The sequence below is a fragment of the Epinephelus fuscoguttatus genome, linkage group LG19 (assembly GCF_011397635.1).
Source record: "Epinephelus fuscoguttatus linkage group LG19, E.fuscoguttatus.final_Chr_v1".
NCBI lineage: Eukaryota > Metazoa > Chordata > Actinopteri > Perciformes > Serranidae > Epinephelus > Epinephelus fuscoguttatus.
In genome coordinates, this window is record NC_064770.1 from 13315213 (window position 1) to 13387301 (window position 72089).

General features: G+C 42.6%; 1 protein-coding gene across 1 annotated transcript; it reads right to left on the reverse strand.

The window, feature by feature from the left end:
• Positions 1–22244: 22244 nt before the first annotated feature.
• Positions 22245–45501, reverse strand: LOC125880023 (neurexophilin-1). The gene is made up of 2 exons (XM_049562232.1): positions 44932–45501; positions 22245–27219 (listed from the first exon to the last, which is right to left on the reverse strand). Exons 1-2 carry the CDS (start codon positions 44986–44988, stop codon positions 26446–26448), a joined length of 831 nt encoding a protein of 276 aa, XP_049418189.1. The 5' UTR covers positions 44989–45501; the 3' UTR covers positions 22245–26445.
• Positions 45502–72089: the final 26588 nt, after the last annotated feature.

The following is a 72089-nucleotide window of genomic DNA, read 5'->3' on the forward strand; positions in this document are numbered from 1 at the left end:
AGGCTCCTCAGCTGAGAGCCGCTCTGGAAGAAACAGTATTAATATACCCAGGGGGCAGATACTGTGTGAAGATGCACTTAGGAATGATAGGAACACTATTCATAAAGTGATAATTTTGTCTCTTACATTTACGCCCATTCATTTGTTACATGTCAAACAGCCCTGAGTGGATTTCATTGGAATGCAGAGAAAAGACAAATCTCACCACTGCATCTTCACAAAACCACAAATTTAATCATCATTTGCTTGTTTATTTATGTATGTATTTATTTCGGTTTTTGTGCTGTCTGACTCACTGCTACATTTTCCCACTGCTGTGTAGTGGCATTTTCAAAATGATATTGATCGACCCAGGAGGGGAGCTATAATCACAGATCAAAACAAGGTGACGTACTTGTTACAGACTGGCCCGCAGGGAGACGGCCTCATTCTCAGGGAACATGTTTATTTTTGTCTGGTAGTTGTTTTAGATGTCCGCGATGATCACTAAGCAAGTGGAGTGGAGTAATGAAAGAGGTTTGCACATCGTGATTAATTATGAATGTCATTTAGTCTAATTACAGCCATAATTACAGAGTTTTTGAACAAAGACCAACTGATGCTAAATTGAAGGTTAAAACTCAGCTGCAGTCAGTCCTGAACTGATTTCCCCTTTGACATCAACAAAAAAAAAAAAAAAAAGAAAAGTCACGCCAATATCTTGTTATAACTGATGGGCAAATTATACACCTGCAACAATGGGCAGAGGGACTGACAAAAGGGAAAAAGACGGGGAGAGAATAGGTGAGAGGGGAGTTTCACATCCTAATCAATTACTCTGTTCGCTCACCTGTGGTTTGCATATGTTGTTGATGAGGAGGAGGATTATCAGGCAAAGAGAGAAGAGATGAGGAGATGAGTGAAGCTGCTAGATTAATATCCTGCCACGACAGCCCAGGGAGAGATTAATTTCCTCTTTACCACCATTTAAAAAGAGGCGCATGCGTCGGGGTCGGGAGTTGCTTTAATGGAGAGAAAGAGAGTGATCTGTTCTGTTGCATGCCACAGGGGTAGATGGCTAAGACAATGGATATCAGTGGTCCGGTAGTGAACTTAGAGCGAGTCCGCCTAAACGCCTTCTGCCCTGTGTGCGTATTTGTGTGTGCCTGAGCAAAGGTGTGATTGATTGGATCTCTGAGTGCTTGTGCCACTGGGAAGCAAAAGAAAGAACCTAAGAGTGTGCAGGCATGTGAGAAGATTGAAACGTGTGTGTGTGAGAGAGAGTATATAGGGGGTGTGTGGCGTGACACGCTTCTTGAGATTTAATTTGATTAAATGAGAGTGCTGTCACTGTAACCAATGAGAAAGATGATCTTACTCCCGTTTCTGCAATATTAGGCTGATGAAAATGATGGCGTTTTTTAGATCTTATGCTCTTGTAATATTTGGTGGAATCAGAGCAGAGAGGTCTGACATTACTAGGGACCTAATTGGACATGTAGGAACGGGAGGACTAATTGGACAATGTAGGAGGGTCTCCTTGTGCAGTTTGTTTTAAATGGTGAGTAAATCTGAAAATCCATCACAATCAGTCTCTAGAGACAAGAATATGGCAGCCTGGATTTCAATACAGTGTGAAATCTAACACCATACTGTATATAAAGATGGACAATGCATCTCCACTTCCTCCCACTGTACAAAATGAAGCCAACATATCCTGGATACGGCTGCTGCCATCTTGGCCTGGTAGTCATTTGGGGCCAGAGTCGGTGCAGTAGCAATCTCCATGATATTGAGTTTTCATCCATACACCAGGTCAACCAATCGTGAGCAGCGCCATTGATTGTGAGCACACTTATTTATATACTGCTGTCAGTCATGACCTCAACCCGCCTTTTTATCACATCAAATAACTAATTAAAACCAAACTTATCAGAAAAACACTTGAACATGTGTGATAAGAACTACCTAAAATGACAGAAACCATCTTTGGGAAAATTATATTTGATGTGTACTTTATGTTTTTAGTTTGGTCCATGTCCCAACATGAAGGGGGCGCGCTTTATGACCTATACTGCGATTGATTTCGGCTTCACTTTTGAGTAGCTGTCATGTCGTCCATCTTTGTTATACAGTCTATGTTTAAGACAAATGTTAAAAGAGCAACACTTAAATTTAAGTCCCCATGTTTAGCATTAATAAGCAGCATATTAACACTGAGTCAATGGTTTGTAACACATAATAAACAATAAATGCTATCTGCTTATAACAGATATTGAATGACACTAAGGTAGAACACAGTTGTAATAATATAAAATGCCCTTAAATGGTGCACCACAACATTATGGTGTGTCATAAACCATTTATTAAATGTGCAGAGCCTACACTGCTTATGAATGCTAAAAACGGCAACATAAAGTAAAGTGTTGCCCTATTAAAAAATGTTTTTATTTTTAATTTTTACATTATTGTGAATCCAAGCTGCCATATTCTTGTCCCTAATGACTGACTGTGATAGAATTCAGATTCACTCATCTTAAATATGCTGTGTTACCAAAAAAGAAAAGACCTAATTCAGTATTTTTACAGAGCACATAAATTTGAAATGTTTTCATAAAAATGACTGAATCTTTGACATTATTTTAGAAAGCATTTACAACAAGTGTTTTATTGTTTTTAATCAGTGTATTAAAGGAATACTTCACCAACAAAATGACAGTTTGTACATCAATTAGTCATACTGTTCATTTCCATAACCGCTTATCCTGTAAGGAGTCGTGGGGGTGCTGGAGTCTATCCCAGCTAATATTGCACGAGAGAAGGCACCCTGGACAGGTCGCCAGACTATCACAGGGCTGACACATAGAGACAGATAGCCATTCATATGCACATTCACACCTACAACCAATTTAGAGTCACCAATTAACCTGCATGTCTTTGAACTGTGGGAGGAAGCTGGAGTACCTGGAGAAAAACCCATGCTGGCACTGCACACTGCACTTTTGCAAAAAACCATTGGACCATGGCTTTGAAGAGAGAATGTGTGTTTCTCTTCTCTTCTTTCAGTTCAGTTTTAAATAGTTAGGTTTCATAGAAAAAGCGTTTGGGAAGTACTGAACATACGACCAGATTAATGAGACTTGGATTATACTGCATTTGTAAACAGATGTTCTGATATAGTTTTGCTGTCAGTTAATCAATATGTTTGCCGCTTTCAGTGGAGGCATGCAAGGAATACATTTTTTTTTTTTACAATTTAGGGTAACATGGCATGAGTAATTGGTATATAAATTATCAGTTTGTGGGTATAGTATTCTTTAAAAGATGAATTTATGTAAGATGCATAGCAGGTTCCAATCTTCTGGTGTACATTTGGACCATGCCTTTAAAATCCTCATTGGTCCAATGCACCACTTGCTTCACTGGTTATCACATTCTGGTTGTCTGAGTGTCAACTCACCATTCAAGTGCTCAGTCATTAGTTAGCTGCCATTATAAATCTTCCCCCTTATTAGAAACACAGAGAGCTCAATAGCTGGAAATGCAGCCACTCACAAACACTCTATCAAACCATTGCCTTATTGATCGTCCTCTCTCGTCTCATTCACCTGGGCTCAGATGGATGGACCTCGGAGTGTCAGTCGGTCCTGTGAGTCAGATGCTTCTGTATCTGCCTCCTTACAGTCGCTTCCTGCGGCGATGGCTCTGCTCAAATGTCAAAGTAAATGAGCTGGCCAGGCTGTGCTACCGTATGTGCTCATCAGGCCACTTTCTCCTCACTGTTTGTTACTATCTTATATCAACCACACGTACACACACATTCATACATACCTCTACCCTCCCCACCAAATCCCCCTCACCCTCCCACCCCCCGTGGCTCTCCAGGGGCCTGGGGGTCATTTGCTCGCTTATGGGTTTAATTAAAGGCCTGTTAATTATTTAGTCCACTCCGGGGGGCGAGTCCATCCTTGGCCTTCAGTTTGATCAGTGGGTGACTTGTTGAGTGTAGAAGAAAGCCCACAGCTAAACATCAGTTTCTCACTGAGCTTATATTCTCCACAGACTGAATACACATTGTAACAACACTGTTTGCTTAATTGTTCTGTATCTTAAGTAAGGCTGCAGCTAATGGTTATTGTCAGTATTGATCAATGTATATGCTTTATAAAGAAATGGATCAGTTTAAGGAAAACCTAGGTCTTATTTTATAGGTTTAGGTTTACTGTACCAACTAAAGTAGAAATAAAACAGTCGGGGAAATATAATAAATACAGCAGGTCAAAGTCGAAACCAGAGTTGGTCTGTTAACTGTGATGGATGTTTAAAACAGACTGTTTGGGTTATAATCCATCTTCATTTTCTCTTCCAAATAAAATTTGCTCACCTTGTTAAAAACAAAACAATACAAAACAAAAAAAACATTTTGCTCGTCTGCCCATGTTTCTTTCCCTGTCTGACTTCTTTTCAGGGATTTGGTGTTCCCAGATTTCTGCAATTAATTTAATGAGTACAAGGAGGTATTATTCTAGACAGACAGGGATCGATGCCCAAACTACAAAAATAAGACCTTGATTGTATGAAAAACTATTTTGACTCCTTCAAATCATGTTTATACTCTACTAATTTGGGAGATTTTAGAGAAAAATAATGCCACCACTCATGTTTAATCAACATAACTGAATAATGCTTGTAATGAATCTAATGCTCTTGCAAAATAATATCCACTTGCTGCAACTAAATGAATAATAATAAACAATTAAAGGATTGTGCTCTTGGTTAAATACTGATAAAGTGAGGGGTAATTATGAGACAAGACAAGTTTACTTTGTTAACGTTTAACAGACACCAAAATCTTTCTTCTGTGTTGCTTCAGCCTAACTACATACGGAACACCATCTCCAACCACCTCCCTACCACTCATGCACAGTTCACAAATGTAGCACTTCCCAAAGAAAAAATATTACTATAGAACATGATCCAGCCAGCAATGATGCTTCCCTCCAAAACAGTTTGTAAGCAAATTAACAGCATACAAATGTAACTTATAAGACAAAGTAATGAACCTGGGGTCCGTTAAAGCCTGTCTGCTTGTGTTTCTTCTCCTGTTGTCCCTGTTTTGTAGAAAAATTGTCACATTCTGGCTAGTTAATTGTGGCCAAAAAACATAACTCCAAATGAGTCATAATGTTGTTCTGTTACCAACACATCATCAGATCTAAGTGACAGAAAAGGTCGTTTGCCAGTGACGCCCAAAACAACAAAGGACTACACAACCACTGGAGAGCACCAGTGACAGCCGCATGTACTCAGGGTCACAGTTTTAAACCTATGGTTTACGCTGTGAAACAGTCACAGTTACGCCCCATAACTATGCTGTTAGGTAGGTTTTGGTAACAAACTCTGTGGTTAGAAAAAAGATCATGGTCTGGGTTAAAATAAGAAACTTTGTTACACTGGCATTTGATTATACACAGGACACGAACACTGGCCTCCTGGGTGAAAGTCGTGTGCTTGATTGACCCACCCACCAATTCCACCTCCTCATTACGCAGACTTTGTTGCTCTTTATGCCCTGTTTGCGCATGTTTGTTTCGTGTCAGTAGACAGAGTACACCCCTAGTGTTCAACACAAGGAAATGCATCTCTTTAAAGGTGGATGAAAATGCCACTGCCGAAATGGCAGCGAAGTTAATTTTTAGTGTTTTTTGCCGTGCAGTATTGCGAAATATGCACACGGAGCTGTAGAGAGACAAACACAAGACCATTAATTCCTGGTAAAAAATAAGTAGGGAGGTTGGTCTGCCAGGTGTACAACCAGTTTTGTAAAATATCATGTTAAGAGACCTATGATCAATGATAATGATAAATAGAGCTACATTCATCAATTTGTAAGCTAATTCATTTTTTATGGTAACTGCCTGTGGCACAGTGCATTCAGCCTGTCCATAATCTGCTGCAGAAGTTACATTTTTTAGTGTACTTGAGGCAAATTATGGGCCGAAAAAAATTAGGAGTTTTGCAAACACATCGGAAATACAGAGCTATGTGGAAATGAGGTGTCATACTATGTCACCTGACTTTCTACTTTGCTTTTGTCATAATTACTATGGCCACTTGAGGTTGCCACCTAACAATAAACATATACATGGTTTGCGATCTATATAGCCACTTTTTGGAGTAAGGGTTGGCTGTCAGTTTCAAACAATACAGAGAAAAGATACAAGTCTTTACATGTAAGCACCTTGAGCAATGGGTGTTTAATTTTTTTGCCTCAAAAATGACCTAAATAATGACTTAAATAACAAAATTGCAGTTAATTAACTTTCTGTTAGCTCTCTAATAGATAAATTAAGTGACTGTTTCTTTATAAATATTAAGTCCAAAATTTACAGGACATGTGTTTCTCTCTACAGTTTTATATATTATACTCTCTGTCTCTTGTCTCTTTTGTGTTTTGGTTACACTAATCAGTATGCACTGTGTCTTGAAGCACCTCAACAATGCTGGCACACTTAGCAGTAATAGTTGGACTTGCTCATGCAGGACTAAGGCAGTGAGTGTGGGTGAAATGTATGAACTGTACCGCACCAGGCTGTGAAGTGTTTTGATTGCTGCTGTCCCGGTCTGCTCAGCCCCTGACCGGCTTCTCACCTCCATCCCCAGGGGGGATAATGACACTAATACCTGTAAGCGGCGCTCTGCCTTGATGCCAGCCTGGAAGGAGGCGGCGGGGGCACCAGGCCTTTTAAACCAATTTCAAGCCCGTCAATTAAGCTGGTGATTTGTGTTGGACAGAAATCACTCTGGCACTGCCACTTCAACGCCTCCCCACCCCCCCACCCCCCCTGCACACACGCACACTGTTCCTCCTCTATCCCACAATCCTTAGGGGACTCAGAGAGGCATTGATTGGTTGAGCTGTTCGCCCCTCAGACAGATCGATAATCACTGTGTTCTCCCGGCGCTATGCTGGAGGGGTGAGGCTGGGTAGACGCTCATTTGCCAGTTCCCATGGGAACTGTTCTGAGTCCCACCGGATATGGCGCTTTGAAGACCTCCTTGATTATTTTTCAAAGTTTCTGTTTTGGAAGTTTTACTAAATCAACCTTTGAGGACAGTTAATATCGTGTCAAATATTAAATGCTTTAATTGGCAGTAAAATTGGAACCAAAAATGGGTGCCCGTGTTAGAGGGTATCTTGGCTATTATTGGTTCTTTTTCTTAAGACAGATGATAGTGGTATATGTGTGTGATTGTGTGTGTGTGTGTGTGTGAGTGTGTGTATGGTACGGTAAAATAATGAATTTCTCTTGATTAAAAATTCTCTCAGAGCGCGAGTGCTGAAACCCTATTGATTTCCATTAAAAGTAATCAAACTTTTCATGCTACTAGATGGGTGTGGGAATCTTTTTTTTTTTCATTGTGAAAAACTATTTGACTTCTGCTTTTTAAAATGACCACCAATCTACACAGAAGAGTTTGAATCATCACATTCATCAATCAACTCTCCCATGCCTCTCTCCAATATCAGCTGTTAATAGTCTGAACCCTGAACTCGGAAAGTATTGGCAGGGTATCGCTGGGGCCGTGAAAAGCTTGGAAAGTTTAGGGCTGTATCTTCTGATTCATCAATCTCTAAACCAATAGCTCGGAGTTGTCTCGGGCATGAATCTCCCCTCAGTACCAGCCCTGAATCGTTTGAGCCATCAATTTCCCCTCTATTAGACTTGCACTGTCTGCTCCATGGCCATGTCTTCTCATTGGAGTTATGGGTTGAGTGTAGATGGGGGGGTGGGGGGGTGGGGGGTAGTGTCGGTGGATGATAGAGACATGCAGGGGAGGAGCGGCGCGGGCAGAGGTTAGAGCAGGCAGAGATATGCTTGGTATTTAGGCAGAGATGCATGAGGAATGGCTGTATCTGTCACTTCCTGCCCTCCTGTCTCCGCCCGGTGGTCCCCGCCGCTGCGTCCGCTCATGCCGGTGGCTCATAAAGAGTCCTGCGCAGCCCTATGTTCAGGTCATAAAACCGAATTAAAATATTAAATCTGTCAGGGCCTGTCCTCGTAAATAAAGCCATATATTACTCCTCCATCTATAAAAGTGAAAAAGGGTCGAGGCATTTTACGAGGGGGAGAGGAGCAGGCCTATTTCGGGTCTGATCACAAAAAGCCGCCTCATCACTGCCTCCACCTGTGGACTGAGCTAATTATTCACCTTGCACAGTGATGGAGAGTAAGGAGGGATCGATGGAGAGTACAAGGATGGGCTGCAGATAGTCCGACTCAGGGACAATGTGACTGTTTTTTTTCCCCATCTCTATCAATGACTTGAAGGAGTTGGAAAAAGATAGTCGTAAAATCTTCAGAAATATTTGCATCTCTGCAGCACATTTTATCACACGTAATAACCCACATTTATGTGAAGAAATATTCACTTTCCTAGTGTCTGTTCTGACTGATACATCCAGTTCATGAAAGGTTTCACATTTGCTCTACATAGTGTCAGGTTGTTTCAAAGAATAGCCTGATTCTTCTGTACAGAAAATAAAATGCAACATCTTTTCTGGCACAGAAATACAGACAAAAATGACTACAAATCTAAAACTGTGCAAAGTATTCTCAACAGTGTAGAAACACACGTAAGTCTGATTTCATTTTCAGATGTGCCGTATTTACATCAAAATTAAACAAAAGGTGTTCTATGTGAAAGTGTGCAAAAAGTACTGAGGTTCTTACTAATAAAAGTATTTGTATCACATGTGCTTATCCCACTTCACCACCAATCGCGTGAGCTAGCAAGAAAAACAAGGCAACACCAGTCAAATCTTGTAAATACTTTGTATGTATGACATTTCTTTTGTATCATTACGAGACTGTATTACCAACTGGGCAAAACAGGCATTCTCAAAGTCCCAGCAGTTTCACTGTGTGGCAATTTGTTCTCTGGTAATCTGATTAATTGCAAACTCGTTTGCACCATTAATGCGCAACACAAACTGAATTGGTAAGGACCTTGAGGTGACTCATGCATCTTAACTTTCTTTAGGCCCTAATCTAGTTATAATACTTATAATATTTCAGTCTGCATTGTGTTTACAGCTTGCATATTCCTAAATAAACTTAATTTAGTCACATTATCACAAATACTCACAAACTGGGGCCTGGGTGGGCTTGATAGGGGACACGTTGCAAATTTTTTTGATGTGGCCCCGTTGTGGTTAATCCAGCCCTGCTTGTAGGGCTGTAACAAGCAGCAGAGCTATCTTAGCTAACAGACATTTTGCAGTGCCATGTCATTGTTCTGGCGGCACGGTGGTCCACTGGTTTGCATTGTTGCCTCACAGCAAGAGGGATCCTTATTCAAACCCGGGGCCCCTCTGTGAGTTTGCATGTTCTCCCTCTGTCAGCGTGGGGTTTCTCCAGGTACTCTAGCTTCCTCCCACATTCCAAAGACATGCAGGTTAATTGGTGACTCTAAACTGCCCGTAGGTGTGAATGTGAGTGTGAAGGGTTGTCTGTCTCTATGTGTCAGCCTTATGATAGTCTGGCAACCTGTGCAAGGTGTACCCCACCTTTCACCCAGTGTTGCCTGGGATAGGCTCCAGCACACCTGAAACCTCAAACAGGACAAGTGGTTGCGGAAAGTGAATGAATGTCATTGTTCTGTTGGCCCAAAATGACAAACCCACTAGTCCAAAAAATGTCCAGTTAGAGTGGAAGCTTATTTCTTTGACAGCCCGTTATCTCAAAAAAGCTCATAGTTCCGTTTCTCTAGAAATATACACTCTCTCCCATCAGCATTTTAGCCACTGAACCCAGGTGTTTTCACTGACCCATTCCTGCTTTGCCAGTAACTTTTGTGCTACCATGGACGTTTTAAGCCAAAAAAACAAACAACAAAAATCATGTCCTACCCATAACAAAGTGGTTTTTGTGCTTGAATCTAATCACACATTCACCACAGCATTGAGAAATGTAACATATCCATGATTTACAGAAACTTATTGTGATGGTTGGGTTGTGAAACTGCAGGGAGTGTGTTTTTTATCAGAGAAACAGGACTTGAAAGTTTGTTTTTGGGATATCTGGCTGTTGGAGAAATGGGGCTTTCGGTCCAATTGGATATTGTTTGAACTAAAAGTGCTGGGAAATTTTTGGCCGTTGGAAGAGCAAGCAGTGCCCCACATGGCAATACCCAGCCACACAACACTTTACCAGACTGTGCCTCAGTAATTTCTATCCACAGTTGACCTGCCTCCCCATGGTGAGCCACTCCAGTGGTCCCTGAGATCAGAGCCATTAGCATTAGCAAGAGGTAGGGATGTTGGGATGGACATCCACCTGCTACCGGGCAGCTGCTTCTGCCCGCTCAGCTAATTGGCTGGCAGGTGGCCGGGACAACGCAAGTGTGTCTCAGCCAGGAAGAAGAAGAGCGAGGACATCAAGTCTCCCGGTATCCTGGACCAAAGATGAAAAGGCTTCCGCGGAATGAGAACAAGTCATACACACACACACACACACACTGTACATACTTCCTACTTCCAATTATAAACAAGCTGTAACACACATACTCACACATGTCTTGCAGCATTTGCTCTCAACACACAAAAACCCAAAATAAACACACGCGTGCACACACTCTTTTCCTCTCTCTATTTTATTTTGTCTAATACACACTAATACACACAGTCACACACACACACACACACACACACACACACACACACACACACACACACACACACACACACACACACGAACACACAGTCTTTGAGCTTTGCAGAATAACCTTGGCACCAGCATGGTGCCTGCTTCGCCAGTCTGGTAGATAGATGGTCCTCGACGCAGGCTGGCACAGGCTTTTCATTATGTTCACTACCAATCCATAGGAACTGAGCTTTGGATTTCTTCCCTTTTCTTCTTTCCCATTTGCTTCTGGCTTCCAGCTTACTCTACTGTACTGTACATGTGCTGCTCTTTTTCTGCATTGTCAGTGTCCATCCTTTTCTTTTATCTATTGTCTTTTAGTCGCAGTTTTGTTTTTGCCTCTCTTCCTCTCCTCTCCTCTCTTCTGCTCTCCTCTCCTGGCTTAATTAGGATGTGGGGGAGCTGGTTGTCGGTTGAGTAAGCTCAGTATCAGATGATTAATTGCTGGAGGGGGGTACAGCAGCCCAGGGGCAGTATGGCCGGGGGAACACAAGGTTACAGGATGGTATAACCCCCCTCTATTCTCCATCCCAACCTCCTCCTTCCCTTTCCTCTCTCTCTCTCTCTCGTTCTTTTTCTGTCTCCTTCAGCAACTTTCTCTCTTCCTTTTCTCCCATCCCTTCATCTCTGTCTCATTTACCCTCTCACTCTCCCCTCTATCCTTGTTGATCTGTTGGACAGCAAATTCCCCATGTTTCCTTGTCTGACCTACGCATGTTGCCGGTGAGCGCCAGCCGGGGCCGCCTCAGAGTGGGAACATCGCTGGACATATGTGTGCTGTTAATTAAGATAAAAGGCCGAAGGCAGATGAACGGCAACGCAAACCAGCTGTTCATCACTGCAATGATCATTAGCTCCATGTATTCATTAACAAGCCTGATTTTATGCGTTTCAGGCGGTCAGAATGTTCAGCCGCACACTGTCTCCCACTGAGATTTGCAGTAATTCTCACCCGAAGTCGGTGTATGGTGGTCAGTAGTCTGCTGACCTTGGCTGCCAGCAGGTTGAGAATGTCAGACTGTGGCTATGATTAGTTTGCAGATAGTGGACCTTGTCTTCGGTCGGCCAGAGGGCAGAAAATCTATTATGTGATTGGTTGGCTGGCACAGCTCTCTGTAGCGCCAGCATCAAGCGGGAGCTAAGTCTAGACTCTAAATTTAGATTAATGAAAGGGTAGCTGGCTAAGTTTGTAATTAATAGCAGTGACCTGCAGGGGCTACACGTATTCCTTAAGTCTGAACAGAGCTGGACACCTCCCTGACCCACACACACCTCACACACTTTGTCACAGGGAATGGAGACCTCATCTATTTTCTCCAAGTCCCTTTTATTTATGGCTTGTTTTGACTTCACTGCTTCTCGCAAAATGTTGTTCAGCAGGCAGTGTGCGTTTTGGTTTATTGTGCAGAGTCACAAAATTCCTGTAGCATTTCAGACTGTGCCTGCGAAGGGACGGCAGCCCACCTTGAACAAAGCATATTCTACTGGACAAAATGCTGCTTCAGCTCTTTGTGTGGAAGTCATCTCCGACCATTTTGTTTGTACCTGAAAGCGTTTTTCTGTCGCCATTCTCTGGCCATGACTGCATTTTCAGCTGCATTCCACTTTCGTGACCCTTTTTTTCTCATTCTCTTCCCCCCCTTCATTCCTTTGTATTTTCACTTTCTCTCCTTCCCCTACCTGATGCCGGCTCTCTCTCCCTCCATCATATCGAGCTGTCCGTCAGTGTGGGGCCTCGTGTCTCTTGGTCTTTGATGGATGGGGAACACGTAGGAGGAGCAGCCGTCCTTAATAGACACGGCGGATTGAAACGCTGGGGAAGTAAATGTTAAGGGCCTCATAAAACATCCACTTCCCCGCCCTCGTCCTACGCTGCCCTCCCCCACATCACCCACACACCTCCTTCCCACAATCACCCCCCCCCCCTCCCGCAGCCTTAAATCTCCACCCACACACCACTGCTGACTTATCAGTCGCCTGCAAGTGTCTCTATTTGTTACTGTGTCTTTCTTAACACTCAGAAATCTTTATGTCGAGATGTGTAGGCATTTGTGTTTGTGTGGATATGATTGTATTTATGTGCATTACATCTGCAGCTCCACACCCCTCCTGTGGAGTGATAGTGGTGATGGATAGAGTGAGAGGAGAAAGGACCACCTTCCACCTCAATCAGGCGTCCTCGAGAGCCGTAGATCAGATTGTATGGCAGTTTCCAGCAGCGATATGTCACTGCGTGTATATACAGTGACCGTGGCGGCCCTTTGCCCCTGACCCTGGGTAACCGTCAGCTCCTACCGGGCTGTGGAGATGTAGGAGGGGGATTAAGAAGACACTGGTAAAGTTGATTTATTTCCTCACGCCCCAGGCGGAGACAAAGGAACCATGTTAAAGAGCCTCCATCAATAAGCCAGCGCTCTTGCTACCATGTTTGTAAGAGGCGGTAAGGTCAGCTTTAAAAGTTATGGCTGCAGGGTGATAGCTGTACCACCGAATAACTCAATTCCCCCCCAAGGTGGAAGGGTCAAGAGGAGTCAAGGACAGTGTCGAGGCAGGAGGTGGGTGGAAAGTGAATTTAGCAGGAGAGGGGAGGTTTGCTGTTTCATCTGGAGCATTGACCCCGGTCATAATTCGAATTGCCTGACTTGTTTGATGCAGAAAGAAATCCCTCAGTGTGAAAGGAATTGCCTTCCCCCAGCAGCTCCAGTGTGTGTGTGTGTGTGTGTGTGTGTGTGTGGATAAATGTGGAGGACAGGTTCTGACCATGATTTAGATCTTCAAAAACAGACCCAGATTTGAAAATCTCATTGTAGAAAAAATGTGAGGTATCATTATGTGTACGTGTCTGAAAAGACAACCTGAAGCCAATACGAGGGCTCTGCAGATTCAGCCATTAATCATCATAATGCAGGAGGCATCCAGCGATGAATTAGAATCCCCTGGCCCATGCAACCTCAATAATCCAATTATTTAAAAGCCAAAATAGAAGTTGTAGTATGGTAAAAATCTTTAAGGTGAAGGTCGACACATTACAGCATAGTGAGGCAAATGGCATCAGCTCCCTGGCGGGCTGTTACTCCCTCGTGGCAGTATTTCACAGCTAACAACAAGATGTGTACAGCGAGCTTCACTGAGGTCATGTTTGGAGCTCAGGACAGAGCAGCGGATGAAGTCATGTTTGGCCATACTATTTTACAACAGCATGAGACATTCAGAGGCTTTTAGGATTGACTGTGTGTGTGATGAATTGGATGGGAGCTATAGTCCTGGCTTACAATAAGATGGGGTCTGAGAAGATACAGGCAGCAAAGCTGACGTTATTCTGCAGGTAATGAGCAGGAAAATATTTGCTGAATAGAGATATCTATCATTGAAATGAGCAAGGTGTCAGCACATTATAGAGAACACTCTTAGAGAATAGGGACAATGGCAAAACCACCCCAGCTGTAAATACTTAAAATAATATGAGTTTAGGTGGGAATTACTACATACATGTGAGTATAGTAAGTCTGTGCACATTTGGCTGCAGTGTCTTTGAGTTTATTGTTTACTCTCTGTTACTAAAGCTGAATTCTTTTTTTGCTTTTGAGTCCTCTGAAGTATTTTAGTACTTTAAGGTCCTGTACCTGTGCTTTTTATGTTTTTGCCTAATATATACTGCTTTACACTCTTACTTCTCTACATTTTAGAGGACTTTATACTGCTTACTCCACTTTCTGTACTGCAACTGAGAGCTGTAGTTGTTACAATTTAGGATTCCAAATACTCTCAGACTAAGCAATTAAATTGGGCCATTTTGCACAAGGAGTGCTTTTGAATTTCTGAAAATATTTTGTGCTTTTACTATATGAGCTGTATGCAACATTCAGAGCAGATCCATGACTCAGGGTCGAAGCCGGGATTGTCTGCACACGGCTCTCAACATGGAGGTGGCTGAGCCGGTGGTTAGTAGCTAATGATGCTACCAATGGCAACAGTGCTGACAAAGCTAATGGTATTGAACCATAGAAAAAGTGGGTGGGTGCCACACTTTCACAACTATGCTGTTTCCGTACCGTGGGTCAGGACGGCATTATCAACAGTAATCACTATGTGAGCACAGGGCAGAGCAACATATTCTCACTCCCAACTCGTCACATATTGCAGCTTGTTCAGTGGATCTTTGGTGTCTACATATTATCTGTTTGGTATCCTGGGTGTGTCTGTTGTTGATGTTCTGGAGCACCATGTCAGTTTACTCCTGTTATATGCATTGTGTCTTTTCTAAATACACATGCTGCTCATTTCTGCTCATTAGATGTGTACAGTCTTTTTCAAAATAAACTTTCAACATCTGTAAAACACCTTGGGCTCTAGTTTCGTGGGAACCTTGGGCGCAGCGCAGGGTGGCGCAGGGTGGCGAACCCCGCGCAGAGCTAGTTTCGAGCAGCGCAACCTGAGGCGCGCTCAGTTTGGTAGTTTGGCAGACCGAGGTGCGCTGAGATGGGTGTGGTGGCGCAGCAGGGGGAGGTGTTGACAGATCCAGCTTGGCGCAGTGACAGTTTCGTGCCAAAAGGCTTCGCCAAAGGTGCGCTAAAAGCTCGCCAGCTGAAACCAGGTCTACTGTCAGCGCAGGTGGAGCGCAGCCGGTGCAAGCCGAAGTTTGGCTGATCGGCAGACAGTGTGCGCACGTCACCAAAACCTCACAGGCAGGTTTCCAGAATGTCAGGCACATTAACAATGCAATAAATACCCAAAAAAACACTATTCAATGCAACTATCTGCAATCAGCACATAAATGTATCTCTATATCGACTGTCCCGTAACATCTGATGTCAGATCAAAGGGGATTGGCACCGTTTGGCACGCGGCACATTTAAAGGCGAGGAGAGGGGCTCATTTGATTGGTGTGATGTGTGTAAAACCCACTCCACGCCTTCTCTCCTCCCTCTTTCCGACTTGCGCAGGTAGGAGGGACGGAGGTGGGAAAGAGGAGTAGCTGCGCCAGGCGCACGGTGTGCCAAACTTGCAAAATCTGCCTGGCCACACCCAGTTGGCGAAGCGCAGGTGCGCTGCGCCCCCGCCTCACCCGGTCTGCGAAACTAGAGCCCCTTATGTTTATTTCCTTGTGCAACAAACACGTGATTAGTTTAGGCAACAAAAGCATGTGGTTGGGTTTAAGAAAAAAAACATTATGATTTGGCTCAACATTCATACGGGAAACGAACACCAGACTCCTGGGTGACAGTCCAGTGTTTGTTGGGCCAATCCACCACCTCTCACCTCCCCTACAGGGAGTCTCCAGGTCCTTCAGTTACATTGTTTTCTTGTGGTGTTTCACACTGCCTGGCCATGTGTCATGGTGCTGCAAAACTTTCTGGTTGGTGTTTGATGTGGAAATCAGTTACCAAGCAGCAGTCTTTGAGGACTTTGGAATGAGAACGGGTTGTGCAGAGTGGTGATGATAAGCTAGCCAGTGGGACATATGCACAGAGACTCATGTGCACATGCAGCCAGACCTTCTACTACAACATAGAACAGAGAAGCTAAGATTACAATTGTGGATGTATAAAGAGAACTGGATACAGCATTGGAGGCGGGGCCCCTTTCATTGCTGTGAATGTTGCTTAGTGCAGCATGAAACCAGATAAGCTAGATTTCGGTGGTATGTAATTACCTAGCTCATTGTGGAGCCCATAGAGCAGGTGCACTAAAGACTTACAATGGCTGAGTGGCTAATATCCAGTTTAACCTTTCGCTAACTTGAATGGGGATAAAATGATTTAATCATGCAGCTCTTCTAGACTTTCCAAATGTTATTGGACTGAATGGATCAATCCCGGTTGTGAAGAGAGTCATATCACAGGGTTTGTGATTCTCAAAAAATGTTGCAGAGTTCTCATTCACAATGATAGACTCTAGAAAAAGTCTTTTTGGGCTCCATGGCATCACGTGACTGATTAGGTTGTAGTCAGGTTGTAATTGTATGTTTGGCCACTATTTAAAATTGGCTTGGAAGACCAGCACTGTTCTTGGGGGCTTAATTACAACATACAGAGGTAGGGTGACTTCATTCTCTGCTAAGGATGCCATTAGTACACTATATCTTTGCACAGCAATTAGTTGTTTGCTGCAATATAAATGCTCTGAATGTTCCATATGTAACATTAAAAGCTGCTCTAATCACATTTTTGGAGAATTACCATGTGACTCTGCAGCTTCCCCTCAACTGTACAGAGCTGTTTAGTGTCTTTTAGCTTTTGGTTTTACTGACAACTTTGCAACATTACTGTTTGAGTTCATTTTCACTCTATCATCACCAGCATCATTAATGCCATCTAAGTTTTCAGAAAAAAATGCTGAGAAAATATGACTGTATGCTACCTATTAAACACCTAACCACAGACAGGCACAGTTAGCGCCTTGCTGGTGAACACAGTGAAGCATTTAGCAACTAAAGAGCCAGATAATTCCCTCAGAAGTTGGTGGAGTGCAGAAATAAAAGTGAAAATCCATCCAGTGGAAGCAAACATGACTGAACCAATGCTGCTCTTATTCAATGTGTGCTTGTGGTGTAAGTAAATAAGCCACTGTTTGCAAATGTTTTGTAATATCAACCTAAGATGATAAGACGTGACTGTTGTGTTTACAGCGTGTTGCACTGGCCTTGTGGGACAAAACAATCTATTAATAGAGATTCAAGTAAAGGATCCAAATACTTCTACCACCACTATTTTCAGATCATTCACACTGGCGGAGCTGCAAAGGAGCCGTTAAGTCTTTGCCCTTTTTTTTGGCCAACATTTTAGAGATTCCAACACTTTATGTGAAATAATTAATCAACACCAGGCTGTGATCCTCTTATAATTTGCTAAAATGTCAGCCTGAGACTTATTGCATGGCTGTCCATTGTCATTGAGAGGTCACATTAAAGTCTAGTTTTCCAATTACCTCCCTGCAATGAACCTGCTCTCCATCGTAGCTTTCTCTTTTTACTGAGTTGTAAACGGGGGAGCCCAGCCGCCGATTTCACTTCATTCAGAGCAATAAAAGCAGGTCTTTGCAGCACCAAGTTTATTCAGACATTTTACAGAGGGACCATGGCCAGACTTTTTCATTTCATATGAAGAAACTCTGATAGCTTTTGTTGCTACGTCTTTGGAAGACAAACTCCTGAGGTGAGCCAACTGTTTGTTCATCAAATGCATTTTAGTGTTATTTGAGGGGGAGCTGTACTTTCACAGCGTTCATTCATGTGCCATTTGCAGTGAGTGCCTGTATATGCCGCTGTTAGGTGACTGTTTTTGCACTGCCTGCGGCTGGTTTCAGAGCACTTCTGGGCCCAGCAGGATGCGGACCTCAGACATGTTTCATAAAACCAGCCTTTGTATTGCAAAAATTCAACTGTTTGCTAAGAGAAAGAAAGAGCAAAATAAAGCTTCTCCCTTGAGAGCTCCCTGTTCCCTTCCCCAAATAGGCGGGAAAGTGGTGAAAAATGACACGGAAGAGGAGGCAAATGAAGACTGATTGAGGTGTTGTGTGAATGTCTGCAGCTGAGTCTGCACATTGTTGGGGTTTGTGATGAACTCATGCAGGAGTGCTGATAACGATGTGAGCCCAGCACACTCCCATGACAAGCCTGGGGTGGGTAGATTGCTCTGTATGTGTGTATATGTGGAGGGGGGGTGGTTCCCTGTGAACAGCCCCAAAGATAATGAGAAGCATCAGGGCCCACAACTCTGTCTTTGACTTATCAAGTAACAGCCCCGCAGTACTAAGGACTGGACTGTCAGCAGAAACAAACCTGCAGAAAAGTGTGTGTGTGTTTGTGTTTGTGTGTGTATTGGGGCTACTTGGTAACTTAGGGGCAAAGAGGGAGCTCAAGGGATGTGGAGCACTGCCAGGAGAAAAGCACTAAGGATGTGTTGGGGAAAGATAGAAGCAAAACCAGGGCCAAAAAAATCCATCGGGCTGCATTTTTTGAAGGACAGTTTCCCAGTGAGAGTCTCATCCCGTCAGCCCCTGGGCTGGGCTTCGGTCAGGCCTCGGCGGGAGAGAGCTCCTCCTCCTGAGATCACGCCGCGTCTGGTTGAAGGTTATAAAGGAACAAAATAAATGGACAGGAGGAGAGAACAAGCTGGCGAGACGCAGTGATGGAGAGGTGGAAAGCTAACCTTTACCAGCTCTTGTTTTATGTCTTCCTCTCTCTTCCTTCGCACGTTTATCACCTGATATGAGCCCTTAGCTGAACACCCTTTCTCTCCTCTGAAGAGTTTGGCATAAACACTTCTCAGTTACATGAAAAGAGGAGAAACTGTAACATTTCACACCTCCCTCGCTCCCTCCCGGTTCACTTGAACGCACACACAGATGCCGACACACTCCTCGCCAAATGCATGCGCGCACACATGACCACACATCCACACCTGATCGTCTTCTAAGGGAGTGAATAATTACTTTGCCAAAGGGCACAACTGTGATCCCTGGCTGGTATTTAAAGCCTTGTCACTGAATTTAAATTACCCCTCCTCTCCATCGCTTCTTTTAGTTAAGTGGAAATGTCCTCTTTCTCGGGCTAATACAGAGATCACAGCCCTAATGTCTTCATCACGGCCTCCAGCTAATACTGCCGCATTGCATGGCACAGACGCCCAGCTTGAACTTCCACACTGGCGTCGACGTGTGAAGGTATTTGCTGTCGCCTGCCGCAATCCAAACTTTCCTGTTATTGTGTTACAAGATGCAGCGAAGCGTCAAAACCGTGGGCTTTGATATTAGTATTTCCATCTCAAAGTCTTGTTTTCTGTGCGTAAGAATGATTTATAGATAAAAACATATTTTTCAAGCGGAGGTAGGGAGTGCTGACTTGATGGAGGTGTGTGTGTGAAACTCTGCCCCTCTAATTAGTTTATTCAGTTATTCTTTTCCTCTTCCCACCATGTTGTAGCCCTAGGCCATCTGTGCTTTCTTTTGCAACAAGCTCTCACTGCCTCCACCGCCCTCCTGCTGTTTCCTCAACCCCTTCGCTGCACTATAATTTTCCAGCCTCTCTCTCATGGCCTAAGTCGAGCATGTGTGCCCTGCCTCGTGTGTCCAGCCTGTGTAGAAATACAGTGATAGGGGCTGCAGTGCTCCATCATGAAAAGAGCTGCAGGGATTGAGAGGCTGATCCTGTATTTGTCCTTTTCTAATGTAACTCATCTCCCATGATGCTCTGTGGCTGAGACTTGGCCCACCTGCTTGTCCACTCTACTCCGAGCTCCATGATTGGCATGGCGGGGCAGAGAGACTATTAGGATGCTGAAGCATGAAACCACTTAAGGTGTCTTTGTGTGTGTGTGTGTGTGTGTGTGTGTGTGTGTGTGGCTGTGTGTGTGGGGGCAGTGAGTGCATGTATACATTAGTGCCTGTAGTAAGAGCGTGACCATAACCACGCCGACACACAATCCAGAATATCAAAGAACATCAAGTGTATTTGAATTCAGCGAGAGTGCAGCCAGGTACGGTGTAATAATAAATTGCATCTGGATGGAGATGGTATCCAGGTAACAAAAGCCCTAATCAGCTTCTATAAGATTTGCAGACCTGCATCCAAAATGATGTGGAAACAGATCACAAAGACACTTAATGGTATGGTAGAGTTGTGTCATACAAACTACATAAAATGATCTTTGTTAAAATTAAACATATGTACTACTCATGACAATACGCTTCCAGTTTCACCTGGTATTCATATATGCCCCGATTTCCATTCTTCTTGGGGTGAAAAAACCTCTGAAACCACATTTACACCATAACGAGACACCAAAACCTCTGAAACCCCAGACTAATGAAATTTTCAGATGGGCTGGCAGGCTGACCCACCACACCTATTCAATATAACGAGAGATTCTGGGATACATTAGTCATTTAAATGAAGAAGTAATTTACAAAAACAGATTAAAAAACAGAATTATGGGAAGGAGATTATCCTTATTGCGGGGTTTGCATGCTGTTTTAATGTGGCTGACAGAGAAACCTGTATCATATTAGTTACAGATGACTGATGAAATCAGATTTTTTAATAAGACCTCAGTATCACTCTGGTTCTGTATATCATCAAACTGGTATACCAGCCTAATCCTCGTCGATGATTTCAAAGTGTGAAGAAATGAGAGCACTGCGGCTGAGCTTTGACTTTGTCAACACTGTTAGCGAGGGAATGATGCTGCAGAGTGCAATATCTACCGCCACAGCAATATTACACTTTGTGGTGTAACATGTCATGGAGGAAAATGACACATAATTATTATTCTACAGGATAAAATTGCAAACCTGATAGCCTTGTTATTCAAAACAAGGTGCTAACAAGGAGTCAGCGCCGTCCCCTCTGTCTTCTCTCACTCTCCTCGTCTCCTGTTACATATTTTGTCTAGTTTTTTTTTCCAGACACACGTTTTCGTACCTCAAGGTTATTTTTCCGAATGTCTATTTATCATTTTAAGCTTTGCACGCCTTCTCCCGCCTCCTCACGCCATGACTAGTTATTTTCTCAATTGACTATCGTCCAGCTTCCCATTACTCATGCTGAAATGCCCTTTCCTCCCCGAGAAGATCACACTTTCGAATTGTTTTCTCTTCGTGGACAACCCAAAGCCTTTGTACTTCTTGTAAAGCCTTATGTCCATTATCAATGATTGTTGCCTACAGTTTCCGCCCTCTCTGTGTATCTGTTGCAGTGTGTGTGTTTGTGTGTGTGTTTGTGTGTGTGTGTGTGTGTGTGTGTGTGTGTGTGTGTATGCACGTTTGACCTAGTATGCTGCTCTCACAGATTTCACATTAACCTCAATCCTGCTTTCTTCCAAATTAGATTTCTATTCTTCTGTCTCCATGTTGACTTATTTGCTTCCCTTTCATCATCTCCGGCAAGGTTATCCCGAGGCAAGCAGCACTTTTATGGGAACAAGGGGGCGTAAAGGAGGGGTGGAGGGCCTGGCTTTGCCGCCAGCCATGCCTTAATCGATCTTGTTTAAAGGGATGTTGTGAGCTGAATGTTTGAACCCATCCCCTCGTTAACAGTTTTCTGGGATTTAATTAAGAAGTAGAATGAATTTAATGTCAGTTACATCTGAAAATGAACGGAGAGTGCGAAGATGCACAACAAAGAAACCAAGAGTGAGAGGAGAAGGGGAGGGGAGGGGAGGGGAGAAAGAGGAGGCTAATTAGAGGATGGAGTTGTGTTCATGCATCATCCCAGTTGAAACATTTCCTTCCTCTCCTTCTCAACCCCATTTTCCTCTCTGCTCCTTCTTCTCCTTCTATTTCTCTCTCTGCATGTATATCTGCAAGAGCCCTCAGCAAAAATTTTGTCACATCTTTTTCTCCGCCGTTGGCACACAGTATGGGTATGCAAATATGAGAAAATAGATACTTCAGCATTGTTGACACGCTCTTCCTACACATGAAGCAAAACCCGATATAAGACTGGAGTCTTTCTCTCTACAACCGAAGTGGTTTAAGTACTTGTGTGTACTTTATTGATTTTTAGAATGTTGAAAACCACAGTAAATGCCATCATATCATCCATACAGTATATCAGCCACATGACATAGTTAAACAAAACCATGAGGAACAAAAAGATAAAACAGACGACCTCCACTGCATGACCCACATTTAAATACAACTTTATTCAGATCTGAGGACTCTTAGCTTTTATATATATATATATTTATATGTATATTTATGTTTTTGACAGTCGAGTTTTGTTACTATTCTTTGCTGAGGGGACCAGTGTTGTCTTGCAGTCTCTAAGGCCAAATATCCACATGTCTGTTGGCATTAGATGGGTCAACAGTAAGGCTGCCGTCATAACAACATCGTCCATCCCGCAGCAGCATGACTGTCTGTTTAACTTAGTCCAGCAGCCTTTCTTTAAGTCACCCCGGAGAGAGGCGGAGAGGGTGGAGTCTCAGTGAGAGTATTGCTGTAAATCTGAGAGGATCCGTAAGGAGCAGAGTGAAGGGCTTCTTCCCAGCATGTAGCCCAAGATGTGTTCTTGTTTTTTTTTCTACATGAGTTCAGTGCTGTGGGCTCATGTTGCCCAGCTTTGATTCCAACATGTGTGAGTATCCAGCTTCTCTCCGGACACCCTGCAGGAGGCGGGGAGAGGAGTATTGAGGTTACTGAGGCATATCTGTGTCGGGCACTCCGTTGGCATGCTCTCGAGGAGATTTCATGTTCTCACAATCCAGGGGCTTATGTAAGATGCTTTGAACAGGAGAGAGGAAAATACCTAAACCAGCACATCTTAAGACTGTGTGTGCACACGCATTTGTTTGATGGGATATAGATAAAGAGAGAAACAGATAGATAGAGAAGGAGAGAGGGGAGTTCTCACTGCTGATGTTCAGTTGGCTCGGCATTAAGCTCACAGAGATTAGCCAGCTCAGCTCAGCGCTATGCACAGGAGGGCAGGCGGGGCAGCCGTGAGGAACTACCCACAGCAGGGTTCAACGCCAGGGTAAGGGAGGCAGAGAGGGTATGGGGGCCCGGGCCAGTCAGCCGGGTCACACACAGGGAGAGGACAACAGCGTGAAGACGGTGGGGCGTATGGCTGAGTAATATACGGAGGTCTGGAGGGAAAAAGGGGCAGAGGGCTGGAGGGTGAGGAAATGAATGAACAGAGCAAGAGGCAGTGGTTCATTCATGCTGGTTGATGTGCATTTTACAAGCTTGGTATCTCATCCTGCAGACAGGACTTACATCTATATTGCATGTTCCACTTTGACTCTGTATACTTTCAAATAAAGACTGCATAAACAGTTCAACGTATCCTCAAACACCAGTTTGTATGATAGCTTATGAATAAGCGTCCCTACCGGCTTAGGTTAGGTTTAAAAGAACAACATGATGTACTTAGGGTAACGTGACAACCTGATGTATATATACAATTTAAAATAACCACCTCCCTATGAGGACTTCAGCCTTATTTGCACAGGACTACCTAGCTAACCTTGCCATGTTGGGACCTCTTGTCATTGGCTGCATTTGCAATCGTAAATGAAAGTTTTGACTGAAATTTGGGTGCAAATTCAGGAGGCTCAATCTCGCTACAGAGCAGCACGGAGACCAATTTGCAGAAAAAACAAACTCCAATATGTCAATAGAGCAAAATCTCCGAAGATGATGGGTGATGAGTTCTGTTTCTTTAACTGACACTTAGAAACAGTTAACACTATATGCACTGTAGTGATGATGTGTACTGTTTGTGTCTGAGGGTCAGTAAACTGGGGTAAAACACATACTACACTTATCCTGTGCGAATGTACCACACAAAACACAGATGTGGGGTATAATCTAAATCACATGATGTCCCCTGGTAATACTAGTCCTTTGCAAATAGAGCTTTTTGTATTTCTTCATGCTACGTGTCCTGACCTCCTCCTTTGCCCCTATAGTATGACGTATATCACAGCCTCCTTACGTTGGTAATGTATGAATTGTAGTGCATTACTTTTCATAGGTATAACTACGATCAGTGAATGTGAGCAGCCTGAACAGTTACTGTGATGTGGCATAAATCAGACTCTGTCCCTACGGGCTTGTTAGTACAGAAGTTGGCACTCTGATTATCAATAGCCTCTTCAGTAAAATCCCCTCTGTGAGGATTCTTGATTGTGAGACACTTAAATACAGACACATGTGTTGTCAACATAAATCGATGCATATATGAAATATCTGTTTCAATAAAACAATCACAACAGGAGGAGATGGAGGTTTGATGCCGGCCAGATGAACTGCCTTAATCATTGCTGTGGGTGGTGTAGCTGTCCGTCCCCTGCGGACGTGCTCGTGCCCTGCTGCCATTTGCTCTGTGCCACAAGTTGATTAAGTCGCATATGGAGAGGAGCTACCCCCCTCTTTAAGAGTGAATTAAAAAACGCAGAGCTTTAATGTGGTCTTTGTCACTATCTTTAGCCTTATCACTGTGCTTTCCCTCAAACTCCTGCTCCTCAATCTCACACAGAGCAGCAAAGGCAATGCATTTATGTCTGGCCTCACAGTGCCCCCCACATGGTTACTGCTCACCGCTGCGCAGGTCCACCTGGGACATCGCTGCACAGTTCCAGCCGGGCGTACACAGATCTTGGCTAAATCCCTGATATCACAGCACATTAGCATCAAACAGGTTACCTGATCTCACCGTTTAATGACTCTTCACACCTGTATTGTGTAACTGTCCAATGAGAAGTCATTGTGCCCTCATGAACAGGGTAACCTCTCACTAACAAAATGTCAGGCTACCTAATTCATGGCTCCACTGTGCACTTCTCTCCACTGATATTGTTTGTGAGAGTAACATGAGACGGGCCAGCCAGTGGCAATTTATCTTAATGAGAGCAGTTAACTCTGAGCTGAGCTTTGGCTGCTGGCTCCAAGCAGAAAAAAAAAAACCACAACTATCCCCATGAACGTCCTCTTATCCTCCTACCCGCTGACTTGATTTTTAGGAATACATTTCGCCCTCTCGTTGAAACCTTAATTAGTTCTAAAGGAGATTAAATTATATGTAATTATTATGATAATATTTTCATTTATTCAAGATAACGGGCCGACTTTAGTGAGCACAGTATTTGTCGGGAGAGAGCAATCTGCCTCACACAGTCAAAGTTATCAAGGCGTGAAATCAGGAATCCTGACGGCAACAAAATGTAATCTTTTTCATACAGAGGGGACAATAGAAGGAGCTGCATACTCTAAGTCTCCTTCTCCACTTTAATTAAAACAGCTCACTGAATCTCTCCCTCTCTCCCTCCCCCACCTCTCCCTCTCCCTCCCTCTCTTAAGTGTGGAGGGCCAATTCTATCTCTATGCAGAATCTAGTTACTTCCCTCACACCGAACTCGTCTTAAGCCCTGGCCCTGAATCTTTGTTGAGCAATTGCTTTTTCTTGCAAATTTTATTATTTTGTCTCCCCCTCTTCTCCCTCTTTTATTGAAATGGAGGTGACATAACTGAGAGATATACTGTGATTAGATTTGGCAGGCTGCAAACTACACAGTGACAATGTGGGATGCTTGCATGTAAGGACAGTGGGGGAGAGAATGGGTAGGACGAGGAACTTTATTTGGGGATGGACTTAAAGTTCAGATAAAAAAAGATGCCCTTTAAAAAGACTTTGAGTGTAACCTAAACGATCCTGTGGTCGGTTACACTTTACATTCATCTGCTCCTTGTGAGAGAAACAACGCTTTGTGTTCCCTCTGGTAAGTTTTTAATCATTTACAGTGTGCAATGTTTAACACTGTATGATGTTTGTAATAAAGTCTGGATTTGTATACAACTCTCCGGTGAATCATATCGCAGCATTTAAAAGCGTGCTTTCGCTGAAAAATGCTGCCTTGTGACTTTGCAAAAGAGCAATATAGTAAAGGGTGATTAAAAGGACATTCAGACAACATTCACAGATGACTTAATGGAGGAGAGAATTAGCTGGCGAGAAGTTGGCATTTAGAAACTGGGTTGAGGTAAGAATGTGCGTGTTTGATTTTCACTACCAGTCCAGTTAATGAATGCTGCAGTTACGCATTCCAAATGCCTCATTATCTGCATACTGTAGTTTTTGTTTTGCATATATGTTTTTACATCTTAGAATAGTCAGGCTACAGAGAGGGTTTTTTTTTAAGGTGCCACAATGGCGTTAAGGACGATTCACAGCCCTGGTTATCTCCTCGTGTGTTGCAGTCACTCCTACTCACCCCCCTTTTCCTCTCCCCTCCCACCTCTCCTCCCCCCTAGAAGTCGTCTAGCCCGAGGGCAGGTAGGGCATCTCGTTATGGTAGTTGTAGTCCGGGCAAACCTTCTGGACCAGGCGGTAGTCCGTACTGTAGAAGGAAATGTAGATACAGATGACCTTGAAAGGCTTGGAGCAAATCCAAGACACGTGGCTCTGAATCTGCTCCTGGAAGCAGGTCTTGGACGGGTCATAGTTGCACAGCGAGGTGCGCTTGCTGCGATCCACCTTCTCATAGTCCACGCGGCAGTTGAAGATCTTTGAGTCCTTGGGGTAGACCACGCTCTGGCGCTCCAGGTCAAACTCCACAGCCTTGACAGGTGGCACCAGGCTGACTGAGATGTTGCCCTGGCCCGTGGAGTTGTGGCGGAAGTAGACGCTGAACGTACCGTTACCGTGGTCCACAATCTTGCCGGTGATCAGCAGGTTGAGCCTCACCGTCTTGATGTTGGAGTAGAAGTCTCCCCAGCCGAACATCTTCTTAAACTTGCCGGTTTTAACGATGGGCCGCCGTTTGACCCTGGAGCTGGAGGCGTCGGGTTTAAGCAGGTCACTGCCCAACATCTCCCAGAACTCCTGTTTCGAAAACTCCTGCTTGGAGAAAGGGACCGGGGAGCGGTAGGGCAGCTCTAGAGAGGTGGTGTTAGCAGCTCTGCTCTTACTGTGAAGCATCCAGCGGCTCAGGGGTGAGAGGGGAGCCTGCCCGCTCAGGAGGCCCACTGTCTTGGAGGAGTCGTCTGAAGAGCTCTTGGGGCTGGAGGAGTCGTCTTCTTGACCCAGGGCCACCTAGAGAAAAGTGGTGGAGGTGGGGATCGAAGGAGAAAATAGAGAAAGAAAAGTAGGCAGTTATCAGCAAGGTAGAAAGAAACGTGGACAGAAAACAAATTAAAGGCTTAATCGATACTTAATTTACCGTTCATACCTCTAGTGGTAGTAACTGTGACATTCTATCAATGTTATATATAAAAATAAATAGTTGAATTTTTGCAGGTATTGCTATTATTACATTCTTTTGTTTACCCCAGCCGTGAGAGAAAATACTCCTTTATGTCTAGTTTTCGCAGAGCCGACGTAATTCCCTAAGCTCCCTAGTAATGGGCTCATATGCCTCCTTCGAGCTACCGGAGGCCAGAGGGATCAAAGAACAGATTCAAACAGAAAATCCACACCAAAACTGAATTCACATAAAGCGTGTTACTCCTGTGGGCAGTTTAATCAATATTTCTGAGGGTGGACAATTTTCTACAAAGTCTATAATCCTGTAAAACAATAAAGCTCTGTCATTAAGAAATGCTTTCTAGAGTTGTTTCTCTGACAACAGAGGTTGGAGGTTGATTTATGCACTTATGAAGTGTCTGGATGCACCAAAATGGAGCAGGATTCCTGCTGAAACATTCATTTCTACATTACCAAAACATCATCTAATGTATTATTTTAATAATTCATCTCATTTTCACTGAAACTAACTCAGAGAAGGTCACTTGAAGATCATCTAATTGGAGAGGAAATGTTCATATATAAAATCTTAAAGGGAGAAACTCAAAGCAGAGAGCCGACAAAGCTGTGTTCCCTGTTTTAAAGTGAGCTTTTTGCTTCTTAAGCACTGCGGTGTGAGTCTGAGAACAGGGGAAACTATTATTGCCTCGAAAGATTCGGTCGGAGGATCAAAGTGTTTGAGGAAGGGGAGCTGGGCAAGCGGGGGGGCCGGAGAATAAAGTGTAATGTCCAATTAAGACTTCCAGTGTTTTAATTAAAGAAAAAAAATCTGTATCGGCGCACACACAAAGCTGTCAGATGTTAACATCAACTGAGGGGAGGGGAAGAGGAGTGAGGGAGATAAGATAGTGCTGCTGTGCTCAGCAGTAGCTTTGTGAAGAGTGTGTGAATGTGAGAGCAAAGTAATGGATAATTATTCAACGGTAATGATCTATTAACAGGTTGCTTCTGTCCAATGCGCCATGGAAGTCGTAAGCATCACTGTGTCCCTTCTGGGTTTGGCAGCTGAGAACACACACACACACGTCATTTGTGAATTTTGAGTTGTAAACGTGAACAATAAGTGATGCAAATGCGGGATAAGTTTGTGTGTGTGTGTGTGCGCGCTCTACCCGGAGAGATTTTACAATGATGCATAATGCATGCATTTCTGTCTGTGCTCTGATCCATCTACTGTCTTGACTGCCAGGGCTTCCTTATACAGGCTTAGTCAGGATTATTAAGTCTGACTCATTTTTATTCCATTTTATGCAGGTTTTCAAGCTCGCTCAGATTTGTTCACTTGCTCTGCAGTCAGTCAGCGATATTGATTTTCTGTCTTTCTAAAAACATGTATTTCCTTTCATAACAACGTGTATCGCATTTCAACTGCCTTGCGAGGATTCCCGCTGATGTGCTTGTGGTCTGGTGTTTGGACTCAGATGAGAGGACTCCCCCTTTTCCACTAATCTGGCCCTATTACCACAGGGGTGTTAGAGGGCCAGACGCCCTCTCCTCTAGTTACCTGTCTGCTGCTACGCTACACTGCCACTCAGACCCTTCAGCCTTCCCGCGGGGGCCGATAACTGGCTTGACAAGGACTTCTTCCTCTTGACTCAGATAGTTCAGATAGCTTCTTTGAGAATCCCAAACTCATTAATAATGAACAGAAATTTGGAGGAGCTGAAGACATATCGATTTTAATCTTTTCAGATGTGTCTTTGTTTTTTCAGAGGGGGAGTTGAGGCCAGCGCAGGATGACTTTGATGACAAATACACAATTCCCCACAGCTCCTATTGAAGAACTAGTTTGTGTTTGATTTCTCTCCTTCAATGAGCTGGTTGCTGCTGGGCACAGAGAGTAGCACTCTGCCTGCCTCCCCAGATAGCACTTAAGAGCCCCTGCGGCGTCCTACAAAACGGCCCTTTAGGGTTCTTGAAAAATATGTCACTCTTGATTTCTATAAAACTGCCCCTTGCTTTTAAGATCCGGATCATTTTGCCAGCGCCACCGCTTGTCTAGAGTGACTCTTAGATGGTCCCAACACACGTATTTGAGTGACAACGTATTGCAAAATGCTTTGCTTTAGCTTACACATTGAGCAAGGCATCGCTCCCTCTGTCTTGCAGAGTATTCATTAGAAAGCCTGAGAGGCGGGGCTGCAGGAGGGGAGATGAAGTGAGAATTGTGCTATTGTTGAACAGAAGATTTAAGTGTCTGGCACTGCTGGAGGTGTCAGATTCAGTGTGCAGCATCATTGTCAAAGACAAATGTTAAAATGAGCTTAATATGGCTCTAAAGAAAAGAAAGAAAAAACCAGAGTCAGAGCTGCAATTATTACTGCAGTGAGAGAACACATACTGTGTGGTTGTCCACACGGCCCTGATACCTTGAAATACTACTGTGGTTTCATTTCTGCAGGTAAAGGTTCTGTAGTATCGTTTTTACATACCATTTGCATGTTTTAAAACCCTAGGAGATCTGGTAAAGTCGGGCTGGGTGGTACACTCTTAGAGATAAGGATTCCAAAAGGGTTCCTCCTAATGGGCTGAGGTTCTACCCACAACAATTAGCTTCTGAGGAACCATTTTCTTAATAGAGGGTTCAAGGGTTTATCTCTGTGCCCTGAAAAACAGGCTCTTGGAAAAGCTTGTGCCACAGTGTTGCTCTAGCTTTTGAGAGGCTTTCTGTGCTTTCACATTGAAAACAATGGATATGAGGGCACAATAAACATGGCAAGTGTACAGGCTATTCCATTAAAAAACTTTTCAACCAAGGTACCCTTTTGGAAGAAAGGGCTCTTCAAGGATTGTTGAAAGCATGGGTGTTGTTGTTCAAATGTATACCCATGTATTTTAAAAATATCTGGAATCATTTCATTTTAGTTGTATTCTGCCATAGTCGATGTGTTTACCATCATTTCATCCCATACAATACTACATGGTCTGCCAAAATTCTTTTTGTAGGGGTACCTGGTAATTGGTATTATGTATTCGGTTCTAGTTGAATTTCAGCTCTCATCTCCACTGCAGCGCCAAAGTAGTAAAAGCTGTAGTAGTAGTGATTTCACAACAAAATCTCCACCCCCTAAAAACGTAATTGTGAACCACAACTTTTGTGGGTTGCACTGGACCACATCAGCCCCAGCCCTTTAGAAACCTTATGAAGCCCAAGGCAGATGGTTCTATGTATAACCCTTTATACCCTTTTATAACTGGATTTGCATGAGGTTCTTGAAAACGTTTTGGCTCTCGTCCAAGAGGCTTCCTTAGTTCTAATGGAATGGTGTGGAGTCGCAGGCTTTAAACTCTGTATCTCCGAGTTGTTGACCCACCAAGCCATCATGTGTGTCTTTAAGGGAAGATGGGTCCAGGTCTGAAAACAAATGATTTTCAGACTAAGTTTGTTTTGTTTCATGGACGGTTTATGTTGGGTTTTAGGTAGAAACCTCTTAAAGGGTACCAGGTGAAACCTTTATAAACTGTTCTACCAGGAGCCATAAAGGATTTTCCCATGAGGACAAGAGCCCTTTGTGGTTCTAGTTAGCACCTTTATGTCTTAGAGTCCATTGGTGCTTTTACAAAATAATAACGCGATGAGATTTCTGATAAATAATCGTCAGTAATGTGGATTTAATGACTAAGTGGGTAAAGGCAAATAAAAGAACAGCTAAAACAACCTAGTAAGTTCAGAAAATTACATCACTTTACCGTAATGCAACATTTGAAACCAGGAACAGACAACACTTACAATTATATCCAAAATTTAAGACGATATCTAGTGTCATATCCCGATATAGATGTAATATCGATATATTTCCCAGTCCTATGGTGAACAATGATACTCTAAGGTCACAAAGGTCACATATTCTGTAGCACATATTTTTTCATCATTAAGTATTATACCAATCTCCACTTTTACACTCCATTCTGAAAAACTGCACACTGCTACAACTCTCTCACCACTCTGCATTTAACTAGGAGAGTATATGAGGTGTAAGATTTAACTATCAGCACGCTTCCAACTTTGACTTGTGCAGCGTAAGCAGGTTGAAATGGAGGAGAAACCCCCCTGAGTTCACTGTTGTTTTCACAATGCTAAAAGATTAATGCGTTGCTTCACTTTGGTGGAATATTTTCCAATTTTAGCATGCATACCCCGACACTGTTTTGTTAACAGTTAAGCGCTAATGTTGTCTGCTTTTTGTATTCATACAACTCACTTGCTTTCATATTTAAAACACAGTCCAAGAAGTCATCTTTTGATGATGCAACACAAATAATATCTGTTTTTTTTTTTTTGCTTTTTTTTTTTACAAAGACCCGTGCTGTCGCATTAAAGAAGTGATTTGTTGAGTTTTAAAAAAGGAAGAATTTCCAGGGCTGCAGCTGTAACGTCAAAGGTTTAATGTTCACTAGGTCAGTCGAAAATATGCACCATCTAGACCATCTACATACTGTAACTGTAACTTTACAGTAAAAAGTTGCTTCGGAAGGCCAGAACAAGTGATTTTCCAACTAAGTTTGTTTTGTTTCACGGAGCTTGGCAAGATGTATCCCAGCTTTAAGTACTGTAGGCAAAGTGTGGGCGATGGGCAATCAGGTCTTAGTGAGGGGGCGGAGGTTCGGGGTGATTTTGTCATTTGTCATGTGCGCTAAGTGAGTCAGTGAAACGGCTGGAGAGGATGGGAGGTGACTGCAGGCTCTGTCGCTGTGGTAATTGTGAGTCATTCAGCCTCAGTGAGCACAGGCCCCAGGCCTCTCTCCCAGCAGGGAGCGAGGGGAGGGGAGCGATCCTCACAAGCCTGCCAGCTCCACAGGCAATAATCAGCCTGTTACAGTGACAGGTACACCGTTTTAACCCCTTTCCCCTGGTGACAGAGGCACACACTATTGCCATAATGCAGCAGAGATCAGGGAGCCACTTAACTGAAATCTGTGCCATAACTCTCACAGAAGCAGGGGACTGGTGACAGACCAGTGTGTCAACCAAAGGATATTGTTCCAAAATTAGACTCCCACATGAGTTTGCACATTCAGACTTTACTTGTTAAATTCCAAGAAATGAACAAGGGTTTCAGATGAGCATGTTTGGGTTTAGAAATGTGGGAATTGGAGCTTAAACAGCAAGTGATCATTCATCCAGAACATTTTGATAATTGATTCATTGTTAATGTCATTTTTCTGGCAAAAATGCCAAACATTCTTTGGTTCCCACTTCTTCGATCTGAGGATTTGGAGTTTTGCATCACTGTAAAAGAAATTTATTTGGGCATTAGACTGTTGTTCGGACAAAACGAGCAATTTGAAAATGTCGCCTCGGGCTAAGGTTGTTAGAAGTATCAATACATTGAACATTTTTTTAGTACCACGTGTTTAAAATGATACAATCTCTGGAGATTATACATTTGATAGTATCCATATTAGAGAAAATACTGAACTACTGATTTACAACCCAAGTTTTAATTACTTTTCACCTTGTTACAAATGTGTTGGCATCTGTTCAGTGACTTTTTAATACCATATACCATACTTTTTTCTTTTACTTCTTTTTTTTTTTTTTATCAAGTATCAAATGTTGTTTGTTCATACTAGTATAGTAACGAGTTTAAAATTCTGGTACCGTGATGACATTACCTGGGGCACAGAAAACCTATAGACTAAATAAATAGACGAAACAAAATTAATTAATTAAAGTAGCTGTAACCCTTTTTTTATCATAAAAGCAGGTAAAATGACTATGTTTAATGTGAAAGTGGTCCTTCGACATAAAGAACCTACAGTGAATTATCACCTGCTTCACAGATTTCTCTCAGCTCGACGGATCATTTTAGTGTCTCTCAGCTTATTGTTTTGATTTTACAGCCGCAACTCTTGCTGTTTTGTTTCGCTCTCACTGCTCTCAGGGTGTTGTTTTTGACTGGTTTCAGCAACTCTAACAACTAACTGTGCACTACTAACTGAATATTTTCAACAATTACTATACAAATACTAATTTTCCTCTCTTCCACTCTTTCTTGCTCTCTCTTATTGCCAGTGTTTACTACAGTCAATTAGCTGTTTTCTGCTACTAACTAAGAATAGAAAAGTTGTCGTTGTCATGTTATAGACTTGTCATAGAAATTCCAGTATTGTAACAAAACCACTGCAGACAGAAAAAGTTAGCCACTAGCTAACATAATGGTGCATTTAGCAGCTAAAGAACCAGATATTTCCCTCAGGAGGTGGGGGAGACCAAAAACAGAGCTAACAAAAGTGTGAACATTGGATTTATATCCATCAGGTGGGCAGATACAGTATACGACTCCAGATTAATGCTAATGTTGCCTCATATCCACTGGAGGTGTAAAGAGGCAACTGTTTGCTAACAAATTCGCCATATCTGGGGTGGGGGTGGGGGGGTGGGGTTCAGTTATATAAGATTTTGACTTATACTTGTAATCATATTTTACATTGTTATATTACCATGTCTTTTTGAGTATAAGATCTGAACATTTCTCTCCCCCTTAAAATTGAAATGCACAGTCTTTACATCGCTGCCCCCAAGTTATTGCATGTTTAAATAAAAACAAAGTATAAAGCAGATTAACAAATACTGAAAATAAGTGTTAGTTGCAGCACTAATGGGGTCTGCGGTGCAGGGCTTTATTTCATTAATTATTTTTTATTGTTATTGCTATGTAATAAAAGCTATTTTATTGCTTTTATTGCTTTCTTACTGTGATATACAATATGTATCACAGTAATCACGGATTGGTTCAATGGCAGGACAAGACATTTAGGGATCTAGGTTAAACATTAATTTGGTTTAATTTAGATGTCTAACCATAATTGTTTTTACAGCTTCTTAATGACAAAATGTAATGTACGTGTAGAACCACACTTTGAAATCTAAAAAAAGTCTTGAACTGCAAATGCTTACTACTGTACGAAGTATAGTGTACAGTATGTCTTTGGTGGGATGTGTGTTATGAGTTTGAAATTGTATTTTTATGGCTGCATGATCTGGATTAAAGTAAACTGATTGATTGATACGGAGAATCCTCCTGTAGAGCCACCCAGCGGGGCTGAAAGCATGTGTTGGTCCTGTGGAGCTGACAAGTTCAATAAGCACTCCATTTTCCTCTGGCTGTTGAGTTGAAATCTTCATCTCTAATACGACATCAATTTTTAATTAAAGACCCAGGCAGCTCAGATTTCTTAAGTGTTCGTCAATGCTTTATTCTTTTTTTTCCTCTTCTGTGTCTGCTCTCCCTGTCTCCAGATCTAATATGCTCACTGCAGGAGACTTCTCTGTTACATGATTAAAGACTGAAAATGGCTGTGCCCTTATAACTAATTATTCTTCTGGCTAGTGTAGATCCAAGAAGAGGTGAGGGAGGGAAAGGTAATTTCACAAGAAACAAGCCATTTGACTCTTAATGAATAATTTACTCCTTCTTCTTGGGGGTCACTGGAGCTTAGATCTGCAGCGGGTGAACAAACACGCTACACTTTTTTATTTTAAACTCTTTCCTTGATCTATTCTTTCTCTCTGCATCCTCCACGCCTGCTTCCCAGCTCATTTTGGACAGGTTCAGTTGTGTGGTCCCGCTGGAGTTAGGCTCATTTTGTATGCTCAGAGAGTAGCTGGCTTCTGAATTGGCTATCAAATTTTTTACATTATAAGATATTGACAAGTTGGCGGTGAGAGGAGGGTGGAGAGGGGACTGTTTCTCCCCAGTCTGTCCCCAGAGAGCAGGAGCAAAGCATGCACTGATGGGGCGGAGCTGATTAAAGCACTGCTTCAGTATTCACACCTGTCTGGTAACAGCTGAAAGGACTCTACAATTGTCTAATAGAGGTTCAGGAATAAAAACCTTCAATTCACTGGCATCTTATCAAGGGATGTTTTCTGACTTAATGCTACAGTCTGTCTGTCAGATTTTGAACACCCGCCCAGCGCTTAAAAGCACAAATACCTGAACAGTTGCCAGTTTCAATCCTCAACAATAAAAGCAAATGAATTATGCTTTCTTGTGTATGAAATTGCTTCAGTAAAAGTCAAATCAAAAGACAATGGTGTAACTGTGCAGCTTCCATCTGGTAATGTGTGTAACTGTATGAACAGGCTCCAGTCACACTTATAGTAGCACATAAAAGCCATTAGTAGACACCTTTAAATACAGATGGGATTGCATCCCAGAATCCACTGGGACTCCATCACTTCTGTGACATTTAGAGGTGGGCCAGATGTGTCCACATTTGGATGGTGAACACGAATGCATCTCTGATAGTTTTGAAGCTCTGCCTGGCTTTGCAGGATGCATGTGAGACTACATTACGCCACACACAGCTCGGACAACAGCAAAGCACCAGACTGCCGCAGCAATTTGCTTCTTTAGCTGAAGTCGAATTTTTTTTCTGTTTAGCAGCAGTCTTTAACGGATAAAACCAAATGTGAGCGGGGAGGTGAAATCTGATCACAAGTGCTTACTTGTGAAACATTTGACACGCATCCTGACAACAGGTGTGAACTGCAGCCCGTCTCAACTGCATTGCAATGTCATTAGAGGAAAGGATGCTGTGCGAACAATTAAAACAACCTATGTGTTAAATAATACTTCACCAACTAAATAATCATCTATACATCAATTATTCACCCTGTGAACCCACTGAATTTGTGAAGAAAACTTTTTCTTGCATGCCTTCACGGTGAACGAAGAATCCAAAAACAGTGAAAATTCTCGATTAATTGAAATCAATTCCTTTACAAATTACGCAACTTGTGCAGAACAATCCAAGTCATATGATCAGTACTTCCCAAACACATGCACTTTCACTGGAATGCACGAGCAGAGTTCAAATGCATGCACATGCCAATCAAACTACTTGTACACATAAGTCTTTTAAATAGTAAGGTTTTAGTGAAAATGCGTTTGTTGATAAATGAGACTTAGATTATACTGCACAAGTTGTGTGAGAGTTTTTTAAACTGATCTTTTGATATAGTTTTGCTGTTGTTAAACCCAATCACCTATGGCTTCAATTCATCAAAAATGATTATTACGTTTTTGGATTCTTCGTTCACCACAAAGTCATGCCAGAATAATTAATAATAATTCAATAATTCAACGTAACACTGTGCAAGTAACTGATATACAAATAGTCATTTTGGGGGTGTGACCTCTAGCAAAGAAAGTGTTGTGTGCCGTTGTTATCCTGCTACAAAAGTGAGGAGCTTGGGGTGGATGTTTGGACATACAAAGAACGTGGCATGGCACACTGGTCTGTCTCCTACAAAGAGACACTGTTGGTTTCTTTTAACTGTGAATGCAACCCTTACATAAAGCAACACTTACCTTTCTGGAAATTCTATGCTTTTCTCTGTTTAGGTTAAAATGCTATTAATAAGCTGATGGCACACTGAAATGTAAGTGAATTCCACCAGAGATAAAAACTCATAATTATACCATTCTCATATGGTTCTAAGAAAACTCTGACCAATCATTGCATTCGAATCGAATGCAATGATTGGTCACATTGGCCGACTGGCCGAGCGTCCTGTCTGTCTTCCCTACGTGGAGGCCTCCGACTGATGTAACCGCTCACGTAACCCCCCCCCCCCATTTTTTCTTAGTGCTGTGTGAAATGTAAGAAAGGTAAGAGTAGCTTTAACCTTTACTTAACCTTAGCCAAATAGCTATAGTTGCCCTTAAAGGAGCAGTGTGTGAGATTGAGTGGCATCTAGCAGTGAAGATTGCAGATCACAGCTAAATCTTCTTCAGTATGCCAAACTTGAGCTCCTGGTTAGGATTCCTTCAGTGTTCATTGTTTGGGAGGTTTTTATGGGGAGCCCAATTATCCGCAGAGGTCTCTTCCTCTCCAAAACAAATGGACCAGGTGATTAAAACCAGTAAAACACTGAATTAACCATTTACATTATAAATCAGTGTTTCGCAGACGTTGTTTGGCTCGACGCAGACATGCCACTAGCCCAGCAACTGCAAGTGTGTGCTGACCTATTTTCTGCGATAACTTAAGATCTAGACCATCAAGAGGTTTTTACAGGGAGCCGAATTATCCGCAGAGGTCTCTTTCTCTCCAAAACAATTGGACCAGTTGATTTAAACCAGTAAAACACTGAATAAAGCAGTTTTACGTCAAAAATCAGTGAGAGGGGCTTCTATCTGTGGGACTGCTTACTACGGTGGCCGATGTGACAATCTCTGTGGATGAGGCCCTGTTCCCTATGTTGAAATAAATGGCTCATTCTAAGGTGACAAAACTATTTTCAGGGAATTATACACTAAAGAAAACATACTTATTGTATTATATTCCATTTCCTACACACTGGACCTTTAACTACACAGGCAACAGCTGAGAAAACAGTCACTTTTTAATAACAGAAAAATATATTTGTGCTTGAGGTCAGTGAGTCTTTCCTAAACAGCAAACACTACAGCTCCTACAGGGTCACTGTGAAGCGGGGCATGGGGAAGTTGGTGCATGCTCACACGGTTAAAATAATTGCTAGACATTGTTTTCTTATATTGTACAGCAACACATTCTCAATTTAATTCAGAAATCACTGTGCTCTGCAAGAAATGTTCCTATTATCCATTTATTACACTTGAAACAGTCTTCTTTCAAGCTCAGCCAAATTCCCTGATCCCTGTGGCTGTGCACTGCTTTAATTGGTATCCCCCGTAAAGACCCTCAGCGGGCCTTGTCTGGACATGTGCACCACTCTGACCCTGAAAATCACTGTACCGTCGCTGGGCAGCACGCTGGTGAACTGCACACTACATGTTCATCCACGCAGAACAGACTGTTTACAGATTGTGAGAGAATATAAATGGGCTTTTGCTTCCCGGTTTCATTCTGATGTGGTGTCCAGCAGCTCCAGTCCCGCCTCGATGAGGTCAGCGTGGACCTCAGAGCCTGCGGCATCAGAAAAAGCTTCACTTTCCTTCAGTGTTAAACTGCGCTGACAGCCTGATGTTCCCTTTTCAAATAAACCCACGTCCCTTGGTCCCACATCGCCTTTTCTAATATTGTTTGGATGCCTACTTGAAATGATGAAAAATTTATTCTATATTGACACTTTCCACAACATTTTCACAACACAGTAAAACAACTTTTACTATTGTCAGTTCCAGCAGAAGCTCTCTGAAATTAAAACGTCTGTTATGGATTTTCCCATCCTTAGTTATTCCTGCGTGTGAAAGTCAAGCGCATCTTTATCTGGATCCCCCGGGAGTTATACCCACTCATTCTACCCAAGGCTACGAGTCATTTTTCTTTAAGCTGTGTGCACTGTAATCCACCCTTCACTATCCGTACCAGCAGACAAACCTACAGATTTTCTTCCAGGATCTGCTCTGTCTCCCCTGCAGTCTCCCAGAGAGCAATGCCACAATAAATTGTGCTGGTTTTGAGCAGACAACGTATTCTGTCTCAGGACAGCTCGGCGCTTCACTATGAAGGGCTGTCAGTGTGTCAAGGAGCGTGCGTTCTCTCTGTCCGTCTCTCTCAGGCTCTCTCTTTCTGTCTGTCTCCGCCGTGGGGCTGCTGGGAGCCTGAGGGGGGGAGGAAGAGGGGCGGGAGGACGGGCAGTCCCCCCGCTGGCTTCCTCAGCGGGTGGTCAGGGGAAGAGAGGTGCACCTCTGGGGTCACTCTCGCTGTGGTTGTGCATAACTCAAGCTGTTTTACACCGCGGGCAGAAAGCCACAGAGGTTGTCCATTATGACACCAGCAGGCCTGCTCATTCACTTCTTCATGTTTATATATTGTTTTTGTGATTCCCTTCTGTTTCTTTTCTTATTTGAAATATGCAAAAAATGGACATTGATGTAAAAAGTCAGAGCAAAATAGGTTAAAGCAGAAAGAAGGAATCATAGTTACAGGTGTTCTGACAGAGTCAAACAAATCCAAGATGCCCTTCAAGAGAACACATCACATTTATGGAGACAAATAACAGTCACGCAATTATCTGCACAAACCAACTTCTTTTATAATTTTGGATCCAAATAAAAAAAAGTACAAGCAGCTGGCGTTCTAAATCCAGCATTTGAAGTTGCTGGTGAAGCTGAGTGTTCTTGAAACAATGATGACTGAACAATGTGCATTTTGTGGATTCAGAAACAGTGGCCACAGCTCAACTTGTAAAAAAAAAAGTAAACCAAATATTATTTTCTCCGTTAATTCAGTAATCTAATTTGTTCTATCAACGGTTCAGTTTTCTATTTGCTTGTTTTGTTCCACCAGTAGTCCAAAACCAAAAGATATTAATTTAACTGTTACATTAAACAAAGAAGAATGTAAATCCTCACATTTTGAAAGTCTGGAAAAAAGATTAGCAAAATATACTTTGACTAATTGTTTGATATACTAATAGTTGCTGTTCTATAAATGGCCACCAGTGTGGTTCCTGTATCATACACAAGATAAAACCATGAGAAACAGCTTCTTTTTTATCCAGCTGTGCATTGTGTGTGCTCACTCAAGCTATATTGCAATCATCCTAACAATGGCTAACAAGGGGAGTGCAAATTATTGTGCAACTGATGATGAAGGTGTCACGACCTGATAATCGTCCTCCTCAAATCACCCCCTTATGGTGGAAAGTACACGACAGATGTCATCGTCACAATAAACTGTTCTGTCTGCTTCCACTGTGGTTCTGCAGCCGAACCCTCCTTTATAATAGAAATTTGACAATTATGAATGGGTTTTGTGTTTCCTGCGTCTGTGTGGGATGTGAGGTGGAGAGTAGAAGCTTATGAGCTCTGACATGCAGATTGCAACAGTGATGGCGAGGAGGAAGGCTCAGGAGAGCGAGAAAGCCCCCTCCCAAAAAAATAAATTAGCATTCACTCTGCTGCTGCTGTCTCACATTTGTGTCTGCGTGCAATATATGCTTTATCAGACACTGAGTTTTTTTCTATTTGTTTTCTCAGGATTAGGGTGGTATTTCTGCTTAGCCGGGGATGTATCTGGGTGGACAAGGTCAGCGACCCTGCGAGGAGGACAGGTATCTAAGAAGCATGAATCTAAGGCTTTGTGACAGGCCAAAACGCAGAGAGGAGTCTGATGTGGTTAGAATTAGTGCCAGGCAGCCTCTGCTTTTTAATCTTACACACAGATATTAAGGTTTGCACAGTGTGTGTCTGTGCATTGTTGCACCATGCTGTCTGGTGGAGTTCCAGGCAAACAACAGGCTGTTGTGCTTAGATTGTTGCGCCTTTTGTTGTCTCAGTTGTGGTGCTGCTACGTTGTGTTTCAAGTGTCCCTTTGCTGTGGTGCTCTCTGTGCAGCCTAATCACAATCCTGTCTTTGTCATGAAAGGGACTGTGGCTCTGTGAAGCTCTCAATGTAAGAACATAATTTGTTTTTAATTGACGTGCTGTGTTGAATAAGTTTCTTTGCTGATGGCAAAGTCAAATAGAGGGTGGAGGTACAAGTTTAGGAGTGGGAAACTAAATGCTGTAACAGCACCGGTTAGATTTTTCACGAATTCATACGAGTGACATGCTTTCTTTATATTTTCGAATTGCCTCCGTACAAAAACCTTGGAATATGTATGAATGTCTCCAGCGAAATTCAATCTGCAAAAAGTGACATTCTGAGCAGGGCTACAGAGGTGAAATTCAGCTATCAAGCGCGATGGTCAGCGTCTGCGTCTGCACTGAAAGCAATCAGAGGGAGTATAAAGCCATCCTGTCTCTCATGGCCACAGAGGAGGCTACCTGAGGGCTCATCCCTTCCAGAAAAATTCTTGTGTGAAAGAGCAGCTGTGAGCTCAACGTGAGAGCGCATGAGGAGTCGAGCTCCTGCATCCCCGCCGATCTTTACCACATGAAGGTTACAGCATGTGCAAGGTCAGAATTCCTTAATTAATGGGCCCTTTTGTGGGTGTGCGCGTGTTTTAAGCGCACACGTTTATGTCTCCTTGTTGAGCGAAATTATAATTATGATTAAAACCGATCTGAAATGACCAGGCATGTTGATTAAGAGCAAAAATGTTCTTCTGGGAACAGTGTGAGTGATTTTGGAGCAATTGCAGTGGAGAGAGTCTGCAGTTCGCTGGGGTAGACGAGTTCAATGCCCTGTTCTGCTGCACTTCATTCTCCTGCTTGTAGTTATTCAGATTGTTGACCTCACCCCTCCCAGATTTTTCACCGGCTGGTCTGGGGATTCAGATTGTCAACCTTGTGCTGAGCACGGTTCAGCCACACTGCTGCAGTCGTAATTATATGCGGATTAAGTGTGTTTTCTTTGGATGCTTTTGTGCAAAGGGAAGAAAGAATCTTGCGAGGACTGTCAATGAGGTGTGTAAACCTCTGAGGCAGATGTTTAACTCATTCCTTTTTTTAGCACTTTCTCTACACCTCCTCTCACTTCCTCCGTCACTACTCTGTACCTGCTCTGTCTGTTTTCAGTGTGTCAACTTATCTTGTAGAGCCACCTGTCTTTCCTTGGCGCTCGCATCTGCTGCATCTGTTAAGTGATGAATTACGTCCTTACAAAGACTGTAACTTTCACATTAGAACTGAAACGATTAAACCATTAAGTGACTTATCATTAGAGTTGCCGATTAAGTGTCAACAATTAATTTCATTTCAGCTAATTTGATAATTGATTGATCGGTTTGAGTGGTTATTGAGGAAAGAAAAAAAAAGTCTCTGAATTCCAGTTTATTAAATGTGAATATTTTCTGGTGTCTTTACTCCTTTATGACAAAACCATTTCTGACATTTTATAGAGAAAATGTCAAACTCATTAATCGAGAAAATAATCAACAGATTAATCGACAATGAAAATAACCGTTAGTGGCAGCCCTACTTACTGTACGAGCAACTACTATTTTGATTATCGGTTAATCATTGAAGTAATTTTGATGTCTCCTGATTCCTAAATGTGACACTTGCTGCTTTTGCACATGAGCACTTTTCACAATAATTGAGGTGTTGTAAACCAAATAATGAATCACTTACTCATGCCAATAAAATGCAAATTAATCTATAATGAAAACAATTGTTAGCTGCAGCTATATTAAACATATTGGCTCTTTCTAACCAACAGCTGACCGCTAATCACACCGACAGCAAAAGGACACTAAAATATCAAACTACCCTCCTTATTATCCTCCTGATACGTGCACATCAGCCTTAGCTCACTTAAACAAACCCCGTCAGCCTGTCGAGCATCACAGAAGAAAAATAATTCTCACTGCTGCCAAAAATAAACACAATTTCTCAAGCAGTCAATTATACAACTGAGATGGTTTTATATTATTCATAACCCTCTATTCAAATACAGAGAATAATTAACATTTGAAACACATCATTCATCACATAAACAACAACCAGAGTGGCACCTAGTGTTAATAGTAGTCTATATTAGCAGTCATTTGCAAGAGGCCCCTCGAGACCTAAACCCTCTCTGAGAATTGCGGAGCTATTACAACAGAAAATCATCCAAATTGAATTTTAATGCATAGTAGGCATATGCGATTATTAATCACTACTCTGTAGCATAATAAAAAGTTACTTAATTTATTAATTGCTCCATAATTTATCAATGTCACGGGGCTAATGAATTACCCCAGATCTCCTGCTGAGGGATGTCATGTACGTTTTTCATAGATACATGGTCTGGAGAGGGAGAAAAAGGCCCCAATTAATTTCATTATCATTAGCCACAGACCTTTTGGGTTACAATAGGCTGTAGCCCTGCAGCTCACAAAAAATGCTCCCACAACCAAGACAACACAAGAGTGAGTGTTAAGCCTATTATCCCACACTCTTGTATCTAGTTATACAACAGCTGAAAAGGCGCTCATCCCCCATATTTTAAAACAGCATGTGGTCCCTTCTCTCTCTCAGATCTGTTGAAAGAGCTCTAAATAAATCTGTGTGTGTTTAGTCTTTTACAACCCCTGTCTGTTAGACCCTCAAATCACCAAAAGGGCCATTACTTCCCCGTGAGCACCTGAATAATACGTTAATATGAAAACCACAAGGTCATCCTTGAAGGGATGCCGACACAAACGGGTGCACAGAAAAAAACACACTCAACCTCACTTGAATATTTCTGCCACACTGATGTGTTTTTTGGAGCTTGCTCATTTCCTGGGCCTGTGAAACTCAGCCCAGGGGTTTCCGAGCAGAAGGGTGTTCAAGTTTTCTCATGTGAATCAAGAGCTGATTTCTCATTAAAGGCTGCTTTTTAATAAATCTGCGAGCGTACATGAAAGAGGAGTGGGTGATCCAAATTTTGATAGTGTGGTTATGTAATGTTGGAGGTATTCATTAAGACTGCGGAAATGGTTCGTGTTTACACATCTGGTGTCATAGGTCAGCGAGGGTCCTTGGGGAAGGTATCACGGTTTACTTATATACATATATATATATGTATATATATTGGAGGTTTGTAGTAGCACTTCATGTATTATTAGTTGGCTCAATTAGAGAACAGAGATTCTAATGAGATGTTTCACTGCAGTTCAAAGTTATCTCACCAGCCACAGTATAAATTCTGTGTTTAATCATATCTGACGTGACGGTGAGAGTCCTCAGAATAAAGACTTTACTAAGAAGAGCTGCTCGTCTTATCTTTCTGTAGATCTCTGACATGAAAAGTACTCCATCATCTTGCTGTAGGATCTGTCCCACACCCACATGTCCATTACCCTACAGCCTGATGGTGCAACTGATTGTAGCAGATAAAAAAATATGTTGTGTCTTGTCTATTTTTTTTTTTTTTATTTGAAGCCAGGTGTGTGGGCTCCTGCAGGGTTAACCACTTTCTTCAGTTTGCATATACATGTTGTTTGCAATTGGCTGATACAAGTCATAGTGAAGTATATTAATTGCACAGATGTGAAACTGCTGAAAGCTTTCACATTATTTTGCCTTTTCTTCTTGCTCCAGCTAAAAGTGGAGGGTGACACCTGCCTGACACATGTCCACTTTTAGTGTAAATATTCTGGTGAAAATTCTGACTTTCATGTGCAGCTAGATACTTTATAGTAATCCAATAATGTAGAAAGAATGATGCGTAAAAAAAAACTCCAGATCAGAGCACACTGATGATGGACACCGGCGGCACGCTGCGCTCCGCACGTGTCCGCTGGGAATATAGTGCACCCGCCGCACCTGAGCCGAGCAGGGTCACACTGACTGCTATTTACCTCGTAATTATAAGTTCGAGGCAAAATAACACAGGCATCAGCACAAATGCGTTTGGAAGCAGCGGACAGAGCACAGCAGGCGAGTATTATCTCTGCATCTCTGCAAGAAACACAAATGACCTGCACATCTGCTCATTTATCATTTTGATAAAGCATCGCCTCAGATATCACTTCCACATGTCTGTCCGCACAATTTCAGTCGACTTATAATCGCGAGTTTGTAAGTTTTTTGGTGCAAATGAGGTGCAGACACCTTTCCGTACCTCGTGACGCAGGCACAAGGTGTTAGATGGATAAGAAAAGGTAATTCGGAGCAAGATGCGTAAAGACTACGACTCTTTTCTTACCAAACAAGCAGTTCCGTTGAGGAGGAGTAAGATGAAGCCGCGGTTGGGACGCATCATTCCGGCGCGTAAAACCCACAGCTCCCCCTCCCCGGTGGCAAAAAGACAGAAATTAAAAAACTCCCGCACACGGGCTTTTCCTCCTTCAGGAAGATGTTCTTCCTCCGGCACCGGATCCCTCTCGGCTGACGCACGGTCCCATGTCCAAAGCAGGCTGAACTGCAGCTTCCACAAACCTAAAGAAACCCCGCTGGAAACCACTTGGAGTCACCCCCCCTCTTTTTGTCTTTTCTCTCTTTCCCCCCACCAATCCCGGGTTTGAGTCAAATTAGTTGTGGTATGAGAAATCCATCAATATGCGGTATGCTGTTATCATCCATGCAAACAAATAGAAAGAGATCCCAGCTCAGAGTGAAATGGGTTGACTGGGAAGTGGGTAGATCATATCTGGTCATCGGTGCCAGTGGAGATCCTGGAGTGATGGAGCTGCAGCCTCCTGCAGGAACTGAGCGATGCTGAGACTGGTAAGAGCGAACACACGTTTTAACAGTTTCTACTCTCTCTCTCCCTCTCCCTGTCTCTCTGTATGTGCCTCTCCCCTCTTCTCTCCCCACGAATCTCTTTTCTCTCTCCCCCCTTTCTCTCTCTCTTCCCCCCTCCCTCGTCTCTATCTCTCTCCACCTATCCAGCATCTCCCTCCTTCTCTCTCTCAGTCACTTTCTCTGATCCCATCTACTTAATTCATTCTGCATACAATCAAATAAAAAAACAATTAAAATGAATAACCAGTAGCTACACAACAATAAACATCTGTTCCACTTGTATGAGTACATCTGCCTCTATTTTCCAATCCCTAACCAATATATCTGACATGAGTTCAGCCTACAACAGCTCGCCTCACTAATCCACTGACAACACTGTAGTCATTTCTCATCACCAAGCCTGTCATTAAGAGTAATCATCACTGGAGGTGAGTTAAAATCATTGATTGGGAAAGACTGAGTCCGTTTTCACACCGTGCTTGTCACAACAACAACTCCTGTGTCTTACTGTAATTGAGGATGTTAAAGGTGCAGCTACGGGAATTTTCACACTCCTGCTCCTCATACACCTCATGCAATCAGATTGTTTGTCCTCCCCACAGGTCAGCCACGGTTCCAAAGCCCCGCTGAAGACTATCGACGTACTCTGTGAGCGCCGATGAACCAGTGACCGTCACCTCAGTGGGGTGTGATTGATAAAGACTTTCCCCAATAACACACAGTTCATTAGGAGCAGGTTAATGGACTGAAATGCGAGATATCACTACGCAGGTCCCCTGGCTCCCAATGGCTCCATTTCTGCTTAATTAGACTCCTAGATGAGTTTCACTCGCTCTGTCCATCTCGCTGAGCCTTTTTCCATTTGCTCGTCTTTCTCTGCAGCTCTCTTCAATCTCACAGGCGGCGCAGAAGAAGACCTGCTCCGTATCTCTCAGTCACCGGGTCAGAGCCTTTTCTATCAGTGCTATTTTGCCTTAGATCAGCCCATTTGAAACCCTTTGATCTGGTGGGTTTTTCTGCACCTGCTAATAATGCATGTGGCGTTATCTGCTTGCACTGGTGTAAAAGGGTTAATTGATCTCAGTTCTGGGGTTAATTGGCTGGACAGGCCTAATGCTGAGGGACCTGACCCCTGGAGGTGCAAGGTCGGAGCTGAGGGGGGTCACCAGAGGAGATGAGGCCCATGTCAATCTGGTGTGACCGAGACATCAAAGAGTTTGGCTGCAGGGAAGTCTTCAAGACGACTGCTCTCTCCCACCCATCTGACTGTGTGCATACATACAGATCCACTGCTCATTATGATGCAGGAGATGCTGATGAAAGATGGGAATGAGCTCATCGACTTAGGAGGTTGCTTGATGTCTTTCTCTCTCTTTCTTTCCTTTTTTATTAGATTATTTCTGAAGCTAAACGTGTCTCTGTATAATGCGAGCCAGCCTCTTCAGTTGCCCAGGGTATCAGGGAGTTCTCTGGGAGAGGAAACAGCAAACCTATAAAGGGAGATCCGCTCCCCGGCCCACAATCTGAGGAAACAGCAACCACAATAAAACGCCTTTTAAAACGGAGCACGTTCATTCATACACACACTTTCACTCCTGCACATAATTATAAGGCAATAACTCAGTCTGTATACTCTCTGGGGAACAGCCAGACAAGCGTCTGCTATTTTTTACTCACTTGAAAAAAAAAAAAAAAAAAAAAAAAAAAAGCAGTGTGGATGCTAAGATACCCATCATTTGACACCCAGGATCGACTTATCTTAATGTCGTTTCACAGACGACTCACATCAGCATGACAAATAGGAACGCGTGTTTGTATATTTTCTTTTTATTCCGCTTTCCTGCCAAACTCCCAACAATTGTGCTCAATCATTGCATTGCTTGACACGTAATCCTATTTCACAGTGTAATTCAGTTTGAATGAGGAGCTCCAGGCAACAGACAGCCTGGTGAGATGTCAGAGACCCGGACTGCAGGCTTCATAGATGAGTATTGGCTGCCCTCTAGTGTCTTCAGTCTCTCCTGCACCCTCAGGATGGAGGCAAAGCTTCAGTAGTGGTGGCACTGATGGGTGATGGAGGTTGTTTAAAGTGTCAGTTCATCCAAATGATTATTTCCTCACTTTAAGTGGTATTTAAGCATATATCATTTTGGTTGTATTTGTCCAGGCTTTGAGATATCCATTACTGAGATTTTTTTCTGCTCCCCTAAACAAAGGAAGTTGATTTAAGCCCGTTCATATTGTTAGCCCTAGCCCTTGTTTGCAAGTGTCACCTTGCCCATCGGAATAGAGTTTCAAGGGATGGTGGTTGAAGACGTCCCCTATGAAATGGGAAAACCCTTCAAGATCCTGATACGTCATCTGTATGCTGGTGCTTAGATGCATCAAGTATTGCCTGGCACTGTGAACATGCCGAGTCTTCTGCAGTGGTGATTTCTCTTGCATGGGCTGAAGGCAGCCTTTTGTGATTGTCAGGAGGACACTCATGACTCGTTGCTACTTAAGTTTCTCGCTCTCAATCCATCAAACAAGTCATTAAATAAAAAAAGAACATTGTCCATTACCAGGCAGGTAGCAGGGCACATTAGGCTAACGTTAGCAACCCGTGCCTGTACCCTGCCAGTCTGCACTAATATTGGAGGAGTGGTAACAACTGCAGCAACTTCACTGCAGGACTTTAGTTGCTATCAGATGGGGAGGGGAATGCCACACAGAAATATGACAAAATGTGAAACTGTCAAGCACAAATCAGCATTAACAATGTAACGTTAGTTAGCTATCTAATTAGCTACCAAGACATCAGCATACTAGCAATTCATTTGTTTTGTTTGTCATTAAAAAAAGATCATGATGCATTCAAACGTCATTAAACTGAGTCATTAATCGAAGATAATATGATGGTTATTGTAATTTTTCAAATCTTTATCAACAAAGAAAATACATTTGTGGGTTTCTTTTGTTGCTTGTTCAGCCATCTTGCAGATGATTTCTTGTAAAATTCAGCTGAAATGTACCTCTGACAAACCTCCCTTTGGAGGGCCATGTAGTCCTGACAGGTCGCCCTACCCTCTATTCCAACAAGAATGGGGACACCCTACCCCTTGGATTGAATGCGCAAAATGAAGGGGTAAGGGCTAAATGGTAGGGGCAAGGGGTGCAATTGGCCTTAGTGTAGTTTGGGGTTGCTCACAACATCTAATTCAATAGCTTCCTCCCTTTCCAGAAAGTTACTCTGAGTTATCCACAGAAAACAATGTCAACCGTTTTCTGAGGGATTATGGTGATCTGGTTCAGTGTCTCCTCACAGACCACAAGGGCTCAAGACCAAGTGTTTGATGGCTCACTGGTTGGCGTTTTGAGTACTTTACAAACATTTGCATCATGTCCACAACTCTGTAGACTTTGTTCAAGGGAGTATCCCACAATGCATAGCACTGTGAAGTAGTAAACAAAGATAAAAAGAAAGAAAGACATGGAAGGAGTTGGCAAGACGACATTTTTCCTTGACAAATATACAGAACTAATTTGGCCGAAGAGCAGGAGACACTTTTTCTTCCAAATGGGAGCGTCAAACACTCCTGATCATCAGACTACATGGAGCCTGACATATCAGCCTCAAACTTTACAGTTCACAAGCAATGACATCAGTTAATGTCCGTGAGGATTTAGGGCTTAGTGGGACATTGGAACTGTTTTTCTGTAGAAATATAGCTCCAATCACAGAAATAGAGAGAGTAGAACGGACATTCCTAATCAAACAAACATAGCAGTATGGTCAGTGGCAGCCATTTTTATGTGTACCATTCCCATTGCAACTGTTGTAGCGTGCGTCTTTCTGTGTAAACTTCTGCATAAACAAACCGACTTGCAGCAAGTTACAAACTTAATGAGGTGAGGTTTTGCATTAACAACCAAATGAGCGGTGGAGCAGTTATGTCACGTTTTCAAATAAGCATGTTACTTTAAAAATATCACCATAACTTATATTCCCCTGTTTATTATGTTGCTATAAATATTAGAGCTGCTGCTTGGTTTTGATGAGTTTTCTCAAAACCTTATATGGTTCCTATTAAACGCTCACAGGATTATTCGGAGTAACCCGTATGATGTTTGTGGAAAGTCACTCAGCTGTTGATTGTAAATGCTTTAAGCAGAACAAACACGGTTCCACTTATAAGTGTTTTAAGGTGACTCCACAAATGTCACATACTATTATCTCAAAATGTTGCAAGATGAAACTGTGTGCATTAAACTAATGTAAGTGAGAAAATATGTTTGTTGTATCTTGGGGGAACTACCCCTTTAAATATCCCCAACTCAACACGTTTTAATGGGCCCAGTGTGTCAAAGTTATATGAATTAATTATGCTCTTTTTGTTAGCATTTTTTCTCATGTCGCAGTTTATATCTGCAAATTGATCTCACAATGCCAAGTCATAAGAGTTACAGATGTGCTTGCTGAGCTGTACTACATGTATCCAGATGTGATTAAAGAGCAAGGAATCATTCTGAACCCTTGCAGCCACTAGAGGTCGCTGTAATCAAAGGAAACCAGTTGCAGTTAATGAGCACCTCTGGTTCTGTGCAGACTCCTTCTGCATGGGTGTCAATATCCATCCATCAACCACGGGAGACTGATGTCTGACAACATGAACAAGGTGTCGTGGCAGTGTTTGTTCGCTGTGACTGTTTTCTCTACTGCGAGGGGCACATTAGCTGAAAGGAGGAAAATGAATTGTCTATTTCTGGCCGGTGTTCCTGGTTGAGGACATATAGATCGTATCAAGCTTCAAGTCTGGAACATATCTATCTTGTTTCAGTGTGGCTTCATCTGATCTACTGCACCATCTGTATACCACAGTTACTGTAGGAGAGGGGCAATTTACAGTTAAGAAATGTCAGATTAACACCAGCAGTTACTTTCTCTTTCTTTGTCCCAGCCTTTTTCCCACCACCCCCCTTCTCCGTCTTAATCTTTAATCTCCGGAGATATAAATATATGAGGCACTCCAAGCTAACAATGGACTGATTGAATCTCCGTGAGCTGCTCTGTGACAGAGCAGTCAATCACAGTGTCCTCTGCTAATCAGTGTCTTTCTTGAGAAGAGGAGAGGGCACAATAAGAGAACAGGTCAGGAGGGAAGCAGGAGTGATGACAAGACGCTGGCACTAGAAATACAGAGGACCGAGGGATGAAGGGAGGTTTATATGTGGATTGAGGGATGAAAAGAGGTCTGGATGAATGGAGCAGAATCAAATCTCCAGCTCTGGGGAGGTCTACACACTCAGGATCCATTAATCCCGCACAGATCCCCCTTTTCTTTATGTTTCATTTCCTTCTTCCTTGAGAAAAAGAAAAGAAAGTCTTTAGTTTTCCACTTGTTTGGCTTTCTCATAATCACCAATATTCTCTTATCAACTGCTTAATCATTAGGTTTTGAATATGGCTTCTGTATTTTAATGCCTGTGCTTATTTTCTCTCCCTCGTTCCCACTGAAAACATTTTCAGAAGTTGAGCGTTCTGCTTCAAGCTTTGCCGTGGGATCTGATGTAAACTTTAAATGTACCACAGAGAGTTAATTGCGTTGCAGCAGGCAAGGGATCACATTTGGGACTTATCAGCTTTATAATTTTCCCTCTTTCTTTCTTTATTGAAGAGGAGTGGATTACTTCCAGACCTTGACAAGGAGACTCAGACACAGAGGCTGGTTCCATCCAAATGTTCCTGCAAATCTTTTCAGCAGCGTGGTGTGGCTGCGGGTAGGGATTGTTGGCTGGTGTGTTGGTCCAACACTTTGGTCCAGACAATGACCGCATATAGAGATGGCCCAGATGGAGTGAGATATCTTAACAACAAATGCATGTGTAGTCATGTGATTTGGTACAGACATTTCACAAACACGTTTCTCCTCCTATTTTGCATCTGGTGTCACAAACAGGACAACATTCCCACTTGTCTAACACTCCAGTTTTTGACAGTGGTGGAAAAAGCACACACAGAGTTTTACTTAAAAGGGAACTACACCTATTTTCAAAATGTATACATGTTATTTATATGGTCTAGGGCACTCCAAAAGTATTAGCAGACATGAACAACTCTCACCCAATTCCAAAAACTAGAGTGCTAAACCTCAAGTTTGTGATATCATAGGGCATAAAGTCTGGAGCTGCCCCAAAAGAGATGTTCTAGATGACACAGAGAGCAGCCAGGGCAGTGTTCTGAGTATATGGGTACGTTTTCTGTCTAATAACTACAAACACTAAAATAGAATAAAGCTCATTTGGGTATAAAAAGGAAAACAAATATTCTGTGGGCTCATAAAATCACGCTCCAATTCATTGTCTATGGAGCAGCTCCAGACTTTATACTCCATGACATCACAAATTTGAGACTTTGGTTTCTGGTTTGAGAGAGTAGCTCATGTTCACAAATATTAATTGAACTTTTCTGGGCCCTGGAAATAACATATTAGAATTCTAAACTGAGCTGCTGTTCCTCTTTAAGTAAAAGTAGTTTTACCACAATATAGAAATACTCGTGCATTCAAAAGTTTACTCCATTGAGAGTGCAGAAGTGTTAGTATCAAAATGTACTTCAAGTCCAACCAGTAAGGGTGCTTATTATGCAGAATTGTCAATTTCAGAAGTATTTCTAAATATAGTGCATGTGAATGTCACCAGGCGATCAATAAAGTCTTATCTTTATCCACATTAATATATTATAATTTATTAGTTGATTATATTTAGTATTATTAATCTAAATCTTCAAAGTAGGCCTCACTTAAGGTACCAGATAAATGTAGTGTAGTTAAAAGCACAATATTACACTCAGAATAAAATGAAATACTCAAGAAAAGTAAAAGTGCTACCTCAGATTTGTACTTAAGTGCAGTAGCTTACTTGAGTAAATGTACTTCATTACTTTTCATCACCGGTTTGTGGAAGGACACTTCTCAGACAAACAAATAATATGCTATCTGACATGTTTGACATTAAACATCATTAGCCAGTAGTTAACATGAATTTGAACAACAGCTGAGAGCCTAAGTCTGAAGGCCCCAAAAATTACCTTTAATTTTCCATTTTAGTTTTTCTTTATCAAACGTTAGTATGAACGTAGGCTATATCTAATAAAAATCATTCATATTAAAATATAAATAATATTAATCAAGAATTTCACGCAAAAATCGACCGCAGTTGACCCTGCTTTCTGATTGGTTGCTTAGAGCTAATGTGTTTAATTGCACCAGTGTAGTTTGGTTGCCAACAAACAGCCAAACTACACGTTAGCGAAGGGTAAAGAAGGTTTTGGTGCCGTCCATATGTGTCATGTATCAATGTGTTCTTCTTCTATTAAAACGAGTGAATCTGGAAGTTGACTGTGCTGCAGGAAGAAGTCACAACATGATGGAGTAAGTGCCCATAATGTGTCTGCTGAACTTCACCTGGCAAGGCGCCATATTGGAAGCAAAACCTGAATGGGATTACTGCCAACACCACGCGGGATGCATTTGCGTTATTAAGTCCATATCAGGATGATTTTTTTGGACGTCTTCAAACTGGTGTGTATCTGTTTGACATTACCTGTCACACCAGTTGCATGCTAAGGGAGCTTTTTGTGCTTTAAGTCGGCTGAAGACACACCTGAGGAATGTGTTTTCTTTTTGCACGCTGGCACAGATAATAAGCCATGTGGGCTGTCAGTGCAGTTTGTCCCAGCCTTATAGAGTGCATTTTTGTCAGTGTAATGGATATCAAGTGAAAGTGGTTACTGTATGCTGGCTACAACTAATGCTATTTTTATAGCACATAGAATTGATGATGTTAATAATGTTGTGGTGGGCCTCAAGTATATTTTTGTGCTCTATAACCATGTGAGGATGTTTGTGTTGTGGCGTCTGACTGTATAAAAAGGTGGTTTGTTTGACTGCATAGTGTTGTGTTGTTGTAGTGTTGTCTGTACAGTAACAGTGAGGCATAAATAGACTAGCACATGCATGCATTACTTAGGTTTGATCAACTTGGAAACAAGAAAACCTAGACCCCAATTTTATGCCAGTAAAAGGTGCAATATATTTGTATCTCCTTTTAGTAATCTAGCTGTCTCTTAGCTCCTCCACCTGCAATTATACCCCCAGGAGTCTAGATGCTGATGGTGATGAAGTGAAGCCTAGCAGATGGACACTCTCACTTAACAGCCTGAGACCCTGTGTCCTCATATGTGGACATCACATTTTGAGTTTACTTGATCTTATACTTTATTCTACCTAACTTAGACCTGTTGTCCTCGTTCAGCGACACTTTTGTGCCATCTAGTGGTAATAAGAGCACAAAACACTAATCCATGTAAAAACAAGATGGCAGCCATCTCTGCCAAGTCAGTCCACAGCCGATCCTGACCCAAAAAAGGTCAAGGTCCAAAACACAATCACATTTTATTGTTGAAACTTATTTTTTTATGATTAATAATTTTTATAGTTTGATATGGCAACAAATTTAACCAATTTTAGCAACAGTAATGAGCTAAGATGTTATTAATTAGGAAGTGCCTGTTTGAAGACATTGCGACTTAGTCATCATTGGCAGTGTTGAATTTTTCATACTTATTGGGTCCCACTGATCCCAAATAGAAAAAAAAAAATAAAAAATAAAAATGCCTACCAAACAAAAGTTCAGGTCTCAGGAGGTTAAATGTGTCACAACATTATGGGTGTTGTGGTGTTGGGGTGGTGCTGGCCTAATACAACATCTGAAAGATTGCAATATTATTCTAGAGCAGCATCCAGTAACTTATTAGGTCAAGAAATATGGAAAGGTAATTGTTCAGATATGGTCAGACTTTGCAAATGTAAAGGACCTTTGACAGTGTGACAAAGCAGAAGTGACAAACAGTATCAAAGCAAGAAGAAATAACAGAAATGTGACCTTTGCCAAAGCTTCATGGCGTTATGCCAATTTCACAAAGTCGAGCTGAGGCTGACAAGCTGAGAGTGAGATATTTGAAAATGGCCACAACGAAGATTTAGATAACAACATGGGCTACTGTTATGGCAAAGTTTATGCTTTTAACCCACAAGTGGTTGTGGTCCAAGACAGACAGACAGACAGACAGACATACTGAGACTGGAAGAAATGAAAGTGTTAGGAGTCACACGCTCTCGCTGAGGGCTGAGAAAATTCCTGAAACCTTTTTAGGCTAATAAAACTCTTTGAAAGCTCATTGGAAAATGTCAAAAATGCTTTGTCATCAAGAGTATAACCATCATGCACAAAGTTTTTTTGTTCTCCAAACAAACACTGATATAACAGCAAGACAACTTCCAACTGCACAGTTATTGTTCTGTGAAAGTAAGTCAAAATGCTAGGGAGGTAGTTTTAATTGAAGGAGACAGTACACCTGACTGATGCTTACACTGGATGATACTTGATCTCTGTAATAATCTGTGAACTCTTTTCACAGTTTCAGCCGTACAAGTCGTCCTCTGCTCATGTGCTTGTGATCAGTCGTGAGTCTCTGCCTGCTGGCCTGTCCACAGCTCATGTTTGGGTCCAGGCATGTCTGAAGATGTTAGTGACTCAGAGTTGCTGTTTGTTTGGGTTCTGACAACATGGGGGGCCGTGAGAATGACTCAGCCCTAACACCAGTGGAATTCAGCTTGGGCACCTTCCCCCTGCCTGTATTATTTAACCTCCCTCTAATACTGAAAATAAATATCACAGGGAGCCCATAGAGCCACTTAAGGAATTCCCACTGTGTAGCATTATGGGTTTTCCTTCAAACTCCCTCTAGTGTCAATCGAATGACACAGTTTAAACCAATCTGGCTTTTTTATGTGGCCTTTGACCTTAAACAAGCCAGTTGGTCCGCTTGCAAACATTTCCTGAACCGTTAGTGGAGCCATGTATCACTGCAGAGCGCCACATGGGCTCAACCTGAATCCATTTGTAGTTTTGTCAGAAGCCTTTCCATAGAAAATCTATTAACACTGGGTTTACTTAATCAGCATGAGTGATGGCCATCACTGCTGGTTATGCTACAGAGAAAAATAGACTCTGTGTCACGAGGTCATGCTCCACTGATCCCTAATGAAGGTGCCTTTTGGAAGTTTGGCCTTCTTAACATATCCATCACCTGGAAAGTGTGAGTTTAAAGGAAAATATGAGCAGTATTTAGAGTTATGGCCCATTAACTTGTAAGCCTGGTCTACATTTTCCTCAGATATCCCGCAGTGCTGTCACTAGACACAGTAAAATAGCAATAAAACAAACTGTGATGTAATTAAATGAGGACTCTAATTTGCAGTAATGGAACATCATCTTTGGAAGTTGTTTTTCATTCTATGTGAGACTGGAAAGTAGGAAAATGCAAACAAGAGAGGGCGATGTGTGGGTCATTGCATAATGGAAATCGTTCATCTCACCTTTTTAAAGGCTCGTCCGTCACCAGGCCCTCTCACATGCATAACCCAGAGAACAAGTGAGGCTTTGTTGTGGTCATTCAAATATCTCCTCTTTTGTCCTGATAATGGACAGGCCTGCAGTATGTCTCAACCTACATATAATATAAGAGCTTCCTTTTAAAGATAGAGTAGCCGCAGCAGGTTGTTCCATATGGTCTATATGGTGATATCGGAGGAAGTCTTATGGTCCTGATGTGGCATCCTCGAGTTACACTTTTTTTCTGTAAGGGTAGATCAAAGTAGAGCGACCATCAGCTGGGATGCTCTGAGCATCAGACACACAGGGAAGGTCACGAGGCGGGGCTGCTGGGAAGGTGTCCGACTTCAAGGCCTTTGAGCAGGGGCCCTGCGTCACCCGCCATTGTGAGGTGGGCCAGCCGGTTGGGGGTGGCCACAGAGGGAAAACAGCAGGGTGCCCTCAGGGATACGAAGGACAGGGACCCTTTGAAGTGGGTAGAGTTGCAACTCTGTGGCTGCGCGACCCTCCCGGAGCCCCACCCTACTTCAACATCACATATGGACACCTCTGAAAACTACCCTCAGGAGCTGCGGCTCCCAGACACGGCTAGTGTAACCTGAGAGTGGCTGTAGCAGCCTGTCAGACCACTGATGGAGTCTCCCCATTGGTCCAAACAGGAAGCGAGCGTGACCCCGTGAAGCCTTGGGGTCGAATACGTCTCCTAGAATGGTGACAATTGGATTAGTGTCTTATGTAGACCAGACGGCCTTGGGATCTCATAAACACAGACACATTCTCACAGGTAGAAGCAGCCTGGGAGCACTTGCACTTGTACATCTTAAAAACTCGTTATTTTAGCAGTCTGACTCAGGCTGACTCAGTTGAGGAACTCGAACTTACTTTAGGTTTTCCCGTTACGCTCAGGAAACAGCAGTGCAGCTCATCAAGCACATGATGTCACCATTTTTATTTCAGTTTTATGATGGGGGATCGATAATTGAAAGTGTACTTATCTGTTTTCGATGGATGAGTCATCCCGTCCACCATGCTGCCCTTTCTATCTTTAGCGCTGCATTTATTTTGCAGCATAGTTTTTTATTTTTTTTATGTGAACAATCTAGCAGCAGACGCACACCTTCTCTTTAGGGAGACACATGGAAACAGTGTTTTATAGCTCTGCTCCCTTGTGCCCTTTTTCCTCTTCTGTCTTCCTCCCTGCCTTTCTCCTTATCATGCTCTCTCTCCCTTGCTCTTTTCTTGCTGTCCTTTCCCTGTCTCTTGACTAGATGAGGGCATGCCACCATCACTTTGGCAGACTTAAAAAAGATGATTAGACAGATTTAATGCCACTGGAGCCAGTTCGGTTGTCTGGTCTAGGCATTTTGCGAGTGCATTTATATATGTGTGTGTATTTCGTACGTGTGTGCATTTGTATGTACTGTACATACGTGTGAGTGAGTGTGTGTGGTCATATAAGTGCATGTAAGCTTGTGGCTAGCTCAGAGGAGCAGTGGTGCATACACTACCATCAGTCAGAGCCCAGAGCCAGCCTTGCTTTAATGGCTGCCATAATTAAAAAAGCTTTTAGAGGAGGGTGTGCCACTAACGGGGGCAAGGTGGGGGTGGTGCTGGGCTGGTTGGAGGCACAGAGTGAGTAGTGCAGGACAGCCGCCTGCCAAAAAAGAGGCTAGTCTGCATGGGCATGTTACAGAGAAGGCAGAAATTGTTGTTTCTTCTGACTGTGCCTAATTTTTAAACTTACTCAGAGGTGTGAGGCACTAGATTGGCTTGTTTTTCTGAAAATATGTGGAATTATTAAGGCTGCACCTTTCAGCTTTATATGATGTCATATTCAGATCCTTTAGTTAAACCCTCAATAACTGATTTTTAGCCACTTGGGGGCAGCAAAAAACGCATATCATCGCCTTTTAAAGCCTGCTTTTTATCAGTTTAAATCCACTGTCCTCTGTATCAGAATATTTTACATAAAATTCCAGTCTTTTCTCTCTCTGTGAAACCAGGTAAAATACTTTAGAAGCTTTGATGACTCATCCTGCAGTAAAGGGTGTTTACTAAAGTTCATCCACTCTAATGAGACTGTGGGTGACTAGCCAGCCACACCTGTCATAAAAAACTGCACATCACCATTTGTGGGTTGTAGTAGCTAGCTAACAGAGCAATATGGAGAGAAATATGAAGATTCGTGTTTAGAAATCATTGGGCAGTCTAATTTATTAATTTCTTCTTCATCCTCCTCCTGATCTAATGGTGAGGGAGGTGTGTGTGTGGAGCCAACAGCATGCTCAGGATTTGACTCCACTGTAAGTCGGTATCATGCCAAATTCTAAGCCAGCCCACTTTTTAGCAGTCCAATTAAATGCAAATGATTTGATTTAATTCCTTCCTGAACTGCACACTGGAAATACGTCAAGGTACACAAGCTAAATACGCCCTTACTTCCATTTCAGCTCTTTTTGGGTCTTTACCAGCTCCTTAGGATAATATTTGTCTCTACTGTGTCCACCAGCTTATCCCTAACTGTGTCTATCTGTTGTTTGATGCTGAACAGGTAGTGTACAGTGGATTTTTAGGGCTTTCCCCCTGAAAACTACCGCCTGCTGCAGCTGAAAATAATGCTACAAGAGCAGTCAGTGTGAACCACTACAGTAAAGTTTGGGCCAGGCAGCTAAAGCTCACGATAAAGCTCCGTAAGGCTGAGGGGAGCTGCAGATTCAGGTGATAAAACTGCAGATTCATCTTCATTAGCGACCTGTTCATCTTGTCCACACAGCTGTCTTTTCCTAAACATACTGTTGTGCTGTAATGTTGGTTAGCGTGAAGGACCTGTGGAGAACCAGGAAATTCATGCTGATTTAAAAAGAAACATAGAAGTGCTTCAGGCTGTCTGCAGCACAGACTATGACCTCAGCAAATGTATTAGTTAATCCTATAAAAGACATTGCCAAGAGGTCATCGTGGCGTCCAGTGGCCACTAGAGTGAGTAGAACTTTTGACTGTAGATTAATTAACCAAATTACTCTACTCCTGTATACCTGCCTCATGTAATGATACCGCTGCTGAATCGTTCTTATTGCCATTAGCTGCTGTGTTTACATGTCTAGAAAACATTTATTTTGCTGGCAAAGCTCTGTGCGTAAACACCATGAATGTGGATGGAAACAATTACACGTCTCGGACGTGCCCCCAGTGATAGCGGTGTACAAGTCTAACCTAAACACTCTGGAAAGCATAAATATTCATTAGAGTCCGTAGAGAGGCTGGATTAGATGCCGATATAAATGGGATTCAGGGGGTTTATGTTTGCATCATGATGGAGGGAAGGCACGTCGCTATGTTCAGCTGCTAGTGGGTACAATGTACAGAAGTTCATATTACATTACACTGGCTCCAGCTAGGAAATTCAAGTTAGCCTATTTTGACCATAATTTTATCAAAAGCAGATTTGTGAATGAGATAGTTTTGCACTGGAAAACTATGATTTCACACAGTGCATGTTATACTGTAATCCTGTGTGTAGGTGTCTATCCATTAGTGCGTCAGAACAGGTTTTGGCCGTGTGGTTGTGATTAGCGAGGTCCTTAAACCCCCCTGGGTTGTGAAAACATTCGAAAACACTTTTCATTTCCTTAGCTTGAACTGGGGGAGCATCCTGATTCCCCCCGCCCCCCCCCCCCCCCCCCCACACACACACACACACACCCACACACACACACACATACACACACACAGCACTCCCTGCTCCCTATGAACGTAAATGATCCCGCTCTCTCACAGAAGTCCAGTGGAGCAGACCTGCTTTGCAGTGACCTCTGGGGTCATACAGAGGAGGTCTGAGCCTGGTGCGTACAACTACTGTGCCTCACAGTTTATCTCCACTGAACCTATTGAATATCACTGGGGAGGGGAAACATCCCTCTGTTTACTGCCGTACCCTGGGGTAAAAGCAGCGACTTGTGGGAGAAGGTGTGAGTTTTGGGTTCAGGTGCAGGTCAGAGTTAAAGAAAGAGTTTAGGGTTAAAGGTCAGTGCATTTAACTGTTTCTGCCTCAACCCCAGAGGTCTTTACTCACATGTATTTACATTAAGCTGCAGCTGGCAGGCTTGTAAATATACCCATGATGCATTTCTGCACCTTCTGTATTAGCAAATGATATATAGCTGCAAAGTGTATAAGGTGTAATTGTTTTTAGTCAGTTATAATGATTGTTTTTTTACTTACATGTACTGTACATAGTACTATTTGGCCTGCTGCATCTGTTTTTTTTAAATGTGATATTGATTAAATTGCTACTGCTGTCACACAGCATTGCCAGCTGCCAATTAGCACATCATATTTTACATCATAAATGTATTTCATTTGTGCTGCTTTATTTGTTTCACAGTTGAAATTGCCGGCTGTGTATGTTTAATCCCACTTATTGCTTTGCTATTATATATAGTACATGATTCTTTGCTGTATCCTATTATCCGCTGCTGGAATGACCCCCTAATTCCCTGTGGGGATCATTAAGTTTTCCTTTAACTGATGTAGCACAGTGCTTGACATGAGGTTGGCGGGGTGCATGGGTGAACTGGACCCCCCTGTCTTGCTCCAGAAATGAGTGAGTGGAGGGATAGAGGTGGAGGTGTTAAAGTGCTCGGGGCAGACAGAGTCTCCCGTTCTCAGGCACAGGTGGGGGCAGAGGGAGCTCCTAGGCTGGTTCTTATGTTCAGGAAGAGAGCAGGCAGGGGCGCAGGATCTGTGCAATTACGCTATTTGGGTTACAGGGGAGCTATTTATTTGCGCGGTTTGACGTGTTTCTGTCGACTGGGGGAGCCGTGCAGTATGGAAAACTGATAGCGCTGAAGTGTATTTATTTATTCTGCAGGCGAAGCAGCCAAACAGAACAAGTCTGGGGACAGGAACTGGAAATTAGAAAGTTAAAAAGCACACACACACAAAGAGAGAAACAGTTTACAGAGTTTTTCAAAGGCTGGGCCTTTAGTTTTGTCCCGGCATGCTGTGCACTGAGTCCTGTGGAGTTGTGGGTGGTAGAGAGGACATGTCCTCCATCTGCCTACGGCTTCCCAGACCACAACACGATGCTGGCTTCTGACCAATGGTGAGATGAGTTATGTTTCTCTTCATGGCTCAGTGCACAACCATAACCATCTAACTTCATTCACAAGCAAAGGCCTTTATGTAAGTACATCTGAATTATCATCTTAAATCATGACATCACTCCTTTTAGGCTATTCCCTCCCTCCTTAGTGACTGTTGCTATGGCTGTCCAGCTTTCCATTCTTGCAGAATACAGTTTAACAATAGCAGATTTACCACTCAGAAGTCAAGACTGTCCTCAAAATACAACTGCATAAGTTGATTGTATAACTAGCACTTATGACCTATATTTATGTTTCTTATGAGGCACCAACCTTTAATGGCTGTCGCAATTATGACGCAAGAGGGAAGTGGGGGAATGTAGTGTGCCAAAGTCCGCTTAGGATTAGAGGGTGGGTAGATGGGTCAAACAAACGCAGGACTTTAATCCAGGGGATTGTTATTCGTGTCCTGTTTGAAACCAAAAGTAAATGTGAGTTATTTTAGCAACGAACCATAGTATATACCATAGTAATGTTATAGTAATCTTTTTTCTTGACCTAACTCATTTTAACATAACCCTGTTTGGCAACTAACAAGTTAAAATGTATACTTCAATTTTTGTATTTTTAAACGGTATGTTTCTCTTCTTCTTCTTACACAAGGAAGTGGGGAAAATTTACATTATTTATGGCTGTCTCGGTGGAGGAATTTCCCCTGCAGAGATTAAAGGAGGCTCAACAGCGAGATACTGCCACCAATTTTTGGTTGTTTTTGCAGATTACTTTTGATTTTAGTGCTCTGTAAAAAAGCATTCCTGTTGGGCTATTAGGAATATTGTTGCTTTTTTTAGTGACAAAGAGGGTTCCTGGTTCGATCCCGGCTGTGGGAGCCCTTCTGTGCGGAGTCTGCATGTTCTCCCTGTGTCAATGTGGGTTTACTCCGGGTACTCCGGCTTCCTCCCACAGTGCAAAGACATGCAGATTGGGGACAGGTTAATTGGTGACTCTGTCCGTAGGTGTGAATGTGAGTGTGAATGGTTGTCTGTCTCTACTGTACATGTCAGCCCTCATTGAATAATTATTCATTGTTAAATGCAGAACACATAAGGGCAATGAGGTGCAATTAGGGGTGCAGCATTTTTACCATTGAGACTCTTTAGTTGTATCTAGTTGATTCATGCAGAATATCCATGGAGTAAAAATGTCAGCACAAGGTAGAGTACCTGCTCTGGATGAAGGGAAGGCTCAAACATGTGGGAGAGAGGACGGACCCACCAATCTGTGCGGGTTCAATGTTTTCTCCTCTGCTCTTTTTATTTATTTATTTTTGTTAGCGATGTGATGGTTAGTCTTTGCGGTGGGATATTGGTCCTGCTGTACCTCCACTTTGATTGGATGGTAAAGTGGACAGTCACAAGCGGCTGCAGTGTTTTACTGCTCAGCAGCTCATCAAACTGTAGGCATGTGTAGCATGGTGTAAATGCCAATAAAAAAAAAAACAAGAAAAAAACATGAGCATAGCTGCAGTGCTAGTTGCTTGCCACCCCATACGGTTGGCTTGTCAATAGCGCAATATAGCAATACTGCGGTCACAGTGGGACCCCCTTACACTGTTTGAGACAATTACTTTTCTTACGTAATTTTGGTTTTGAAGAAGGTCAGTTACAACCTCTGTAAGTTTTCATTTTATTGTCGACAGGAACTCGAGAAGTAGAACCAAAAGTGAATGCAAAGAATGCAGCGTTCCATAGTGTTATATGTTTGGCCTCTTCAATCCATCCTGGGAAACATACAGCAGTATCCTATTGGCAGTTTACTGACTCAATATCACATTAGTTCTGGGGAAGTTCAAACAGCTTTAGAGAATGTTGCACGTCACTGCCACTTGTAGCCGCTGACATGCAAAGTTACTCAGCTCAGTTTAAAATATCATGTTGTTGATTTAATGGTCAGCACAACATCCTCAAACAATCCTCAACATCTCTGCGGCATTGTGTGTGGGTTTGCAAGTATGTATGTATGTATGTATGTATGTATGTATGTATGTTTCCACTCTGTGCACAGATTCCAGATGTTTCCCACCACACTGTGATACAAAAAAGAATAAATCAAGAACAAAAATAATATGACACAGTGGAAAAAAAGGCTGACAAACTATTACTGTACCCTTCCTGTCATCGTCAACATCATTGTCATCATTATGTCCTTTTTCTTCTTTCTCAAGATCACATGTTCTTCCCCCCTTTATTTTAGTCCCAGACACAGACACACACACATACACACACATACATCCATACATACTTCTCCCAGAGTGTTAATGTTGCCCATGTGTCTGGCAGCTTTTTTAACCCTTGAATGCGTACCTTAAAATATAAATGAATTTTGAAAAACAGTTGTATGTTTTTGCTTGTTAGAAATACATTCAGAAAACTTAACAAGCAATGTGATTTCCATCTATGGCTTAATCTATGTTTTATAAGAGACAGATTGCTAAAAACCTGAGGTATGTAGGGATTTTTCCAAACAATGTATTCAAGGGTTAAACCTTTGCCCTTGAGTTGTACTCAGTCCGTTCCTGGGTAAACACAGCTAATCCAGCACTCACACAGCTACAGAGGCTATGGAATCAATACAGCCAAGACGGGGTGTTATTTTTTATTATTGTAAGCTTTTTATATTCACAATTTATGCTATTTATAGCGTGGTCAGAAGAACAGGTCTCGCCTCTCATGGTGGGAACGGCGGGCTGCTCTGCATTCCACAGTGCGTCAGGCATGAATGTGGCTCGGAGGATAAAACCAAGCATGACGACTGTGTCCAGATCCTGCAGAGATGCCCTCCTGATGGCTCTCAGCACTAGATCACAGGTGGATTACCTGCTGAGCAACATGACAGGATATGAAATGCTTCACTTTTGCACCGCACAACAGACCAGGGATATTGATGCTTCTTCTACTCATGATGGAGGAGAACTTTTAGGAGCAGCAGTGTCTTGCTCCTTTTATATTATTGCTTATTTTAGGTCATGTGTGTATATTTATATATATATATATATATACTGTATATGTGTGTGCATGTGTGTTGGGAGGTGAACATGTGTCTGTAAGTGTGCCTATGGTTCTGCTGATTAAACCAGTTCTACATGGATAATTGACAAAGTCGTACGTGACTAGCGGTCTGATGGGAGCTGAAGTTGCTGTGGAGACACTTTGTCACCCTGAGACTCATTTAGGTGCTTATGATGTTGATGGTGACTCACAAGTATGATTGATTATTCCTCATAGTGAAAAATCAACTGCAGTCTGGCAATGTTTAAAGAATATGAAGTGGCTTCAGAGTCATGGTTTGATTGCATTCGGGGCACAGGGCTGGTTTGCTGCCGCAGGCCAGTCTTATCTCAACATAATTCTTCTGGTTTGGCAGGAGATGCGTCACCAGCACCCCAGAACACCAGCCTCTGTCACGACCTTGTACAATCTCTCTCATCACGATTACTTTATTCTCTATTCTTGTTTAGTTTTGTCTGCCAGTCTACAACTCACCCTGTAGCAGGTTAACACTGCTGCATTTACAGCTTTGATTCATTTCTTTTTTTTTTTTCTTTTTTTTTTTTTTTTTTTTTTACACAGCTGTGTGTTCACATCCTTTAGAACTAGATTTATCTACCACATTATTCGGAGTGTTAACGATGGACCCTATATTTACATTCCAGCTCTCATTTGACTGATATCAACTAATGATTCTGAACTTCTTCAGGCACAAACAACACAATTAATCAAACAGCCAGCTCAACAACTGTTTAATTTTCAGTGTAGTACATACATTTTTTCTGGTACGCTCATAACAGTAGCATAGATCTGTGACATCTGTTGGGTTCAACATCACTTGTCTTTGTTGTATTGCATATTTCGGAGGGGAGTTTTGTCTGTAAGTACTGAAAAGTGTATGCACATGTGTTTTGTTTAGTAGGAGTGTGTTATTAGTTTTGGTAAAACTCACAAATAAGCTCTCTGGTCAGTTCATTTTAGTATGCTCCTATAGAGCTCCGGACGTCACGTGATTCAGTTTGTTTACACCGCCATGTTGGCAGCAAAGTCTTGAGTGAAAATGAATGGCACCAGTGCTGATTTCAGGTTGTCAGAGTTCACTTTGCACTTTAAAGCCCCGGAAATTGAGCGATATATCGTAAAACTTGACCGGTTAAACTGACCCTTACAAGTAAATCAATATAATAAAAATATACATCTAATACATACACTTATACAACATATACACACATATGCATGTTTACTTCCCTCCTGCTAACAGTGACAGAATCTAGCGATATATTGCACGATCCCCGTGGCAAAACAATGACACATGACATATCAGCAGCCTTACATATAACTGTAATAAAATGATGCAGTTTTCTTATCCCGCATTTGTTTTGCGCTGCTCATTGAGTGAGCAACATCCCTTTACTAGCTCTGCAAAATCCACGCCATAATTCAAAGGTCAAACTTGCCTTTTATGAAAATTAAACGGTTAGAAATCACAATAAAAGCATGTAAAATAAACATTAAAATTAATGAGCGTCGAATTCTGTACCTGATATGAAGTGATCACTACACAAGCCGAATCCCTTGCCTGTGGGCTTCTACGGCTCTGTTTTCTTCTGCTCGCTTCGGGCACGTTTTATGGCAGTAATCCACCTCCGCCGTCCCTTGGGATCTTTAGGGATTCGATAAAACACTCTCCCCTTCGCGTGTCGACTGTTCTGACACCCTGGGGCACAATAGCTGTCTATCACGTTCACTTTTATATGAATACAGTGCGGAGAACAGACGAGTTAGCTGTTAGCTGTCCTATGCTTGGCAGTCAGTTGAACCTGCCAAAATGGATGCCGGGATTGCGTGACGTCAGTCACAAGAGCTCTGTGTGATAAAGCATTTGCTTCAAGGCCAAGTCCACATGGACGTGGGCATTTTTCCCCTTGGTTGTTTTTTTTCCAATTCTGTCCACACAAGCACAGTTTAAAAAAATCAGTCCAAAATGAAAACACAAAAACACAAATGAAGAGCTATCGAGAGCATACCAAACGAAATAGGCAGCATTATGACCTAATCAAGCGAAGAAGCAGAAGATGTTGGCTGATTGGAAGCCTGAAAAAAGCAATTACTGGAAGGCTACCTGGAACAGTGACTTCTGTTGTGCATTCTGACTCCTCTGTTCCTCAGCTGAGTAAGCGTAACTGTACATTTATATGTAACAATCTAAAAGTGCTGTTTGCCATGTTAGAACCAGCACTTTTTTGAGCGCATCCGCCATTGCATGAATTGTCACCTCATTCGTTTCGACTCACAAAGTAGATAACAGCGCACACTTAAGCCAAAAACTCTGTTTTCAACACTGAAAACAGTTTCTGAAAGTCCTCGCCCATGATGGAGTTTTACAAAAGGTTAATTTTCAGTGGTGTAAAAACACAGCTTGGGGTTGGGCACTGAACTTGGCACTTTTGAGGGTAGCAACTGAATTACAAGAGTAATACCGATTATAAATTCACATTAATCCACTGGTACCAAATTATGGTACCAGAAAGTGCATCTGTGTGAGAACGCCAGGTTGAGGGAAAAGGTGGAAGTGCCACAAAGCCTGGAAGCCACCTACAGTGCTCTGATGCCGATGTTGCACTGAAATCTGAAATCTGAAATCCATAATCCAGCTCCTAAACCGCGACCCTAACCTCTTAACAATTCACAAAACTCAACAATTTTTAAAGGGGTCTGGCACCGGCCCACAGAATCTAATGGGTCACAGATTTCTCTGTTACAGCAGAGTTCCGTGGAGCTGGAGGGTTCAACTTCAGACGGGAGGTGGAAAGTACCCTGATGCTGGGAAGCTGGCCACGGAGCTCCACAGCCATGGATCTTCATGACCGCTCCCTCAGCCTTGTAATATACCAAAACCATTGCTGCAGCGCTGAAATGCCGCAATAGTAATGTGTCTGGTCTGTTTTCTTTTCTGTAATATTTTAATAATAGCCTAGTATCTCTGATAGACAAGCACACACAAGCAGAAAGACAGACTGAGACAGAGGATTAGCCCAAAAAAATGTACCGTTGGGTACCAGTACAGAATTTCAGGCACCAGAACCAGTACAGGTATAGGCTCAAATGTAAGAGGTACCCAGCCCTAGTGTGGACGAAAGCCAGAACACAGAAAAAAAGCTACGTTTCCAGATAAAGCTGTGTACATGTTCCCTAGGCCGAAGTTTAACATCTTTTTCTGTATAGACTGACTTCCTGTTGCTGACAGACCTTGTGTAGTCCGTGTGAATGCCTGTCAAGGTGACTCAGATCTTGTGTTCTCCAATGAAAAAGATGTCATTCAGTCTTACACGGTATTTCCAATTCTCATCCTGACCACATGGGATTATACTGAGAGACTGCATCCTGAGGCATGGAGCCCACAGTGTGTCTGACTTGTATTGAATTTGCCAGCAGTGTCATTAAGTTTACTCAAATGAAACTTTTCTCTTTAGGCAGTTGTTGTTCTTCAGGAAAGGTGGAAGAAATAGACATTTGTTAATTTGAGGAGACACTTTAATTTTGTGACAGTTGGAAAACATTTACCATAACATACAAAAATGTAATATATTTGTGTCTTGAGCGCTGTTCAGGGTGCTGATTCTGGGGCTGTATCGTGAGGTGGAGTTTTATTTACAGCAGCACCTCCTCTCTTCACCTCCCGTAGATAGAGGGGAGACTTTCATCAAGGTGATTCATCATGAGTGACTCTTTCTTATCAGATGTTATTTGGGTCGAGGCCTCTGTCCCACTCTGGCAGCCTCAGTGCCCTGCCCCATGATGGATAGTGCAGCGGTGCTGTGATTGCGATTCACAGGAACACCACCTCTCTGAAACAAACCTCCTGCTTCTCCGGCGCCTAGAAATCCACTCAGAGATGTGGCATTAGCTATGTTCTTTGATACGCCATGTAACACGACCTCTCGTTACTCACGAAGGCGTTTTATTGCAGATGTAAATGAGTATGGCCCTGAGCTAAAAATTTATCAGTGTCACATCTGTGAAGGCTTGGAGAGTTTTTTAAAGTTTGACTGATAAAGCAAATAAGGCTGCGAGAGCGCAATTTGGCTACAAATGAAGCACTGTTCTGCCGAGGCCTGTAATGTCTGTTGTTGTCGTTTATTTTCACACCCATTTTTGCTCAGTGCACTTATGCACACCTATTTGTTTTTCTATCACTTGTAATAGGTGTAAACGACCTTGACTCCAGCATGCTGAACCAATAGGGAAGTGGGGGATAAGGGCACGCTGAATGCGGGTGGCCTCAAAAGCGGGATAGCAGTTAGATTAACAACTTGGGAGGATTTGTTTATGAATGTCAGGGAGTTTCTTTCTTGGCTTTGTGAAGGAGCCGCGGCCCTAATTTGTCTGGTTAATGCTGCTAATCCTGCTCCTGGAGATCGTCCGAGGCCTGCCTGCCTCCCTGCCGGCTGTAATGCCTTCCAGGCTGCTGTCAGAGGGAGGAGAAAATTATTTTTATTAATCTGTTTTTAAAGGCTCACAGGGTTCTGCCGTTGAGGGCTATCAGAGTGAACGATGGTCAGGCCGAGACAATAGGTTTAGGATGCGCATTAGAGCACCTAATGGTCCTCTCCATCTTCCACTCTCGCACAGACACGTGCATGTATACACATCGCGCTCATAACGCCATCATCCAAACCAACACACACATGCACAGACACAAATCCACGAACTCAAAGGGGAGAGTGAAAGTGTATCTGTCAGCATTTGATCACGAATGATAAAAGACCAGAGTGAAAAAAAAGACATTAGACTGTTTTCATTTCATGCCTTTGTTTAGAAGAAAGCAGCCAGTTTCCATTACAGTCTTCTGTTTCTGTTTAAACTGAGCAAGGCGGCCATCCAAGACTCAACAGAACGAAAAAAGAAAGAAAACAAAACCCTCGGCTGGCAGCGCAATCTATTGTGTAGCCGTTTGTCTTTGTGAAAAATCATCCCAGCATACTTCCTCCTCTGTAATCCATATAATAAGCTCACTTTGGGTCTCAATACCTGATGCTGCACAAATGCAGAGTTCTGCATGGGATGGTTGTAATTGTCTGTGGGACTGTTTACTGCGGTCGCCCTCAGCACGGCGCTACAGCTTGTAGTCGGCCCAAGTTTGCCACAAAATCATACATTTTATGACTTCTCTTGTTTAATTTCCGGGTCTCGGTGCTGATTGAAACACACTGCCGTCGGTCCTCTGGATGGATTCGCAGTATTATGGCTCGGGCAGCTGCCTGACGGGCGTGCTTATAAAGAGGATTGCTGCTGAACACTAATGACTGCTGATTATCTCAGTTTAAACTACCGCATCATCCCCCGGAGTCACATACAGCAACATCATCATGTTTCTGTATATATAGACGGCTGTTTTGCTTACTTCACGACGTACCTTGCACATTTGTCGAGCGCAATAATCAAAAGATGTTTCTGATTTGCTCCCCCCTCACCCCCTCCTCCCAGCTGTCTTTCCCCCTCCTCCGATCCCCTTATGCTTTCACTTTTCCTCACAGGAAGTGATTTACTGTCAAACACATTCCAACAGCCAACCCCAACTACGCACACTGATCCCAACAGACCCCGCGCTTTTATTTTTCCCCATTTTCTCACCTCCTTTCTTCTTCTGCCATGGTGGAACATCACGGCTTCAACCTCTGTTTGTTTTTTTTAGGCTCATCTCTTTATCAGGGTGTCTGTGATCAGCTCTCAACCAAGAGTCGTTTTATCTGTTCTGGCCTCTCTGTTGTTTGTTATTCCATTGTGTGTTCGTCCCCATGTTTTGGCTGTTGGTGCACTTGCTTGTTTGTTCTTCTCTTTTGTTTGTTTTGACACGGATTGCACTGATTGGATGTTTAGAAAACCTGAGGAAATTATGCATCTCACCAGCATATCGATTTCAATTTTCAAATTACATTTCTGGTTCATGTACGTCACTTTTTCGTTGCATACATATGTCTTACAGTAGGGTCAAAGGAAATTGATTTTGGCGACACATGTACTGTAATGCATCATACCACAGTGTTTCAGATCCTTACTAGTTGTTTCAAGTGGGCACAACTTTTTCTTATCTTTCAGTAACTTCCTCATGTCCTCGCTTTAACTCATTCTTTCATATTCGTCCTCTCTTTGTCCCAACATGTTTTCCTCCTCTTCTTCCTCCTCTCTCCTCCTGTCTCTGCATCCGAGTCGGAAACATCCTGTTCACGGCTCCATATCGACAAAGACACAGCTGGTGTGGGTCTGCATGTGGGCCGGCCGCTCCGGCTTTATTTATGCCTCTCTCCTGGTTAGGCAGCCGAGCTCTGGAGCAGATGGCTGCAGTGTTCAATTGGACTCTGCCATTGTAGCCCTCGTAATTGGTACTTGTAACCAAGTGCCTCATTAATTATGCAAAAGGGGCTGTTTTAATGCATAGTAAGCCAGTCTTACCGAAGTGTGATACTAATCAAGTGAGTGCTTTGCTGCATTATGCATTAGAGAATTTGATTTATTCTAATTGTGGGCTTGTAACCGGATGTGTCAGGTCTGAATGTCTGGACAAAGGTAGATTTAAGAAAGGGGGGGTGGGTGAATGAGTAATGTAGCTACGTTCTTTATGAGCTGTCCTTGTGTTGCCCTTGAGAAAAGTTTTTTAGGATGTTTTCCACATGAGAGGCTATAAGTGTGTAGGACTGAAAACTGTTTTTGAACTCCAGAAAAGTCTACAGAAGTAGACAGGGAGTCTGTGAAAACAGAATTAAGTGAAATGTGGTGCATTCTGCAGCAGGTGCAATCCATCCCATAATCCTCTTGCAAATGTTGTTACATAATGTTTAAGGGAAGTATAGAGCGTGGTAGCTTGTAAGTCTATCATTCAGAGAAGAGATATCCCATCTGACTGCATCTGTTTTTGTTGATAAGCATAGCTTTATGTGCATGCTCAGGGGGGGAAAGTGCAAACACACCTCAATATAATTGATGCTCTCGCTGAAATCAACCATGGTAAAAACAGAAATTTCTTCTGTGCTTCCCTCCTTGTTTGCAAGTTCAAATTACAGAAAAAGTGGCACTGTTGAGATGAAGTGACGCACAAATACACACTGTGGTGTGGGGATTTGTTTCTTGTGTATGGAGGCAATTTTGAGAGGATAAAAACCACCTCTGAAGTGATCTTAACTTCAGAACCAGCTAATCAGTTCAAGTGTGAAAACACCTCCAAACCCTCTACTGCTCCGGTGGAGCTGCAAAATGATCAACTGGAGTCTGATGCTGCACTGCGAGGCGCTGAATGTGTGTTTTTGTGTGAACGTGAAGCAGGTTTTGTTGGAAGGTAAGCTGACTTAACCTTCACTTCGTGAGAGAAGTAAAAAAAAAAAAAAAAAAGGTCAAACACACGGAGGCAGTTCACCAAAGTCAAACCCTGCCTTCTATTTCAACCTAAATCCATAGTCTTGCATCGTTACCCACAGCCATTTTCCTATACAATACATCTGCTGGTTGTCACAACAGCCAGCCGTCCAGTTTCAACATGTGCGTTTGATATGGTGACCGATTTGGTTGGTATGTAAACGGTTGTCGCTGGCGGTTTGACCGCAGTTCAGACCACTGCTGCTTGAGGCTGAAACATTACACCCTGGGCCTGCAGATTCACTCAACTGGAGCAACCAGGTCTGAGCAGTTGGCAGTGCTGGGTGATTGTCTCCTGAGATTCAGCTGGTATTTCAACTCTGTGTTAATCTGTGGTAATTAGAAAGATCCATCTGGGCTGCAGTGAGCGCAGTGGAGGGTGCCATACACATGTTCATGCATGAAGTACTTTGGTGGATGTGGTGGAGGCTTTATAATCACATTGGGTTTACAGTATGTGGTGTAGGGTGGCATGTTATCTATAAGACTGCTCCTTAATTCATTTAGTCATAAGTGGCATCAAGGTTGTTCCTGTGTGTGCATACAAGTTACTGTTTTTGATTGGGGTGCTTTGTAATGGTCATATTAGTTCTACTTTATATTGTAATATGTTATGATTTAACATTTTTTGAAAATTATAT

Excerpts from the sequence above, each read along its gene's own strand:
- LOC125880023 (XM_049562232.1), bottom strand. The coding sequence starts at position 44,988 with ATGATGCGTCCCAACCGCGGCTTCATCTTACTCCTCCTCAACGGAACT. Across the intron at positions 27,220-44,931 it reads TCAACGGAACTGCTTGTTTG|GTGGCCCTGGGTCAAGAAGA; the intron begins GTAAGAAAAGAG and ends ACTTTTCTCTAG.